General features: G+C 51.3%; 2 protein-coding genes across 3 annotated transcripts in view; one reads left to right on the top strand and one right to left on the bottom strand.

The window, feature by feature from the left end:
• The window catches only part of SETD1B (SET domain containing 1B, histone lysine methyltransferase), a 39599-nt gene extending 22019 nt beyond the window's left edge, over positions 1-17580 (bottom strand). Inside the window, exons 1-6 of one of the 2 annotated variants that reach the window (XM_038762997.1) lie at positions 17527-17580; positions 16823-17004; positions 16272-16370; positions 15478-15748; positions 11952-12064; positions 7366-8601 (exon numbers count right to left, since the gene is read on the bottom strand). In XM_038762997.1, coding sequence (XP_038618925.1) covers positions 7366-8601; positions 11952-12064; positions 15478-15748; positions 16272-16370; positions 16823-16990 — 1887 coding nt within the window. In that variant the 5' untranslated portion in view covers positions 16991-17004; positions 17527-17580. Of the gene's footprint in view, positions 1-7365; positions 8602-11951; positions 12065-15477; positions 15749-16271; positions 16371-16822; positions 17005-17237; positions 17335-17526 lie in introns of those variants that run through there. The other variant, XM_038762996.1, reaches the window with a different exon arrangement.
• Positions 17581-47463: 29883 nt separating this feature from the next.
• Positions 47464-70549, top strand: RHOF (ras homolog family member F, filopodia associated). Its single transcript, XM_038763372.1, has 5 exons — positions 47464-47593; positions 53835-53922; positions 68069-68178; positions 69588-69722; positions 70213-70549. Exons 1-5 carry the CDS (start codon positions 47486-47488, stop codon positions 70375-70377), a joined length of 606 nt encoding a protein of 201 aa, XP_038619300.1. The 5' UTR covers positions 47464-47485; the 3' UTR covers positions 70378-70549.
• Positions 70550-70806: the final 257 nt, after the last annotated feature.

Genomic DNA, 70806 nt, shown 5'->3' with positions numbered 1-70806 from the left:
ATGTAAGTACCGTGGGGTTGAGGGACAGATGAATAAAGGGTGCAAATCCAAATATACGGGTGATGCAGAAGGGAGTGGGAGAAGAGGAAATGAGGGCCCAGTTAGAGATGGCCTCTTGGAGATGTGACTTCATTAACGTTTTGAAGGTGGGGAGAGTGGTAGTCTGCCAAATATGAAGAGGGAGGGCATTCTGGACCAGAGGCAGGATGTGGGCACGGAACTGGTGGCAGCATGAATGAGATCGAGGTACAGTGAATAGGTTGGCATTACAGGGGAAAACTGTATGGGGTGGGATGAGTTGTAATAAGAAATCAAGGAGGTATGATAGGAAAGGGCAAGGGTGATGTGAGTGCTTTAAAGCCCATGTAAAGAGTGATGCAGAGGCAGATGGGCAACTATCCGAAGTTCTTGACGAGTGGAAAAACATGGACTGAATGTTTTTGTAGAAAAATGGTCTGGGCAGCAGAGTGACGTATGGACAGGAGTAGGTAGAGACAAGAGGCAGGGAGGTCAATGAGGAGGCTGATGCAGTAGTCAAGGTGGGAAAGACTAAGTGCTTGGATTCATGTGGTAGCAGTTTGGATAGAGAGACAAGAATGGATTTTAGCAATGTTTGAAGGTTCAAATGACAGGATTTGAAAATAAACTGAATATGTGGGTTGAATGAGAGAGTCGAAGATCACACCAAAGTTATGGTCTCGTGAGACAGGGAGGGCGGTGGTGTTGTCTACAGTGACAAGACAGACAGGGAGAGGACAGGGTTTGGGTGGGAAGATAAGATGTTCTGTTTTGGTCATGTTAAGTTTGACGTGTCGGCAGGATATCCAAGTTGAGCTTTCCTGAAGGCAGGATGAAATGTGAGTCTGCAGAGAAGGAGAGAGATCAGGGCTGGAGATGTAGATTTAGATACCACCGGCAGAGGTGATAGTTGAAGCATGGGAGTGAAAGAGTTCTCCAAGGGAGTGGGTGTAGATGGAGAATAGAAGGGGAACCAAAATTGAGCCTTGAAGGTCTCCCACAGTAAGGGAGTGGGAGAAGTGCTTAGCAAATACAATTAAAGCTGTTACTACCCAAGGGTTTAGTACAACACCCTGCACACAATAAGCACTCAATAAACACTACTGATTGACTGCTTTCCTCTACCATCAGCCAGGCCTGGAAGAGGGGCTGTTAGAATCTCCTCCTGGGGCTGGGGGCTCTAGCCTGCGGCCAGGATTCTCTCCACACCCCTCCACTCTGCACCGGCCACCTATGGAGCCAGATGACCTCTGGCCTGGGGGTGTCTTGGTGAAGTGGGGGATTTGAGGTTAAACTCTCCACAGGAAGTGGCACTAGGCGGTAAACTCGTTGTGGGCAGGGAATGTGTTTGTTTATTGTTATACTGTACTCCCCAAGCGCTTAGTATAGTGCACTGCACTCAGTAAGCACTCAGTAAGTATGACAATGAATGAACACTCTTTGCACTTCAGAGAGCAGACAACAAACTGTGGAAGAGGTTCAGAGACAAGGGAGCTTGAGGCAGCAATGCAGGAGCTGCTGAGCCCAAGTGAGATCAAGACCGACCTGGAAGTGGGTCGGGGGTCCCTCCCAGCTGGACTGCACGGGAAACCAGGGAGCGACGAGGCCAGCGGGGCAGGGTCGTGCAGCTTGGGGAGCTCCCAGCCCCAGCTTGGATCCCTCGCGGGCTCGGTCTCCAATTTCCCCCTGCTCTTCCATCAGCTGTTCTGGGGAACAGGTGGGCCCAGCTGCTTGGGGGCTGGTGAAAACTCCCTCACACCTGTTGGTCGCAGTCATCACCTCTCACTGGACTCCACTGCCCAATGTGCCCGCATCTCCCCTTCAACCCCTCCATCCCACCCCCAGTGCCAGCAGGGGAAGTGATCTGTCGGGAGCTACAAAGTAACTGAATCAGACTCACCTTCTGTCCCTCCTTAGCATTGTATGCCACGGAGCAAAAGATGAAAGCCACAGTGAGAAGGGGCAGAAGGTAGGTGGACAGAAAGACAAAGAGATATTACCTAAAACGAGGGGGCATCCTTACAGCCTTGCTTAAGTTTCTCTGAGCGCCTCAATGCCCAGCCAAGGGTCCCTGACCAGACAACAGAGGCCTCTTGACCAGAATCTCCTAGGCAGCCCAGTCAAATCCAAGCCTCCGGCCAGGGGAGGGTCTTAGCCGGGCCCAAGGGCCCTACAGCACCCTCAGGCACTAGGCACGTCCCATGGGAGTGGGGAGACAGAGGCAGGGAACGAGGGGCCTGCCTCGAGGCAGCCGGACTGAGAAGGGCCCTAGACTTTTATTTCTGACCAAGCTGTAGGGAAAGACTGGCTCACGTTGAAGCTGCCAACAGTGGGTTGGGGGCCTGGGAGATGCAGGCAGGAGGAGGCGGGACAAGAGGGGTGGACTGAAGAGAAGGGGAGCATCCATCCCAAGGGCCACATCAAGAGAGAGAGGTGATTCTCCTAGCAGCAAAATTCCCCATGTGCAGAACGCTTCACTTAGGGAGAAGCAGAGTGGTCTAGTGGAAAAAGCGTGGGCCTGGGCGTCAGATGATGTGGGTTCTAAATCCAGCTCCGTCACATGTCTGCTGTGTGAACTTGGGCAAGTCACTTCACTTCTCTGTGCCTCAGTTATCTCATCTGTAAAATGGGGATCAAGACTGTGAGCCCCATGTAGGACAGGGACTGCGTCCAACCTGATTATTTTGTTATCCACCCCAGTGCTTAGGACAGTGCGTGGAACACAGTAAGTGCTTAACAAATACCCAAATCATTATAATTATTATTATTATTACCATTATTATTTCTATCTCCTGGCCGAAGGCTGGGTCTGGAGACATTGCTAAGCAGCAGTACAGTGTAATGCCATGGGACAAACTACTGGACTGGACTGACATGAGGCCATCTGCCAGACTGAGGGTACCAGAGACCCTGGCTCAAAGGGAAGTCCTCCCCCTGACCTACCCCAACTGTGCAATGGGGTGAACCAAGCAGACCCCGGGGACAGGGAGAGGGAAAAGTACCTACTGTTGGAGGCCGATGGAAAATCTGGGTGTCGGAGTCCAAGCCTTTATGGTTTGGAAACGCCACCCTTGGGTCCTAGGGATGTCGGACCCTCCGATCTGCTCAACAGCACCAGACCCAAACATTATTTTAGCATCCCCACTATTCCGGCTGGCCCACTCCGGGCACCGGCCAGAGGAGCTACACAGGGAGTCCGAGGAGGAGCACCATATGGTCGAGGGAACCCCAACAGTCCAGGCATTTGGCTGCCCCGAGGCAGAGAGAAATTGAGCGCTCCTTCAAGCAGTCCAGCGTAGGGATGTCAGCCGGGCTTCAGCCCAAGCCACGAATCAAGCAGGTTCCTCCGGGAGGCCCCCCGGCCTGCCCCAGGCTCCAGAGCCACATGTCCTTCCTGAGTCCCCGCTTCTCACTCGAGCACAGGAGAGGCCAGACTTGGCACTCAAAGCCTCAGCCACTTCAGCAGCCTGAGCGCTGGCCCTCTCAGACAGCACATCCCGGGCCAGCTGTCTCCCTTGCTTGTTGCCTGGAGCTGAACCTCCTCTTGCAGCAGAGAGCCCTCTCCCTCTCTCATTCCTTCCCCCTTGCTCTCTGACCTCTGACAACCAGGCCCGGTCAGGGGCTCCTACTTTCCACTGGACCAACCTCACCCCCCTCCCTCCAGGGTAGGGGCTTGTTAGAACCACTGAGCCCTATGCTCCCGGGCTAAGGGCTATTCCCTTCCTAAGGGTTAGTTTAGTTTCAGGACCACCTGGGTGTTTTCCCCAAGTCTCCTGGCCAGGCCTGCTCCCCTCCCTCTCTGGAGCCAATTCCAAATCAAAGTAAAAAGGCTTGGGGGTTGTGGGGGAGGGTGTTGGGGGTGGGTTGGGGGGAGCTGGGGCTCTTTGCAGGATTCTAATGGAGACTCTGTGTTCCTCCCTGGGGCTCTAAATCAAAGTCAGTCAGCCAGACAGCAGGGTGAAAGCCCCTAGCCCCTGAGGCACTGGCTCACCCACACAAATGCTGGACGCTTCATGGTCCCCAGTGTCCCACCTCCCCCTCCCCGCTCCAACCCTATCCCCTCATCCCCTCTCAGCCCTCCTGTGGGCTTGGCCGCAGCCTCAAGAGCTACAGCTCCCCCCACCCCACCCACCTACCACTTTTCAGTCAAGGAAACTCCGGCCTGGCAGGAGGGGCGGGGGCGTGCAGGTGGTGGTGGTGGAGGGGACTGGATTATCTGGGCTCTCTGGTACAGGGAGAGCTAGGACAGCTGAAATCCCAGAGCAACCCAAGCTTGCTCACTTTCCCCTCCCCTGACTGACTCCAGCTTTAAGTGGAGCCACCGGCAAGCCTCAGCTATGGTCGGGTTTCAGTTTCTGTTCCTCTCCCCGCCTTGCCCTGCCTCTGATGAATGTGCCAAGGAACAGTAAAAATGGCCAAAAGGAGGGGAGCAGAGCAAGAAACAGAGTCTTAATAATCCACCCACTGGATCATCTGCCCCTTGGCTGGAACAGCAGAATCTGGAACTCCCCAAGATGCTCCACCCAATTCCCAGCCTCCTCCGGCTCCCTCTCTGCCGGGTGGTCCTTTCCACACTGGCTCCGGGAGTGGTGTTTCTATGACAAATATTGCCCCGGATCCCCACGGCATCATTCTTGCCCGGCAGCTCCAAGGAACCCATCCCTTGTCTCTCTGCATGGATTCTGCTGGGCAGGATGAAACAAGGTCCAGGGAGGGAAAGTCTCAAGTTCCAGGGCTGGTTGAGGGGGACCAGAATCAGGAGTTCTGACTTGCCAGTCCAGGACACCTTCTCCTAGACCACTAAGTGTGCTGAGGCTGAGTTTAAGGCAACCTGAGAGATGTGGGGATGGTATGATCAATTTGAACAGGCAACAGGTCTGTCTAGGAAAACTTCCTCTCTGCTGGCCATAAAACATAACTTGCCATTAGGTCCAGCTCCTGGGGAGAGCGTCCCAGGTCACTGATCCAGTCCGGTACAACCCTGGCTGAGCCCTAGGGATGCGGTGTCCAAGTCCACCTGGCTCTGTCACCCTCGTGGCCCACGCACATATATGCCCGGCCATCTCTACTGGGTGACTGAACTTTCTGTCCCAGCAGCCCACGGGGAAACCTGCATGTTGGTAAACAGACCACACACGTGCTCTAAGAGCTCCCTCTCTCTCTGGGCCAGGTCGGAGGCGCGGAGCTAGAGCCCGGCCGAGCTGGTTCAGCCCCGGGCTCGGGACCAGTTCTGGGACCTGCCCTGGGCCAGCTGCCCACGGAGGTCAAAAACGCTTCTTTTTCTTCAAACTACACCTCAAACCAAAACAATGAAAATGACAATGAATGCATTTGGCCAAGTGTGGGGCCAAGGGATTCTACGTCAGGCCACGTGCGCTCTACAGAGAAATGAAACCCAACTCTAACTTACCACTTGTACCGCCACCCACCCGCCCGCATACTTGGACCCTGCAGGTGATGCCCAATTCCTAGCCCAACGTCCCCCTCCACGCCCCAGATGGGAACAGGACAAGGGTCGGAGATCAAGAGCCCTGGACCACCCACCCGACCTGAAGGTCTCCAGGATGCCTCCATGTTCGGGCCCCGAGGCCGGGGGAAGGGGGCACGAGTCTGGGGCTCGTCAGAACCTCAGGCTTGGGGCTGAGGGGGTCAGATCCTGGGGTGCCCAGGGATTCAGACTGGGCACCAGCAGCTGGGGCAAGAGGCCTCCCAACTGAGAACCTCCCCTCTCCCCCCGACCAGAAACACCGGTAGGGTGAGGCAAGGGGAAGACTCCAGTGAGTATCGGCAGGGGGCAGAGAGGAAGCCAGAGGGACAGGACTTTGAACCAGGAAACATCTCCCTGAGAGGCTGAATCGGCTTCGGAGTTGGGAAAAAAGACCCCTACTCGCAAAAAAAAAAAAAATTATACTTGAAAGCGCATCTGAGATTTGATGAACACTTCTGGCATTAAGAGAAAGTGAGTTCTCTTTCTCACTCTCATACACACATGCGCAAGTGCGCGCACACACACAGACACACACACACACACACAGTCTTTTCCGGTATGTCATGGCACTCTGACTTTAACCCTTTCACAACTGCTGCCCAGACCGCCCCCCAACACCCCCATCCCTGGAGAAGAGGCTACCGATCCTTCGACAAGGCTGGATGAACTGCTTTGTGTGGGACGTTGGATCCGTGAAACTCCTTTCCCCTTATCCCAGCTGACCCAAGAAGATGACTTCACCCAGGACCGCAGGAGAGCCCCGGAGCTCCCTTGCCACGCTTCTAGTATCGTGCTCTCCGTAGACGGCGACTGCTCCACTAACACCGGGGAGGAGAAGGGATGGGGCCAGCTGGAAGCCCGGGGAGAGGCGACTGCCGGAGAAGCTGGGCTGTTCTCTCCCTCCCAAACCCAGTTCCTCCCTCCCCAGCCTCAGCTGCAGGAAAGGGCCAGATGCTGGGATCAAGCAGGAACCCCAGCTGCGGGTTCATCCCCTAGGACCTGTCTTATACTCCCTGAGGCTACAAAGATGGACAGCGAAGCAAACAGCACGGAAAGCCTGACCCTCCACCACAAGGTTTCCTGGTGGATGAAGGGTGGTCATTTCCCATCCTTCATGCCTCCCCTTCACCCGCCCCCTCCACCCTTGCCCAGACAAACTCGCCGATAGATACTTTGCCCAAGGAGGCAGGGTGGCTTTATGGAAACGCGGGACTGGAAGTCAGGGGCCCAGGTTCAAATCTCAGCTCGGCCACTGGCCTGCGGAGTGACTCGAGGTGGTCCCTTAACCTCTCTGTGACTAGGTTTTCCCATCTGTAAAGTGAGGATAAAATACCTCCTCGCCCTTCCCCTTAGATTGTGAGCCACTGTGTGGGATAGGGGCTGAGTCCAATCTGATTATCTGATACCTATTCAAGGGCTTAGTGCAGTGCTTGGCATATAGCAAGCACTTGATATATACAACCGCTATTATTTACAGGAAAGTGGCCCATTTTTGAAGTTGCAGGCTGGGGACTGCTGGGTGTCCCCCCGGTCTCCCCTCCCCTCGAGACAGCTTTCCCCAGGACCAGCTCTCCGGCCGGGTCAGGGAGAAGGGAGACTCCTAGGGAAGGTGGGGGAAGGGGTGGTGGCAGGGCAGAATGGTTTTCAAGGCTCAGATTCTTGACTGGCGAGAGTGGCTAAAGCTGGCAACTCCCAGGGCAGGGGCCCCTAACTGATTGGCACGTGCCCCTCGGGGGCCGCCCCAGGGCAGCCCAGAAAGGAGGCCCCTGAGCTCCGTGGCCCCAGGCTGGGCGCCGAGACCCAGTGCCACTCTCGGGCCGGAACCCACAGGAAGCCCATGGGGCGCGCGCCCAGCTCACCTCATCCATCTTCTCGGAGGCTGGCGTCTGGCTCCTCGGGGCTTCTTTGACCAACTCGGAGGCCTGGCCCAGCTGGCCGGGCAGGTCAGCCCCACCGGGCTCGGGCATCTGGCTGAGGCCCTGCCCCAGCCCGAGGCCGGGCTCCTCGTCCTCCGAATCTGGCAGGGGCGTGGGGCTGATGTCCTCGAGGCCAGTGCTGGAGGGGCGGGAGGACGGCGTCCGGTCCCGGAAGCCGGGCTGGGAGTTAGAGCCAAAGAGGGGCAGCGGGGAGAGCTGGGACGAGGAGGAGGAGATGGGGCTCCCCTCCATCTGCAGCTCCGTGTCCGAGTCACGCTCGCTGAAGAAGGGCAGCTTGGTGCGCTGCTCCTTCAGCAGCATCTCGATGCGCGAGTCCAGGCTGTCATGCGGCTTCTCCGAGGACGAGGATGAGGACTCCAGGGTTGGGGTCCCGGGGCTGTCGCAGCGCTCTGGGCTCCAGGCAAAGGAGGAGGTCCCACCCGGCTCCAAGCTGCCGGCCTCCACTGCGGGGGCCGAGGGCTCCTCAGGCTTCTCCTTAAGCGGGGCAAAGTCAACCACCCCGGGGGCGGTAGGGGGTGGGGCGGCCGGGCTCTCGGCAGGGGGTGGCGGAGGGGGCCGGCGGTAGTCTGTCTCCCGGGACGCCGACCCGAAGGCCGGCGAATCATCCGCGTGCGGGGGGAACAGAGCCGGCGCCTGGTACGGGGAGAAAGCGGACTTGTAGTTGGGCCCCGTATGGCCGTGGGGCGCAGGTGGAGGGGTGTGGGAGTACTGGGCGGCATCCTGCTGCGCGTGGGATTTGTAGGCGCCACTCCCGCTCCCCCCAACGCCACCTCCACCACCGAACTGGTGCTCTTGGGAGCTGCGAAAGGCCCCCGAGGAGTTGTGGACGTAGTGGTGCTCGTGGCGGCGGTTGTAGGCGTCGGTGAACTTGGTTTCGTGTCGCCGCGGCTTGTAGCCGGAATCCTGGCTGTAGTGGTAGGCTGGGGTGGTCTGACGGCTCGAGTAGCTGGAGTCCTGGGAGAAGGGGGTGCCCAGGCGGGGGGTGAGCGGGGTGCCTTGGGACTGGGGCGTGTACTGGCCGTAGGAGTTGGGGGTGTCCAGGCGGCAACTGGAATAGGCTGTGTCATGGGAGAAGGGGGTGCTGCTGTTGGGGGTGACCGCCGATGATCCCGTGGAGGAGAGGCTGCTGTCCTTTAGGCGCTTCAGGGGGTCAGGGAGCTGCAGGGGCCGGGGGAGGGAGAGGGAACGAGAGAGAGAAAGGTGTGAACGTCTGCCACCAAGTAGAACTGGAGGCCAGAGCAGGCGAGCTGGAAAGAAATGAGCGCTAAGTGGAGTCCGGCTGCTGGATGGAGCCACGTTTGACTCACCCGCAGATGAGGTCTGGTGAGGCCGGCCCTGGCCCGAGAGGGGACCGCCGAGAGACGGTCCGGAGAGGGCTCCGCACAGTGTCCGGGTGGCCACCTGCTTAGGCAGGGGAGATGGGAATTTCCGGGATCTCCCATCTTAAAGGGGGCCCAGGTGGCGGACTGCTTCACAGAGCCCCGCAGAAGCACGGAGTGCTTTCTCACACACATGTGTGCACCCTGCAGGCCCCATTCTGGTCCCAATCGACCCCTGGACAGAATCGCCAGACCTGGACCTGAGGGCTCGGCTCTGATCACGCTGGGCTCCATCTTTCTTGACTCCGGCATGATGCCCTCACTCCTCTGGCAACCGCTGAAGAGGAGTTAAGGAGTGCAAAAGGAGACTGATCAAAATGGGTTGTCAGTCTCGGAAGAAGAAAAAACAGACCCTGTGCAAAATGCACACCATCAGATCCAGGCCAGGGCGGCAGGGCAGAGGTGGGAGCGAGAAGGTGCTGGAGGAAAGCTGGGCTGGAGGCCTCTGCGGCACCTTATCAATCTGTCACACCTTATTACCGGTCTACAGAGAAATTTGCTCCAATGAAAGTTGTCCCCGCTCTCTACCCCTCCTCTCCCTGGGCCCCTCATCTTTTGGTTCTTGCTTTTGGAGGGAAAGTAAAGTGGGAACTATAAGCTCTAGACCCTAGACTGTACCCTTGTTGAGGGCAGGGAATGTTCCCTGAGAAGTAGTATGGGCTAGTGGAAGGAGCGTGGGCCTGCGAGTCCGAGGACCTGGGTTCTAATCCCCACTTTGCCATTCATCTGCTGCATGACCTTGCTGTGGGCAAGTCATTTAACTTCGCTGTGCCTAGTTACCTTATTAAATAGGGATTAAAGCCGCGACACGGATTATGTCCAACCTGATTAACTTGTATATACCCCAGTGCTTAGTACAGTGCCTGGCAAATAGTAAGCTTTTAACAACTACCATTTAATAATAAAAAAAGTGTCTATCAACTCTGTTACAATGTACTCTTCCAAGCGCTTAGCACAATGCTCTGAATACAGTAAGCACTCAAATACCACTGACTAATTGATTAAATAAGCTCCACATGGAAGTCCTAGGGAGGGACTTGGGAAAATCAGGGAATAAAGGAAGAAAAAAATAAAATTAGTAAACCAGACTTCTCTTCTGACCCAAATGGTAATCCAAACCGCAGGGTTTATAGGATTTGATTTGGAAACAAAATATCTTTGCCGAGTGACATGACTAAGCAACCCATTCAGGGGCACTGAGGGTTTCACATGGAAAAAGTCTGACAGAAACATTTTCAACCTGCTGGTCAGAATGCCGAGTGGTGGGGGGAGAGGGGAATGAGGGGAAGAAGAGCGACCCACGGCTCAGGCTGAGTCTGCAGCTCATTAGCTCAAGCTTCCTGCAATGCTAGGGCCAGGGCCCTCCCAAGAGGCCCCCTTAGCATGGCCACTCCCTAGGTACACCAATCCACATGGATGTATGTGCTGGGACACTCAACGGCACGTGCGCGCATGTGTGTATGTGTGTGTTTGCGTGCGCAAATGCTTGTACACACAGACACGGTTAGAGACTCTCCGGCAAAATCCCCTCTGAATCCCAGCCTGGATTTGGAGTCTCACCCCACTTGCCCAGGAAGCAGTGGAAAGAAGAGTTAGGCACCATGAGATTTGGGGGAACCTAAAAGGGAATTCTTCCAAGGTGCAGATTCCTACTAAATTCCCTTTTTGTTTTTTTGGGTGTTTTTTTCTTAATATAAACTATTTGCCATACAACTTTCTCAAAGTGGACACCTGTGGTCCCAGCAGCCCAGACAAGAGAGCAGAGCCTTCACAGTGCAAGGTGGCCTGGGCCCCCAAGCCCTGATGACTGTCAGTCCCTACCCTCTCTATAGTACTTTTTATTTTCCCAAAGGGCTTTCCCAACAGGGAATCTCATTTAACCCTCACATCTCTGGGAGGTAGGGAGAGGTAAACATTAATATCCTCTTTCCTCGGGTGACTGAGGCACTGAGAAGTTGTCACTCACCCAACACAGTCTCAAGGCAGCGACTGAGGTGGTTCTCAAACCCAGGCATCCTCAATCCCAGCCCCACACTCACTCCACCAAACCCCCATCCCAGCCCCCTCATCTTCTTTGGCAATAAAGAGAAGCAGTGTGGCCTAGTAGATACAGCACAGGCGTGGAAGTCAGAAGGACCTGGGAGGACCCAGGACCTAATACTGGCTCCACCACTTGTCTGCTGTCTGACCTTGGGCAAGTCACTTTATTTCTCTAGGCCTCGGCTACCTCATCTGTACAATGGGGATTAAGACTGAGCCCCCCATGTGGTACACGGACTATGTCCAACCTGATTAGCTTGTACCTTCCCCAGTTCTTAGTACAGTGTCTGCTACATTAAGAGCGTAACAAAAAACAAAACAAAAAAAGGGATGAAGCCCCAGGGAGCTCAGAGACTCCGGGGAGTTACGGGCATTGGAGGAGTGGGGTGGTCACCTCCTTAGGCGAGGGGAGATGGGAATTTCTGGGATCTCCCATCTTATAGGCAGCCCGGGAGACCGTTTTCTTCATAAAGCCCCGCACGTACCAAGTGCTTTCACAAAGGCACCCATGGTGTGCTTTCACACACATCTGATTGTGACACCCTGCAGACCCAGACCTGGGGCTCAGCTCTGAGTACGCTGGGCTCAGTCTTTTTTGACTCTGGCATAGCTCCCATTTGAAGGGTGAAATCAACAGTTGATTTCAGTGGGGGAACTTAAATAATAATAATAATGATGGTATTTGTTAAGCGCTTACTATGTGCAAATGGCAAGCCAGGGTGGGGAGCGAGGGGCTTCCTTTCCAAGAAACCAGGGCCTGGGCAGGAAAGTAAGAACTGCACAGTGGAGAAAAGGGCTATGGGGCTGGGCCTTCCCTAGGGCCCAGAAGCTGGAAAGCTATAAGGCTCCGGGCCATCCACCGGGCCCTCTGGTCACCCTGAAGCTCGGCTAGGCTTCTGGAGGGCACAAGGGATGAGCAGGGAGATGGGGGGTTGGGGGGAGGGAATCTGCCCAAATTGGTATGGACACGCCACATGACTGACTGAGGTAGATAAGGGCCAGGTGGGTCACCGAGCTGAGTGGCTTCCTGGGCCCCGAGGAGGGGTCAGCATGTCCCCGCACCGCAGGCCCCCACCCCACCCCACTCACCTGCAGGGTCTCATTCACATTCGGGGAAGCGTCCAGCTCATTGCCCACGGGGAGGGTCTGCGGGGTGTAAGGGCCGTTCACCAGCAGTTCATAGAACCGCATGCGAGTTTCACCTGCACAGAACAGAGGCACCACGCCTTGGTAACAGAGAAGGCACTATGCACTCCCTCCGCCGTCCCTCTACCTAGGGAACTCTAATCCACGCCACTAATCCACAACACTCTAGGCGCCCCTGCCTCTCCTCTCCAATCAAGTTCTTGTCGGGAAAGCCCAAACGGGCTTCTTACCTACAAGTCTTCTGCTATTTGGAACAAGAAACGGGGGCCTGTGCGAAGGGAACTGCTCTGCTTAGAGTGGACGCTGCAGGATTAGACCCCAATTGTCCCATATGACACAGTGCCATGACTGCTGCCTGGTCCCTGGTGAGACCACCTGACCTAGTAAGGGGGGCGAGGGGGGGAAACGGTGATTGTCGCCCAGGGCGGAGGCGGGGTGGGGGGAGAAACAGGCTTGGGGAAGTTGGGCTACCCCTGGAGAAAGAAACCTACACCTCGTTCTCCTTTAGCAGAAGGGGAGGAGTCACCTTCTCCTCCCTCTATCTCCCAACCCCATCTGACAGCTCCTGGGCCTGCCCGAAGGGGCACGAGCAAACCCACTCACCCCTCTTGGCACCGGATGCCGGGGCCGGGCTCCGGAGATGTCACCTCGCAAAGTCCCACTTGGCAGTCGGCTGCCCCCTGTTCTGCCAATCCCTCTCCCGGCTCCCCCGCAAGTGGACGAGAGTCTTTTCTTAGTATCCCCAAACCCTGGCACGCAGGCCTGGGATTCATGCAAATGAGATGCCTGGAACTCCACCACAAAACACTTGGCATGTTACTGCTTCTTCCCTTCCCCCCCAAAGAAACAAGCTCTCGAATGAACAGTTCTGCACAGAGCCAGGAGCTTTGCTGGCACACAGGTGCCCGACAGACCCCCAGTCTCCCCCAAATCAGACCACAGTACTGCAGCCACAGCGTCTGCTTTAGTTAGGTCCACTCTGACTTATTTTTAATAGTACAAAAGAACAGCTCTTCTATCAGGGAGAGGCAGGCCAGTGAGGCTAGGCCTGATCTAACTCTTCTTCTCTAAAAGACTCTTGGCAGAAGAAGGACACTTCAGCCTGAGCGAAGGAAGGCTATGTGGAGGCGCGGAATGAGAAAGAGCCCCGGACACACGGTACGGGCTGAAGTGAAAGGAGGGTTGGCAGAAGCGACTCGACCCGGGCCCGGCGGAGTGAAACCGGACTAGCGGTGCCCCTTTAAAGCAGGACCTGTCCCAGCAGAAACAACACTAGAAAGCAGGATCTCTGTAGAAGTTAAAATGGAACTTGGAATATGGGGATTGAGACAGTCAATCGGTTCTGACTCCAGAGCTCCTTCAGCCTTTGAAATTACTCATTTGGGATCCCTTCCTTCTCCCTTTTTTGAAGAATCCATCATGGGCTTTGAAGTGGTTCCCTCCCTCTCACCCCCACCCACCTAAAAATCAGAACCTTCTCCCAAAATTTTTCTGCCCTGTACTGACTTAGTACTGAGAAGCCCTAGGGTTGCCACAAGGAAAAAAAAAAAAAAAGAGAGAGGGGCCAGCTTTCACCCCAGTTTACTTAAAAGTGCTTCTCAAAGGGGCTGGAAACAAGAAGCTAAAACAAGTAGGGGTTACTGACTTCTCTTTAAGAGTGCAAAGCCTACCCCCCCATTCTGAAAAGGTTCAATTTGGAGGGAAACACAGAAACTTGCCATTAGTAAACCCAGATACCCCCGACAAGGGAAAGGGAAGGGCTTCTTTTGTAAACAGTAAATACTCTTCTTAATGAGGCTATAATTAACACCCTTCTCCAAGGAGCTCAAGGTCTCTTGCACTTTAACTTGAAAGGTGTAAGAGCCAAGGCCTCTGCGGCACCAAAGTTATTGACCCATGTAGTTTTCGCACCTGCATAGGCAGCACCGGATAGAAAGGCTCTTGAAAATTTCAGACCTAAAAGATCATTATTTTTAAAGTGCATGACCAGAGCCTGTTCAATATTTAGATATGCAAAGTAGAGTCATTCCTTGAGATACAGTAAATCTTTCCTCTTTCTTGAAATACAACTCTGACGCTTCTTTCTACAGGGCATTCCAGTTTTGCAGAAATGAAATTTCAGTCAGAGTTAGCTGAGAACCAGGACCTTCGGGGGCTCCCTCTTTCTGTTTCCTGTTTGCTCCAGGAAAGAAGGCTCATTTCAGCCAGGTGCCTGGCAACCTCTTCCCTTTCCTCCCCCTGCCACCCCTTCAGGGTACCGAGCCCTAAACTGAGCATGAAAAGTCAAGAATAAAATGGGGAATAGGGAACAGACTGAAAAAAAAAAAAGAAAGAAAACCTGTTCACCTCTGAATGGCCTTTCCCATTCCCGATTCACTGAGGGATTTCAATGTCTGTTTGGGACTACATTTAAACTAGAAACATAGGTCCTGTCTCAGGAACCATTCCTCTCAGCATTCACAGTCTGTGCTGCTTACAAAAACCTCTGAACTTAAGGTTTTGCTCCAACATTTGCTAGGCTTCACCTATTTACAGAAGCTGGTGCAGAGCAGCTTCACGGGGTGCGTAGGCTTTCACATTTGGGTCAGAATTCCTCCCCAAAAGCATATTAAAAACAAAAACCAAACAATCCACAAAATATCCAAACAGTTACAAACCCTACCTCTGTCTGAAACTTTCTCTGCTCTCCACATGGCTTCAGGCACATAGGGAGGGGCTGATCCTCTGGTGGGATACCCCAATCTAACCCACGACCAAGAGCTCCCTAACTAACATTTGGACCAGATAGAAAATCACGATCGATGAAATTCTTGCACATTTCCAACTGCAGGCTGAGAGCAGACCCCTAATGGTGGGCTCTCCAGGATTCTGAGTGGCGCCTTGGGAAACCGCTACTGTCCCTTTAAGAGGAAGTGAAGGAAAATGAAGACAGACACCGAGCACACACTCACATACAAAGTGTGAGCCACCCTGCAGGATTCTGCAATCTACCTCAGCGTTAAACAAAGTATCAATGAAATACGGGCAGTCCAGACGACAGAAAGAAGGGCCATAGTTTACTCTCCTTTTCGTAAGTGGGATATTTTAGATTCTAGCGGGATTTTTTTTAAAAGAGTCTTTCTTGGAAGTAATTTAATTCTAGAATCCTCACCCTAGTATACATTGAGACCTCCAGTAGAATAGCCAAAGGTGTGTCGACTATCAAGTGGTTGAAATGGACAAGGATGGAATCATTTTGTAAATTAGTTCCGTTTCCTAGCAACAAACAACACATTCAGTTCCACGTGACTGCCCAAGGAAAAATACTGAGGCAAAAAGAGGGGAAGACCCCCACCCTCCAAAAAAAACGAAAAACAAAAAAACCCCATGAATCCTAATAACAGTCCCTGTCCAGGAAGAAAGGACTGGGGCAGCTCAGGGAATAGCGGGGAGAGGGATTCCCGGAGCAGGCTCCCACCCTACCACCCACCTTTGGTATCCAGCTCCACGTGGATAATATTGCCCATGACTGAGGTGCTATGCAGGTGCTGCACGGCCTCCCGGGCACCCTTCACGGTGGCAAAGACCACCTTGGCGATGCCCAAGTGCTTCTTGTTCTTGGGGTTGTACAGAATCTCCACCTCTTCCACCTCCCCATACTTCTTGCACATGTCGGTCAAGAAGTTTTCCCGGATGTTGTCATTCAGCTTGGCAAAAGTCACCTGCTTGGGAGGCACTGGCCCCACATAATACTCATCGATCTGAGAGAAGGGAGTAGAAAAAAAAATCCAAATAAGCCACATAAAGGCATCAAAGACAACGAATAATAATAACGATGATGATGATGATCACAGAAGTCACACAGGCAGGGACAGAAAGAGGATTATATCATTCTGAAAGGGGGGGAGGAAAAAGTTTCTCCTCCAAGGAACTGGGCTGCCCCTCCCCTGGTCAGCCCCAATCACAGGGGCCTGGGGCCCTTTTCCCTTTAAATGGGAGAGAGGAAGGGTTTGCAGGCACCGGAAACCTAGGACCTTAACCCCCGTGTGAACAGGAGCCTGCAGGCAATGTGCTAAGGGAGACTCAACTGGGACCGGGGGAGGCAGCTTATCAGGCTCCCACAGACTATTTGGATGGATTGTTTCACTGTTGACCTAAAGGCAAGGAGAACCACTACCTCTACACACACACACACACACACACCACCTCCCCCTCTCCCCCCCAGACCTCTCAGTGCAAAGCCCAAAGAGGCCCTGCCCGCCCAAAGACTGGAGGGGCCTGTACCTTGAATTTGGGAACAGACAGCTCCAGTTCCTTGGTTTTGGTCCATATTCTCCCGATCCTTGGATCCCGGACACAATCCACCGGGGCAATGCCCGGGTTCTGGGAAGGAGGGAGAGACGGTTAGGGAAAAGGGAGCCAGACAGGAGACGGTTGGGAGCTAGGAGAGGCAAGGAGGGAGGCGAAGGGGGTGTGTAGAGGGAAACCGGCCCAACTTGTGACGAGCAGGTAGATCTGGAGGGAAGGAGTCCCGGCACCCCATAGTCGCCCCCCTCCCCACCCTACATGTCAAACGCCAGAAGCTCGAAGGGTGGGCGGGGGAGGGGCTCCTGACAGTTGAACACACACTCTCTTGGGTGGGGGGAGGGGGAGAGGATCAGGAACAGGGGAAAGGAGACAAGAGCTTCCCTTGACGTTTTGGGAAGAGGGGGCACGGCCACCTGGTGGGGGGCGGGGTCCACCTTTCTCCCCCTGTCCCGGAATTGGGAATTTTTTTTGGGGGGGGGACGCGTTAAGGGGGCCTGGAGTGGGGGGGGGGGCGCCGACCCACTCACAGCCATACTGAAATGCTGTCCATCGTAGCGGTAGAGTTTGTGCTGTCCTTTCTTCAGCGCCGGGTCAATAATCAACTTGTAACTTCTCCAATGGTGGTTTCTCTTCTCGCCCGAAGCCCCGGGCTGGTGGTGGTGGTGGTGGTGGTGGTGGTGGTGGCTGTTCTCCATGCCGTTAACCCAACCTGAAACGGATCGACCAAGTTGTTGTTGTCTCGGCGGTGGCGGCGGCGGCTTTTCACGGAGAAAAAAAATTAAAAAAAAAAAAAGATCTCCCTCCCAGCTAGCCCCCCTCTCCCCCCGGATCCTCCCAACGATCCGTACCCCCCCCCCCCCCAATAGTCAACCGGGCCTCGTCCCGCCTCCCCATCGTTAGAGAGGGCAGAGGCGGCGGGGTGGGCCTAAAATGGGGGCTCACTTGAACTCTGCTTTTTCCCATGATCTTCGGCGTGGCTGCCGGCTCGCTCCCCCGCCTTGATCTCTCGGAAAGACATGGTGCCGCCGGGGCTCCGGCTGGGGTCGCAGGCCGCAAGCTCGGCCCGCCGCTCTCCTCCTCCTCCTCCTCCTCCACCTCCTCCTCCTCCTCCTCCTCCTCCTCCCTGCCCCCCCAGCCTGGCTCCGCCGCGGCCTCCGCTGGCCTCTCCCGGGGACGGGGGAGGGGGCCCGGGAGGGGAGGGGAGGGGAGGGAAGGAGAGGCCCCCGCTTACATCCCCGCCGGGCGCCGGCCTCCCAGGGCGGCCAGCACGCTCATCGTGGCCCCCGCCGCGGCCGGGGCTCAGCTCGCTGCCGTTGCCGGCCAATGCTGGAGAAGGAGGAGGAGGAGGAGGAGGAGGAGAAGGAGGAGGAGGAGGCAGAGCTCCCAGTCCCCGCACATCCCACAATACACCGCTATGGAGCCCGACCCAATGTCTCTCTCACCCTCCTCCCCAGGCACACTTAGGCAGCTGCGCCGCACTCCCCTCTCACCAGGCAGGGGGGAGATATTCATTTTTTTTTCCTCTTTTTAATCTTGTGTGCGTGTGTGCATGTGTGTGTGTGCATGTGTGTGTGCATGTGTCTGTGTGGGGGGGGGGTGGAGGAGGGGGATGCTTCCCCTCCCTCTCCCCCCCCCCACCACCACCACTGCCCTCCCTCCGCTGAATCCGCCGGCTGCCTTTACCTTGCGGCTCTCAAACTGTTTCTAAACAAGATGGACTGGAGGTGGGACAAGTTCTGTTTTTTTTTGTTGTCGCTGTTCTTGTTTCCAATAAAGAGGGGGGAAACACTCTCTGTCGCTGAGCTTGAGAGTTTCAATCCAGGTATCCCACCCACCACCACCACCACCACCCTTTTCCGAGAGGAGCCGAGGTTTCGTTTCCATTTTTTTCATCATTTTCCCCCGGATTCAGGGCGCGACGTCTCTCCAACCGCCTGATTGATTTTTTTGCTTTTTCGAGGGCACGGTTTTCCGGCGCACATTGAGAAAGTCTCTTTTTAAATTCGCTTTTATTTCCCCCCCCCCCTTATTAAAGGGCCTGGACCGGCGATGGCCAATCAGCGCGCAGCTTCCATTTTGTGGGTGCCTCTCCAGCTTTCATTTTTTTTTTCTTTCCTTCTCCCCCCCCCCCACCAAGTTGCTTTTTTTTTTTTTCCCTCTCCCGGCTGAAGAGAGGCTGCCGTCTTGCTGGGTCTTCATGGTGGTTTATTTCATAGTGGGGCTTTCGGGTTTGTAATTTGGCCGTGGTTTGGTAATTGGTCGGTTCAAGACACCGGGGCCCCGCAACCAATCACCGCGCCGCTTCCATTGGGCTTGAGTTATTAGACGCTGATCAGAAAACATCCTTCATCAGACAGCCAAGGAGAGGCCAACAGATCAGGGGAGCCATTTTTCTGCAATGGAATTAAATGGCCAACTGGGTTTTCCTTTGTTCCAAAAGAGGAACGCTTTTCCTTTTGACTCCACCATCCAGTGCAGGACCGCTCAGTGTGTGGTTTAATGTCTGCCAACACGCTAAAGGACTGATGGAAGAAGGAAGATTTTAAAAAAGATTGGGGTTTTTCCTTAGGACTTGGAATCCATCTTTGTCTTGTGTAACTAGGTCATGGCACACCCTAAATGTCAGCAGTTACCAATTCTGAATTCAAAGAATTGAACGAAGTGACATATTTATTTTTACCGTTTTTATTCGTTTGGGGGTTTAGAGGTAATCTGTATTCTGATTGAACAATAAATTTTTTAAATATATATAATTTCCTCTTATTAAACACTTAAAACCTGGCCATCTTATTAACTCCTTTTGTTCTCAGGTAATGTTTTAACCGTAGTGCTTTAGAAATAGTGAATTTGGGCAACAACAAAAATATTTGTAAGCAATTTTACTGTTACTTTTTTTTAATCTTTTACGTTGTAAGTACCCAGTCCATTCTGTCCTTATTAAGTGCAGTTTTCTTGTTAATGTTACTAAGATGTCCTTATATCTGAACCTTCTGCATGTCTGTTTCTGTCTTTCTCTTGTCTGATTTAACTAAACCAATGAATGCTAATAGACGATTTTGCTTTACGAAGCTAAATAGCTTAAGTTTTTTTTAATGTCAGATGTAGTTAAGTGTTACTAAGCGGCATTCACATTAATATGTGCGTTTTCTTAAAAGTCAAGGGACACAGTTCTGGTTTCTGTATTTTGTGAGAAAGCCCTTCTTTTTCGTAGAGACTAAAACTGTCACAGGAAACTCGATTAAAACCTCGAAAACAAGCCCTAACAAGCTGCCAAACAACATTTAGAACTGATCAACAGTTTATGGAACGGTGGGTTTGTGTTTTTTTACTCCCTTTCCTTTTTGTTTGTTCATTTTCAGCTTTTGTTATTTTTTTAAATGATGAAACAATTGCCACACAGAGGTCTAAACAGTTCTTTGTCAAGCAACGTTTTACGAATCGAGCGAAAAATTGCAGATTTACGAACCAGGAGTTGAAGGAAGATGACATGACAGTATAACTTACAAAGGTACAAAAAAATCCATCAAAAAAAAAAAACCCAACAAACCAAAAAACGCCAAAAAAAAAATCAAACCACCGCCCAACTTCACTTCAGACTCCATTCTACCATGCTGAGTGCGGGTAAGTAAAGAGCATTTTGCCCTTCGAGGGAAATCCTATAGAGCAGGCCCGGGCAAAAAAAAAATGTTAATTGATCCGTGCAGGGGGACCCTAGTTGTTATAGTTTCTATGCTCCTGTGTCCCTGAAATAAGGGGAGACAATAACTGTACATATGTAATTTTAGGAAAAATACATTTTAGCTAGAGTCCTTCCATAAAGCGCTTTGTGTTTTCTGTTTTTTGCTGTTCTTGGGGGGTGGGGGGAGTTGAGGGGAGACTGGATTCCAGCTTTGTGGGAACAGGATTGTTTAAACCCTGACTGTAGCCTCTCAGAGAAAGTGTTTTGTCTCTTTTGTTTTTCCTCCATTGTGCCTCCACCTCCCCCAACACCCATTTTCCTCTTCCTCCTGCTAGATTTTTATTGAGTGAAGAGAAAGGGGAATGTTTTTTTTTTTAAAAAAAGCTTGATTTGGGGCACACTATCCCCCCGGGTTTTTATTTTTTCTTATTAATTCGTGAGTAGCGATGTCCAGTCAGCCGGCCCGGCGAGGTCCCCCCCCACCCCCCATCAAGGAGGCAGGAAAAAGACAACCACACGGCGTCCATGTTGGTGCAACCGGGAGCCATGATGCAGCAAACCTCCATGCTGCAGTCTGCTCCCTGCTCTTTCTCGGAGCCCCCTCAAGCTCGAGACTTCGTGTCAGGTTTTAAGCAAAACCGAGGTGACTCGGACTGCCATGGCTGCAGGGATGGGCAACCGGGATCTGCCTCTTTTTGGGAAAGAGGGAGGGAAGTGGATGGTGTCTAATGGCCGCTTTCTCTCTCCGCTGCTGTAGTCACACGTCGTGGAGCAGCAGCAAGAGGAGGAGGAGGCGGCTTCGCTGCAGAGTCCTTGTGCTTGGCCTGTTTTCACAACGCTCAGGGTAATGCTTTTCACTTCGGTTCCCGGCACAAGATCGTCGGGGGATGTGGGGTTGGGGGGGGGGGGGGCGGTTGTGTTGGGAATCAGAGAAAAGGAAAACGGGCGCCATTTCGTGCAATGGCTGCTGCGTGCGAAGCGAAGGGAGGAGGGAAGGAGGGGGGAGGAGGAGGAGGAGGGCGGGACGGGTGTAATGAGAGCCCCGGGCCGGCTGCCAGCCGCCACCTCCTGCTCGGCTCTCCCTGAGGCGAGGGGGGAGGGGACGGGACGAGGCGGCCGCCCTGAATGCCACAATACCCACCCACCCGCCCTCGACGGCCGCCTTCAAAAGGGCGGGAGTGGGGAGGGCATTGGGGGGGTGTCCCCGGCTGGGAAGGGGAAGGGGGGGGGTTCCCGTCTCCTCCTCCTCCCCCCCACTCCGTCTCCCTCCCTCCTTCCTCCCCTCTAGCATGTGACCAGGGCTCGCCCCGTCGGGGAAGAAGAGCCTGGGGACGGAGGACCCCCTTGGCCCCTACCCGACGGCGGGCCGTGACAGGGGTGGGAGGCCGCCGACGGGAGGTCATGGGGTCAGGAGCAGAGGAGGAGAGGCTGACCCCTCGCCCGCTCCTTCTGACCAGGCCTTCACGCCAGCAGGGCTTTCTCGAGCCTGGGCCGGGAGCCCTGCCGCCTCCTCCCGCCCATTCCTCCGGCCAAGGAGCGTTAACTGGACTCGGCCGTTGGGGTCCAGGCTGATGGGCCCCTGCCCCGATGGGATGTGTGCTGACCTCCTCTGCCCTCCCCTCTCTTGCCCTCCCTTCCCCTTGTCTCCACGACCAGAGATTCCGGCAGATGCAACTGGAGCCCCTGGGGACAACGGAGAAGCCTCCTCTGCCCCCCACTTCCCAGTCTGGGTAAGAACTGTGGGGAGAGAGATGGGCAGCAAGCACGCCTTGATTGACCCCTGCCCTTGCCTTGCCTTTATTAGCTGGAGTTGGGGCCCGGAGGGCCGGCTCACCCCCGGCCAAATTACTGCCAAGGCGTTGCCCCCCTTCTCCCTGCCAAAGTTGAGCCAGGGCTGGGATGATGATGGCATTAGTTCAGCGCTTCCTATGTGCAAAGCACTGTTCTAAGCGCCGGGGAGGTTACAAGATGATCAGGTTGTCCCACAGGAGGCTCCCAGTCTTCATCCCCATTTTACAGATGAGGTGACTGAGGCACAGAGCAGTTAAGTGACTCGCCCAAAGTGACAACGGGCAGAGCCGGAATTCGAACCCATGACCTCTGACTCCAAAGCCCGGGCTCTTTCCACTGAGCCACGCTGGGGTGGGGGGACCCGGGCCCTGAAAACCCTAAGGAAGTTGGCCTGGGGAGAGAAGGCTGGTGAACTTCTCTGCTGTTTAACACAGAGTCTCATACGCACGCTCACACCCTGGAAAAGAATCGCTACATTGACTATTGTGGGAGAGGGCTGGTGTGCAAGGAAGCGGTCACTTGACTTCATGTCTCAAGCTCTTTTTGTAGGGGTGTTTTTGAAGCTTTCCGGCAGTTAGGAGTCGGGTTTCACCCGCTGGTGAGCTCAGTTTGCAGAACACACAGTGTTCCCCTGCAGAGCTCAGAGAAGCAACCTGCAGTGGTTCAGGGGCACCCCGGACTAGACTAGGAAGGGGGGAAGGAAGTGGGAAAGTTGGGAGGGCTCCTTTTCTGTCACTTAGGTAAGTGATTTTAATCTCCGTCTCAATATGGTCCGTAAAAGTAGCTTTTTCCCTGCGAAAGTGGTTGGGAGGCAGAAGGGTGGGGGCGTTCCAGTGCAGTGAGACCATCGGTCAGAAGTGCTTTAGAGATATCAGAGTGTCAGAATTGATTTGGATTCAACCGAAATTGATCTTCATGCGGCATCCAAGAATTCTGTGTAAATACAAAAATCTCAAGATGGCCTGACACTTGCTTAAAATGTGAAACTTCATTAAGCTAGAATTTTGTAAAGTGACCAGGTTTGGGGGAGTGAAAATTTCTTGATGGTGATATTAAGTTAATAAAAAGAGAAGAAATGAGTGGAAGTTGCGTCACTGTGTATTTGCTTGGGATCATGGGTCTAAAGGAAAACAAACCACCGATCCGAAAATAACCCCCTAAATTACTACCTCTGTCCCGAAGGGCAGCAGCTGTGAGGCACTATCAGAGTAGGGGATCAGGTTTATCACATGAATAAAATCTCTCCTGTCTCATGACTTTTTTTCCCTTCCTTTCTGACATTGGGCCTTTTTAAGATTCAGCGGGGCTTGAGTTTCCTTTTGTTTATTGTTTATTGTAACTGGACAGCCTGTGTCTTATTTCTCATTCCAAGCTCTCCCAAAGCTCAACTTTCCCACATAGTGGAAGAATTTCTCATCAACTTGGAACAGCGGATTTATGTGGGGATCCGGTGCATCGGGGATTGAGGCGGGAGGCCTGAGGGACGGAGGCTATGTGAGCAGACGGGCTGACTGGTGGAGATTGTGGTAGCTGGCGTGTCCGAGTCTCTTGGGCCCGGTGGACTCAAGCTGAGGAGATCGCCCTGTAACCTTTCCCGTTTCTCTCACCTGCCAGGCAGCGCAGAACAAGGTAGGAAACCTTTAACCTTTAACCTCGAGGTTTGAAGTCTCCGTCATCCATCTTCATTGCCTCATGCTGGACTTCCACTTCTCCCTTGTGATATACAGATTATATACTAAGCTCCACATTTGTCCGGCAGAAAGCCCTAGGGCCAGGCTCGAGATTCCTGATCTCTGGGCTGTAAAATCCGTGGGAGGAAAATAGACATTATGTATTTGTTTCTTTTAAAACCCTGGACTTGGGTGCTTTGGACTTACCTTCTTGACTTGTTTTTTTTTTTTATTTTAGAGAAGTGCCATTGAGGTGTGGCCATGCCCTACTCTAGAAGGGGTTGCAGTTGAAGGAAATAAGTCCTTTTGTTTGATGTATGTAATTGTCATGTACTGAGCCTTTTGCAGAGAGCTCCCTTGTAGCTAATCCTTGTCTTGTCACATTGCAGTCTACCATATTTACTGGCAGAGAAACTGCGCTTTTGCTAACTTTTCAAACTCAGAGGCACTTGTGACCCTTCTAATTTTGATTCCAAAGTCTAGCAATTCCAGCAGTTGCTGCGGATTGTGGGCAGGGAATGTCACTATCTATTGTACTTTCCCAAGTGCATAGTACAGTGCTTTGCACACAGTAAGCGCTCAATATACATGATTGAATGGATTGAATGAATGAATGAATCATTATGCGGGTGTATATGTGGTACCTTTTCCTTCCCCTCCCCGATGAATAATTAAAAGCAGGAATTCTTCTTACTCACTCTGGGAAGTTGGCTCTTTGCATTCATCCAGCCACATTCTTTGCTGCTAAGGCTTCCACCAGGATTGCTGTGGCTTTCTTGCTTTCCTTTGGAAATAGGTGAATGACAGCAAAGCACAGTAGATCATAGCAGCAGATACAAAAATACTCTTCCGAAATTCTAACACATACAAAAATAGCAGCTGGGTCTGTCCAGATCCCCTGCCTCTCTTGTTTTCTAGGAATATAGTCTCTTCAGGCCTGGGGTTTTTTTTTTTCTACTTCATCTGAAAAGCGGGCTTTGAGTACTTCAACCATCAAGATTATGCTTCCTGTAAATTGTCTTTCCTTGAGGAAGAGGGGCTGTTGACCCAGTTGGGGACAGAGAAAAGGAATCTTGGGGCACTTGGCTGACTTTAAAGGGAGGGCAGGTTTCATGGTTTACTGCGGAGGCTGGGCAGCTGTGAGCCCACCGCTCAGAAACAGGAAAAACCTGAGCCAGAAGTTACCTGGTGAGGATTTGTTGAGGCAAGGAAACTGACTCTGCAAGATTTGTCCCTCCTCTTTTGGCTTGGCTTCTCTTCCCCTTCTCCCTTCCCCACCTCCCTGATTACACTAAGGGATGTCCCCTTGCCTGGGCCCCATTTCATTTGGAGCTGGAGACTAGATGTCTTGCTGTGCCTTGGAGGCCTGGTCCCAGGCAGGGGCCCTGCAGCCAGACCCAAGATGACAGAAGTGCTGACGTTCCTTCACCTGGCTACTTTCTATTCCATTTTACCCCCAGGGGACTAGGTTGCAGATAGAAAAGAACAATTAGGTAAAGGGCTTTAAAGCCCATGATTAAGGGTTTTAATTGTATGCAAGTGGCACCTGGGAGTCCCTAAAGACCTGAGGATCTTTTGAGGTGGTGATTCTTGTTGCTGGGGATGGGAGATACTAGAGGATTTAGCAGTGGCAAACCAGGGAAGTTGTTGCCCTGGCCCATGTGAAAGCCCCTCTGCAAGCCCTCTAGGGCTGCTGTAGGACTTGAGGGATTAGCCAGGGGAGGCCCTGTTGGGTGGTCTTCTGTGGGGGGGCGGGCAGCCTGCATTTTCTCAGCTTCTGATATCTTCCACCTAACAGCCACCACAGCCATTGCCCTTTAGGTGCATTTCAGGAATTGTTTCACAGCAACAGTCAAAAGGCTAAAGCCAGGGGCCAGGCTGTGAAACACCTTCCTGTCACCTTCCTGGCCAGGGACCTGAAGGCTGTCCCCTCAGTCAGTCAGTCGTATTTATTGAGCGCTTACTGTGGGCAGAGCACTGTACTAAGTTCTTGAGAGTACACAATATAACAGACACATTTCCTGCCCACCACGATGTAGATAGTGGGGGTGGGGCAGTGAGAAGAGGGGGCTTGGAACAGGGTGCAGGTTACCGTAGTCCAGACTCTTCCCTGTAAGTTTCTTGTGGGCAGGGGTCGTGTCTATCAATTCTATTATACTACATTCTCCCCAGTGCTTAATCCAGTGCTCAGTAAATACCATCGATTGATTGAAGCAGAAGCATACCAATCAGGCACTGTTGCCGATATCCCAGGGGCACAGTTCGGCAGTCTTTTCCTCTTGCTAGGGTGAAGACAAGGACTAGGACTGGTGGATTGGGTAGGAAGAAGGAAAGGAGTAGAGTTGGCTGAAGCCCTCGGGAAGGTCAAATGATACAATTCATTCGGAGCTCGCTCTCTTTTCACTACCTGAAAGGCCAGCTAGGGGTCTGTAGGGAATTCAGTGATCAATGAAGTTTAATGAGCAGGTAATTTCATCTCACCAGCTGGGCTGGGCAGGGCCTGACTGGGCCAGATCCTTCCCTATCAACAGCTTCTGGGGCACATTAAAATTTTGGGCAGCTTGTTTTGGCTCTCTTAGAGTTTAGCTCATTGCTCAGAACTCCCTCCCTTTCTCCCTTCCTCCCTCCCTATGCCAGAAACAGTTTCATTATTCACTTCAACACAAGGCCCTTGGCTGGGAGGGAGGGAACTGTCCAGGCCTTTACCCCACCCCCACCCCAGACCTGCCATAGAAAACACTGAAATAGAAAGTCCGCCCACCAGCTCTGGCCTGAGCCGACCAGCCTGGAGCCTGTGGGAATCAGGGGTTTGGTGCCTAAGGAGATAACGGTATTCTGGGTGTAGCCGCTCCCACAGCCTCCTTCCTTCCCCCAGCAATCGGACAAAGCCCAGTTGACTTGCTGCTTTTCAGAAGGAGAAAATATTCCACAGAGCTCAGGGTGAATCAAGCCTCCCACGCTGTCCCTCCTGTAATATTAACTGTTGGTCTGTGGCCAGTTTTGAATTCTGTGGTCTGTCTCTGGCGAGAGGGTTGTCCTCAAGCAGCTCAGAGCCCTGAGCCTGGAATTATTCCTCAACTAGGAGAAGACACTTCTCTGCTTATGGGCTGGGGGAAAGCAGGGCCAGGGAGACCCTTGACTTTCCCAAAGAATAAGATGACTTTTCCTTAGAGCCCATATCTGGGAGCCTCATGATTCCAGTCCCAACTTTTTAGGAAATTCTTGGTTTCTAAGAAGGAAGTGAGATGAATCAGATGAGTCCTCTGGTCATGCCAGGGCCCTCCCATAATCCAGTTGGCTTTGGATCGGGGTGGATTATCCCCGGCACCTCAGCACGAACCCCTTCCGTGAACCCAGGGCCTCTGAGCTACATGTGCACTGAGTTTTCCTCAGGCTGCTCATGCTGCCACTCCCACGGTCTGTGGGGTGTGCCACGCTTGCAGCAACGCCGTGCTTACGTCACGGCGCCTCAGCTGCAAGTGCGGCCCAGACCCCTTCCAGTTCTGCCCTGACCTCGGGTACCAGAGCTAGAGTCCGGTGGGTCTGATCCAGAACTGGACCAGTCCATCAATCAGATCTGACCCGTGCAAGACCCTGGGCTGACAGACCAGCAGCAGTCATTCCCGGATGAGAAATGACTTCTTTCCATGTGGGTTAATTAGGGCTATGACTTCTTTCCATGTGGGTTAATTAAGACTTGGTATGTGACTAATAAGACCAATTTGAAGCTGTCAAAGTTTGGGGCAGACACTTCCGTGAGGGGAGGGTGGGGTAATGGTTCTTCAAGTTTTTGTTCCTGCCACTTTTTCCTCTGAATCTTATATATATATATATATATATATATATATATATATGCTTCATATATATAGTTTTTGTTCCTGCCACTTTTTCCTCTGAATCTTATATATATATATATATGCTTCAAAAAGCAGGATCCTTGCATTCTGTTGTTCCTCCCAGAGGGGCAAGCCATAGCCAAGGCCTTCCTTCCAAGACACTTTGGGTTTTTTTTGCATTTTCAAAATGCAAATGCAGCATGTGATGATGCCATTGTGAACATCACCACTTAGAACAGTGCTTTGCACATAGTAAGTGCTTAATAAATGCCATTATTATTATTATTATCAAACTCTGAAAATGCTGGAGTGGGTCAAGCCAGCAATCCAGCCAGCCTAACTTACATTCTCTCTCTGGCAGAGCTTAAAATGACCCGCAGAGGAATGGGGGGGTGGTTGCCCTTCTGACAGTCATTTTAATGGCTAGGTATATTCCCTTTAGACATGCCTGTCCCTTCCCTTTGAATGTACCCAAAGCCTTTTAGACTTTCGATACTTTCTGGCTGCTCGGTTTCCCAGATGTTCACTGGTACCTGGAGGTCCCTGGTGGAACATTCTGCATAAGCTGTAATGCCACCATGCCTGACCTCCATTCTGGGGGTGCTGGTAGACAGATCCTGGAGCCTCCCTGGGAATAGCCATAGGACATCAGCTCCCAGACCAAAACAACATGAGGGACAGTGCAGGGGTTCTTGAAGCAGTGTAGCCTAGTGGATAGAACATCAGCCTGGGAGTCAGAAGGACCTGGGTTCTAATTCCAGCTCCACCAGGGTCTGCTGCGGTGACCTTGGGCAAATCATTTCTCTTCTCTGTGCCTGTTACCTCATCTGTAAAATGAGGATTAAGATTGTGAGCCTTATCATTATCATCATCAATCGTATTCATTGAGCGCTTACTATGTGCAGAGCACTGTACTAAGTGCTTGGGAAGTACAAATTGGCAACATATAGAGACAGTCCCTACCCACCAGTGGGCCCACAGTCTAAAAGGGGGAGACAGAGAACAAAACCAAACATACTAACAAAAGAAAATAAATAGAATAGATATGTACAAGTAAAATAAATAAATAAATAGAGTAATAAATATGTACAAACATATATACATATATACAGGTGCTGTGGGGAAGGGAAGGAGGTAAGATGGGGGGATGGAGAGGGGGACGAGGGGGAGAGGAAGGAAGGGGTTCAGTCTGGAAAGGCCTCCTGGAGGAGGTGAGCTCTCAGTAGGGCCTTGAAGGGAGGAAGAGACCTAGCTTGGCGGATGGGCAGAGGGAGGGCATTCCAGGCCCAGGGGATTACGTGGGCTGGGGGTCGATGGTGGGACAGGCGAGAACGAGGTACGGTGAGGAGATTAGCGGCGGAGGAGCGGAGGGTGCGGGCTGGGCTGTAGAAGGAGAGAAGGGAGGTGAGGTAGGAGGGGGCAAGGGGATGGACAGCCTTGAAGCCCAGGGTGAGGAGTTTCTGCCTGATGCGCAGATTGATTGGTAGCCACTGGAGATCCCTTATGTGGGACAGGGGACTGTGTCCAACCTGATTAGCTTGAGTCTACCCCAGCACTTAAGACAGTGCCTGGAAGCAGCATGGCTCAGTGGAAAGAGCACGGGCTTTGGAGTCAGAGGTCAGGGGTTCAAATCCCGGCTCCGCCACTTGTCAGCTGTGTGACTGAGGGGAAGTCACTTAACTTCTCTGTGCCTCAGTCACCTCATCTGTAAAATGGGGATTAAGACTGTGAGCCCCCGTGGGACAACTTGATCACCTTGTAACCTCCCCCAGCGCTTAGAACGGTGCTTTGCACATAATAAGCGCTTAATAAATGCTATCATTATTATTATTATAGTAAGCACTTAACAAATACCATTAAAAAAAAGGAGCAACGGTAGAGCTGCTGAAAGCCACTGCGGGGCCTCCAAGTCTCTGGCATTGGAACAAGAAAGAGGGATCCTGAAGAAGAGCCTCAGAGCAGAGGGGTGGGGAGGGGAGAAGGCTGCCATTCCCTCTTAGTAACTGCTGGCCCGGCCTCTTCCTCCCATCTTCCCTCCGCTGCCCCCCGGGTTACCCAAACTGTCCCGACAGGCTGGTCCTGTGGGGCTGCAACAGCTTTCCGGGTTTGCCGTGGCTAAGTCATTAGCCCAAGGCTGGGCTCGGGAGGTTCTAACACTCTGCCTCCACGGTATTTTTAGCCCTGACTCCAAACTCAGGGACCCGGGTGCCAAGTCCAAAAGAAACTCTGGCCCTGGCTCGGGGAAAGTAGCCGGGGCCCCTCTCAGTGGTGGGGCTTTTTCCAGGCATCCAGGGTTGAGCTGGGAGTGGCGTGTCACATCCCCGGTGCCTGCTCAAGCCTGGGGAACGTGGGGAGGAGGCTGGCGGGGAAGGAGGGGCAGATATCCAGAGACACCAAACTCTTCAGGCTTTTAGCTCCTTGAGGAGGCGTGGGGGTGGCAGTGCCTTCTCCTTGACCAGATTCAGAGGGCATCCCTTCCTTCAGCTTTCAGCTGCTCATCAGGCAGCAGAGCCAGCCAGCTGGATTTGGGGAAATGAAGGCGGCAACCTCTGAGTTCCTGAATCGCCTGGCACAGAGGGGGAGTGAAGTCCTTCCTCATGCCAGTTGGGAGGCGGGGGGAAAGGCAGGGAGGCTGTTAAGGAGGGACAGGGGTCAGAATCGTTTAAACTTCCTCCACGTAGGTTCGTCAGACTCTGACCATCTGGGTAGGAGATGTGTCTGTTTCACCTTTAGGAGATGGCTGGGTTTCATGGAAAAAGATAGCTTTTAAAAGTAAATTCAGCCGACTGCAGAGGAAGGAAGGTCAGGTCTTTTGGGTGAGATGATTTTCCTGGAGCAAGTTAACTGACCCACGTGTGAAATGAACATCTCATCCTTAATGGGTTCCGCTATCATGCTGGGAAATTCTTCCCCTCTTCACCAAACCACGTCCATCGCCCCTTTAAAACTACCAGAAACTCACCTTGGCTTCTCTGCTTCACACCCGCTAATTGTGGGTGTCCCTCAAGGTTCAATTCTGAGTCCCCTTCTATTCTCCATCTACACCCATGCCCTTGGAGAACTCATTAGCTCCCATGCTTCAATTACCCCCTCTATGTGTATTATACCAAATCTACATCTCTAGCCCTGTTCTCTCCCTCTCTACAGTCTGGCATTTCCTCCTTCCTTCAAGACATCTCTACTTGGATGCTCTGTCACCTCAAAATTCACATGTCCAAAACAGAACTTCTTATCTTCCCACCTAAACCCTGTCCTCCCCTTGACTTTCCCATCATTGTAGGCTGCACCACCATCCTTCCTGTCTCATAAGCCTGTAACCTTGGCGTTATCCTTGATTCTTCTGACTCATTCAACCCACATATTCAGTCCATCACTAAATCCTGTTGGTCCCACCTTCACAACATTGCTGAAATCCATCCTTTCCTGTCCATCCAACCTGCTACCATGTTAATCCAAGCATTTGTCCTACTGTGTCAGCCTCCTTGCTGACCTCCCTGCCTCCTGTCTCTCCTCACTACAGTCTGTACTTCACTCTGCTGCCTGGATGGATCATTTTTCTGCAAAAATGTTAAGGCCATGTTTCCCCACTCTTGAAGAACCTCCAGTGGTTGCACATCTACCTCAGCATCAAACAAAAACTCCTTACCATTAACTTTAAATCACTCAATCTCCTTGCCCCACACCCCCACCACCTCACCTCAAAACTCTCCTACAACGCAGCCTGTACATTTTCCTCCTCTAATAACCTACTCACGGTACCTTGATCTTGCCTGCCTCGCCGTTGACCTCTCGCCCACATGCTGCCTCTGGCCTTGGAACGCCTCTTCATATCCATCAATTACTCTCTCCACCTTCTAAACCTTATTGAAGGCGCATCTCCTCCAAGAGGCCTTCTCTGAGCACCCCCTTTTCCCATTCCTTCATCGCTGTGGCATGCTCCCTTTATCCACCACCACCCCCAGTCCCACAGCACTTATGTACATATCCACAATTTATTTATATTAATGTCTGTCTCCTCCTCTAGACTACAAGCTCATTGTGGGCAGGAAATGTGTTTGTTAGATTATGCTGTACTCTCCCAAGCACTTAGTACAGTGACCTGCACACAGTAAGTGCTCAATAAACGTGAATGATTGATTCTCCAAAATTTTTCTTAGTAACTCCACTTGGATTCCAAATAACCATAGCACTGACCATTGGTGTGACGTGGTTAAACTTGCTAAGGCCTGTAATCAAAAAATTCCCCGTGTTTTGTGTGTGTGCCTACCCTCAGTCCCGCGTTGGCCCCGCTGCTCTAGCCTGCCATACCCCCCTCCACCCCCCGCCACCACCCATCCTCCTGGCCAGTGAGAGGACCACATTGGCTTGTGTCCATCCCAGTTGGGAGTGGGATGATGGAGGCATTGGGAACTTGAATATCCTTGGCAAAGGGCAGTTGGGGCTGGAACTGTCAGGATGCCTGAGGCTGTTGAGGGTGCACAGGCATAGTCAATCAGTGGCATTTATTAAGAAGTTAGCAGGTGCAGAGCACTGGGCTGGAGGTGAGCACCTCACTCGAGGACTTAGCTGTGCAGCTCAGGGAGAGCTGTGGCTGTCCCAGCCTGCCTTCTCTTCACGTCCTCCCCCTGGCCTGGAATGCCCTCCCTCTGCCCATCCGCCAAGCTAGCTCTCTTCCTCCCTTCAAGGCCCTACTGAGAGCTCACCTCCTCCAGGAGGCCTTCCCAGACTGAGCCCCCTCCTTCCTCTCCCCCTCGCCCCCCTCTCCATCCCCCCATCTTACCTCCTTCCCTTCCCCACAGCACCTGTATATATGTATATATGTTTGAACATATTTATTACTCTATTTTACTTGTACTTATCTATTGTATTTATTTTATTTTGTTAATTTGTTTGGTTTTGTTCTCTGTCTCCCCCTTCTAGACTGTGAGCCCACTGTTGGGTAGGGACTGTCTCTATATGTTGCCAACTTGTACTTCCCAAGCACTTAGTACAGTGCTCTGCACACAGTAAGGGCTAAATAAATACGATTGATTGATTGATTCTCTGCCACCTCACTTCTTGGCTGGCACCAATTTGCAGCACCTTTTCTTGTGGATCTCAGTCTCTCCCCACAAATCTCAGCGCTCTGTGCCTTTCCAGTCAGCCTTCAGCCTTTTCCGCCCTCCAGGCTTGCCCCAGTCGGTGGCTCCTCTGCTCAGGGGGTGCCAGTCTACCCTGGCCAACTCTTTCTTTTGTCCCCTACCCCCTGAGGCTTTGGCCATCTGTTCCTACGCTTCTCAGTTCAATAAATCCCTAGAAGGAACGTGGCCTAGTGGAAAAAACACAGGCCTGGGAGTCGGAGAACCTGGGTTCTACTTTCTCCCAGATCCACCACCTGTCTGCTGTGTGTGTGTCCTTGGGAAAGTCACTTCAGTTGTCTGTGCTTCAGTGTCCTCATCTGTAAAATAGGGATTAGACACCCATTCTCCTTCCTTCTACCTAAATTATGAGCTCCTTGTGGGACGGGGACTGGGTCCAACCTGATTAGCTTGTATTCACCCCGGCGCTTAGTATGGTGCTTAGTGCATAGAAAATGCTTTTTAAAATATTTGTTAAATGCTTACTATGTGTCAATCACTGTACTAAGTGCTGGGGTAGGTACAAGCAAATCAGGTTGGACGCAATCCATGTCCCACATGGGGCTCACAGTCTTAATCCCCATTTTACAGATGAGGTAACAGAGGCCTAGAGAAGTTCAGTGAGTTGCCCAAGGTCACATAGCATTCATTCATTCATTCAGTCGTATTTATTGAGCGCTTACTGTGTGCAGAGCACTGTACTAAGTGCTTGGGAAGTACAAGTTGGCAACGTATAGAGACGGTCCCTACCCAACAGTGGGCTCACAGTCTAGAAGGGGGAGACAGAGAACAAAACAAAACATATTAATAAAATAAATAGAATAAACATGCACAAATAAGAGTAATAAATACGTACAAACATATATACAGGTGCTGTGGGGAGGGGAAGGAGGTAAGGCGGGGGGGTTGGAGAGGGGGAGGAGGGGGAGAGGAAGGAGGGGGCTCAGTCTGGGAAGGCCTCCTGGAGGAGGTGAGCTCTCAGTAGGGCCTTGAAGGGAGGAAGAGAGCTAGCTTGGCAGATGTGCGGAGGGAGCGCATTCCAGGCCAGGGGGATGACATGGGCCGGGGGTCAACGGCAGGACAGGCACGGTGAGGAGATTAGCGGCAGAGGAGCCGAGGGTGCGGGCTGGGTTGGAGAAGGAGAGGAGGGAGGTGAGGTAGGAGGGGACGAGGTGATGGACAGCCTTGAAGCTGAGGGTAGCAGACAGGTGGTGGAGCTGGAATTAGAACCTGGGTCCTTCTGATTCCCATTCCCATGTTCTATCCCCTAGACCACTCTGCTTCTCAAAAGCTTAATGAATACCACAATTGTGACTATTATTATCTACTTGGATCCCCATCAGCCTTGTAGCTACGTCTCCGTCACTAGTGCTCCTATGTTATGTCTCAAAATTTCCGTTACTTTTGTGGTCTGGTAATGTATTTGTAAATGTGTTTTTAACATGTTTTCTTCTTGCCTCTCATCCTTCATTAGGCTGAAGCTCTTTAAGACTGGAGACTGTGCCTTCTGCTTCTGTAACCCCCACAGCGCCAGAGTGTTCAGAACACAATGGAGGCTCCAAATAGTAAACTGAGTCAGTATAGTACCTCTTCCTCTTAGCCTAACTAAATAAACCTTTTCTTCCTGTCCAGTGACTTACTGCTAGAGGCAGGATCTCAAGTGGACTTTAAAGCCGAGTGACCCTAAAAAGGTAAAGAAGAAACTTTGCTCTCCGGGCTCAGGAAACAGAAGAGAAACAGTAGTATCATCCGGTGCTACCATGTGACGCATTGATGGAGTTAAAAACCCAATCCTTTGCCGCATCAAAAAAGCTTTCTCTCCTACCCCTGACTCCGAAGTCTCACTTAGGAGAAGCAGTGTGGCTCAGTGGACGGAGCACGGGCTTTGAAGTCAGAGCTAACGGGTTCAAATCCCAGCTTCGCCACTCGTCAGCTGTGTGACTTTGAGCAAGTCAATCAATCAATCGTATTTATTGAGCGCTTACTGTGTGCAGAGCACTGTACTATGTGCTTGGGAAGTCCAAGTTGGCAACATATAGAGACAGTCCCTACCCAACAGTGGGCTCACAGTCTAAAAGGGGGAGACAGAGAACAAAACCAAGCATACTAACAAAATAAAATCAATCAATCAATCAATCGTATTTATTGAGCGCTTACTATGTGCAGAGCACTGTACTAAGCGCTTGGGAAGTACAAATTGGCAACATATAGAGACAGTCCCTACCCAACATTGGGCTCACAGTCTAAAAGGAGGAAAAAAAAAAAAGTGAACAGGTTGTCCCACGTGGGGCTCACAGCCTTAATCCCCATTTTACAGATGAGCGAACCGAGGCCCAGAGAAGTTAAGTGACTTGCCCAAAGTCACCCAGCTGACAATTGGCAGAGCCGGGATTTGAACCCCTGACCTCTGACTCCAAAGCCCGGGCTCTTTCCACTGAGCCACGCTGCTTCTCTTAAAATAAATAAATAAATAGAATAGATATGTGCAAGTAAAATAAATAAATAAATAGATAGATAAATAGATAAAGTCACCTCCCTGTGCCTGTTACCTCATCTGTAAACTGGGGATTAAGACTGTGAGCCCCCCGTGGGACAACCTGATCACCTTGTAACCTCCCCAGCGCTTAGAACAGTGCTTGGCACATAGTAAGCGCTTAATAAATGCCATCATTATTATTTAGATTCCTGCCCTGTTTTCCTCGTGGCGACTGGAAGGATTTGGGCCAGTTAGTAGGAGCGTTGCTGCCCTCTTGTGGCCGGACCGTGGGGGTCAGCTGACGTGGCCTTGATCAATCAATCAATCAATCGTATTTATTGAGCGCTTACTGTGTGCAGAGCACTGTACTAAGCGCTTGGGAAGTCCAAGTTGGCAACATATAGAGACGGTCCCTACCCAACAGCGGGCTCCCAGTCTAAAAGGGCTCACAACCTCTAGTGGCTGGAGAGCTAGGGAAAAGCAATGTTCACGAAGAACTCCCATCCCAGAGAAGGGTGGCCACCAACAAGGATCCGTGTTTACCTTTGAAATCCTAAACTAGAGGAAGAACCGGAAGGCTGGGATACGAGCCTATTAGAGAGCCAGCTGAGATTTCAGTTTTAGGAACTAAAGACTTTTGTTTAGCCGCTCCTCCTCACCCCTGCACCATTCTGACTTTTACCCTGACTGCCAGCTCTGGAGAAGGTGAACTTTGGCATCCAAGTGATCTAAAAAGCTCCGCCAATTGTCAGCTGTGTGACTTCGGGCAAGTCGCTTAACATCTCTGTGCCTCAGTTACCTCATCTGTAAAATGGGGATTAAGACTGTGAGCCCCCCGTGGGACAACCTGATCACCTTGTAACCTCCCCAGGGCTTAGAACAGTGCTTTGCACATAGTAAGTGCTTAATAAATGCCATCATTTTATTTTTATTTAAAATGTTCAATCTTGAAAGTGAAACAATAGGATCCCCTCCCTTCCCACGCCCCACCACGAGTTATTGCATCCATCTCCCTGCCTCCAGCCAATCCTTCCCCATAACTATCCAAGACCCAATGGGGCATGTCTGGTCCTTAGAGTTGACCGCAAACCACCTTGGGCCCAAAGGTTAGGACTTCCCAGGCCTTTTGCTTGAGGGGCTCCATTTGCAAAAACAGAATTTATTCGGTTATAAAAAGCTCACCAATAAATGACCAGTCTCCTTTCAGGGAAGCTGGCTTTCCATTTTCCCCTTTTTTTGTTTCTCCTGTACTCAAGCCCCCCCTCCAACTGACCACAACCTTGTTCAGGATTAACTTCCTCAACACTCAACATGCCTGTGTCTAGACATAGAAGACCGATTCCCCTCAGCCGGCCCCCTTCACGGGTATCCTTCTGTAGGAATTTATGGCCTTGTTAAAGGGAGAGGCAGGGAGCTATAGTCTCATGCCCAGTATTTAACAGTGAAATAAATACGGGCACCTGGAAACCTCAGATTTACTTGTTTTAAAGGCTGTTAAAGGTCTGGTAGAAAAGGAATAAACAAGCCCAGGTGATAAAACCTCCCATTAAGTCCTTTCCAAAAAGAGTACAAGTTTATGTATTCAAGGATTATTTCAGCAATGAAAAACAGTTTCTCTGAGAGGGCTGTTCTCCGGGTTTTGGAGAAGAAGCTGATTACATCAACAGCTAAATCACATTTCCCCGATCCGGGCATTCTTGTCCACTCAAACAAGTCCAAGTTCCTGTCATGTCACGATTAGACTACTGTAGCAGTCTCCCTGTTGGTCTCCTTGTCACCACCCTGTCCCTCTTCAGTCCACACTCCACACCGTTGGAGGAGTCCTCTTGCAGCATCGTTGATATGCACCTCTCCACTCCTCAAAAATTGCAGTAATGGTATTTATTGTGTACCTACCATGTACTGAGAACTGCATAGGTGAACTTCACCATTAATGGTCTTTAAATTCGAAGGGCACATGTATCTATGCAAATATTCATGTGTGTGTGTGTGTATACACTTATATTTGCATAGATATATATACCTCATATTAAAAGAAGAGTCCACTCATGGAGGAGTTCACCTATGAATACTTGTGTAGCTGGAAGGCCAATGTGGATTGCACAGTCCCAGCCACATTTTGATACAGCTCACCAAGCACAGTTTACTGATGAACTGGGTTTGGATGAGGCAGACGGTTTTTCGAGGCTTCGTCCATGGTGAGCGGTGCGCTCCGGAAAAAAGCCGCTCAGCCACTGCTGCCCAGCTGCTCAGAGCATTGCCAAGCGAAGCTGCTGCCTCTTCGGCATCCAAGCGGCAGATATCCTGGACCGCCTGCTTGCCTAGGACTTTCTTCAGGGCAGGTAAGAGGTATCCCGTTGTCAGTAGGATGTGCTTGAATTGTTTTTCATTAGCAATGATGATTTGCACTGAACCATCCGCACTCTCAAAAAAAAATCATTACTGAGTTGATGTTCAGAGCGCTGTACTAAGCATTTGGGAGAGTACATTACAACACGTCCCCTGCCCACAAGGAGCTTACAGTCTAGAATCTCCCTTGCCCAGTGCCCTAAAGGCCAACGGCCTGCCTTGTGAGATGGTCGTTGCAAGGGCTGTTTTAAGCGTGAGGAAAAAGTACATGGAGGAGAATCAGACTCGGTCCCTGGCCCTCCAGGGGCTCCCAATCTAAGAATAACGTGGGGAGATGTTTGACAACAGACACGAAAGGAAAGATGAAATCATACCAATGCCAAAATAATGCAAAGGACAAAGCTCAGAATCTGCCAAATCTGGATGGAAAAGGGGATCGCCAGGGGCTTCAGGGTGCAGCTGGCAGGGTCCTCTGGGGGCCAGTCCACACGAAGTGTCCGAAACTCCTAAATTTGTAGAGGCTGTGGGCTGCTATGGTTGAGAACCTCATGGTCTCACGTGCCTAGGCAAATCTGGAGTGAGGGCCCTGGGTGAGGAGGTGGCAGGGATTCCTGACAGGACTACCCATCCGTCCTTTCACTACAAACAGAAGTGCTTTATCCTTGGTTTCATGATGGTCCACCAGCTCTCTCCATCTGACCTATCAACTCTTTTCCCACAGTGTCCCAGATCCCACTCACTCCTCCCAAACTCACCATCTAACTGTACCTCACTTTCAACTCTCCCACCTCCTTTCCCTGGCTCATGCTGTGTCCCCAGCCTGGGACACACACCCCACTTCCCAAATCCACCTTCCCACGTTTGAAGACCTTCTTAAAAGCCCACCTCCTCCAAGAAGCCCTTCTGGATTAATTCCCAATTCCTCAGCCACATCAGCCCAACACCCGCCCTTAGCATTTTGATTTATTTACCTATTGACCTGTACTTTCCAATAATTGTTCAGCTATTATCCTGAGTTGTTTGGACAGGTGCTTTTTATTTGTTCTTTCTCCAGCTTTCTCTATTTTTAAATAATTCTTGTCTGCTTTCCCCCATTAAATTGAAAGCTCCTTGAGGAAGAGGATGTGCATCTTGCCGCTGTTGTACTCTCCTGGCCACTTAGTGCAGTGCCCAGCCCTCAGTAGTCATGCCATGCAATAAATACCTCTGATTGACTGATCTCCCCTGTTGAAGTGGAAAAGTGAAGGCTTTTTCCTAAAGAAGATCATGCTGGAACCATAGGGAATTCAAATCGACGCTCACTCTCCACCTCTTCGAAGCCTTATTTAAAAGCCCATCTCCTCCAAGAGGCCTTCCCCGCCCAAGCCCTCATTTTCCTCCTCCTCCCATTCCTTTCCCCGTCACCCTTGCACTTGGATTTGGACCCTTATTTGCCCCACAGCACTAGGTAAATATCCTTAATTTATATTGTGTGCCTCCCCCTCAACACTGTAGGCTCACTGTGGGCAGGGAATGTGTCTACCAACTCTGTTGTATGGTAGTCTCCCAAGTGCTTAGTACAATGTTTCGCATACAGTAAGCACTCAATAAATGCAATTGATTGATTGATTACATCCTACCAGAGCTGCCTTGCCAACAGGGCCACCGGGACCAATAAGCAAACCGGGCTGGCCTGCTCAGAGATTTTTGGGGGTTGGGGACATGCATTGTGCTCTTGTGGGTCAGGAGCAGGATGGGGCAGAGATTCTTTTAGTAATAATAATTATGCTATTTACCAAGCACTTACTAAGTGCCAGGCACTGAACTAAGCGCTGGGGTGGTTACAAGCAAATCGGGTTGGACACAGTCCACGTGGGGCTCGGATTTTCAATCCCCATTTTACAGATGAAGGAACTGGGGCCCAGAGAATCAATCAATCAATCAATCGTATTTATTGAGCGCTTACTGTGTGCAGAGCACTGTACTAAGCGCTTGGGAAGTACAAGTTGGCAACATATAGAGACAGTCCCTACCCAACAGTGTGCTCACAGAGAAGGGAAGTGATTTCCCCAAGGTCACACAGAGACAGGTGGCGGAACCGGGATTAGGACCCACAACCTTCTGAGTCCCAGGCCCGTACTCAAGACACTACGCCATGCTGCATTCCACTTAGTAGAGAGAGGAAGGAACAATAATAAAGGTATTTGTTAAGCAATTACTATGTGCCAAGCACTCTTCTAAGCACTGTGGTGGATACAAGGTACTCAGGTCTGCTGGGTGACCTTAGGCAACTCACTTAACTCCCCTGTGCCTGTTACCTCATCTGAGAAATCATCATCATCAATCGTATTTATTGAGCGCTTACTATGTGCAGAGCACTGTACTAAGTGCTTGGGAAGTACAAATTGGCAACATATAGAGACAGTCCCTACCCAACAGTGGGCTCACAGTCTAAAAGAGAAATGGGGATTAAAACTGGGAGCCCCTTGTGGGACATGGACTGAGTCCAACCTGATTAGCTTGTGTCTACCCCAGCGCTTCATAGAGTGCCTGGCACGTAGTAAGCGCTCAACAAATACCATAAAAAAGAGTGACCCTGCATGCCCCACCTTCAGCCTAGGGTCCAGGGTGCTTATCTCTGGTACCCTGGCCCAGCTTTGAGAGAGAGAGAAACTGGTGCTTGGCTACTTCAGCAGAACTTTGGATGGATGAGAGGGAGGTTAAAATCCTCTGGGAAACCCCACTGAGCACTACTGACCCCAGGAAGGGGCTTCCATGGGGCAGTTTCCTAGTGGTCCCTAGGTTTGTAGGTGAGCGGTGATTACATCCTGCTTCAGAGGAGAAGGTTGGGGAGATAATTTGAGGAAAAACTCATGAGCAAAGAGTAATTGGAATACATGCAGAGCTCGCTCTGCTTTGTTTGGTCAGTTTGGGGAGCAAGGATGCTGAGAAATGAAAAGGAAAATCCTGTAGCAGCAAATGGTTCCAGCCACCTCTCGGGCTGCTGCCCCCCATGGCCTTGTCACTACAATCCAGCTTTCCCAGCTCTCATCTTGCTGATTTCCTACTATAACCCAGCGCTCACCCTTTTCTCCTTCCAACTCCCTTGATCTCGCCGCCAACCCCATGTCCACATCTTTCCTCTGGGCAGGGACTCCCTCCCCCTTGATAGAATACTACAGTCCACCACCCTCCCTACCTACAAAGCCTTATTAAAATCACATCTCCAAGAGGCCTTCCCTAATTAAGCCCTCATTTTCCCCTCCTCTGCTCTCTTCTGCATCACCTATGCACTTGGATCTGTTCCTTTTAAGCACTTGATAGTCACCCCATCCTCAGCTTCAAAGCACTTACGTACACATCCATAATTTATTTTAATGTCTGTCTCCCCTTCTAGACTGTAAACTCCTGGGCAGGGAGCGTGTCTGCCAACTTTGTTGTATTGTACTCTCCCAAGTGTTTAGTATAGTGCTCCGCACACTGAGTGAGCACTCAAGTTCCATAGATTGACTGATTGATTCCCTCTTCATCTTCACCCGCTGCCAGACTTACGAGCCCCAAGACCTAAGACCTGGGCTGGGGCACCCAGGGGCTGCCTCTCCACAGAGTTTGGCAGAATAAGAATAATCATTGTGGAATTTGTTAAGCACTTACTATGTTTATTTCATTCATTCAGTCATATTTACTAAGCACTTACTGTATGCAGAGCACCGTACTAAGCGCTTGGAAAGTACAATTCAGCAATAAAGACAATCCTGCCCATACCAGGTTTATAGTCTAGAAGTGGGGGAGACAGGCATCAAAGCAAGTCAACAGACATCAATATAAATAGAATTATGGCTATATACAAATCAAAACAAGTAAACAGGCAATAATATAAATAATTAGAATTACAGATATGTGTGTGGGGGGGGCGGAGGGGTAGGGTAGAGGAAAGGGAGAGAGTTGGAGGGACATTGAGGGAGGGTACACTGAGGTAGATGCAAGATCATCAATCAATTGTATTTATTGAGCGCTTACTGTGTGCAGAGCACTGTACTAAGCGCTTGGGAAGTACAAGTTGGCAACATATAGAGACAGTCCCTACCCAACGGTGGGCTCACAGTCTAAAAGGTCATCATCATCATCATCAGTCGTATTTATTGAGTGCTTACTATGTGCACAGCACTGTACTAAGCGCTTGGGAAGTACAAATTGGCAACATATAGAGACAATCCCTACCCAACAGTGGGCTCACAGTCTAAAAGGGTCCTCCTGGGACCCTCCTGAGGTCCCTCCTGGGCCTCAGACTGTAAGTAGGAGGGAGGACAGATATTGAATCCCTGTTTCAAAGATAAGGGGATAATAATAATGGTATTTATTAAAGTGCTTCCTCTGTGCCAAGCAGCGTTCTAAATAGTGGGGTCGATACAAGGCAGGTTGTCCCACGTGGGACTCACAGTCTTAATCCTCATTTTACAGATGAGGTAACTGAGGCACAGAGAAGTGAAGTGACTTGTCCAAGGTATCACAGCAGACAAGTGGCAGAGAGTAGAATCCATGTCCCCTGTCTCCGAGGCCCATGCTCTTTCCACTAGGCCACACTGCTTCAGCTTCCCCTGAGTAGTAGGTAAATCAGTTCCCCGCATAATAGCAAGCCGCAAGGCCACCTCTCATGGCCTTTATTTGATTTAACGAAGGGGAAGGAGAGGCCACTCAAAGGGGCCCACTGTGAAAACCCGAGGTTTCCTTCCCCGGGGATCCTCCAGGCAGAAACGTGGCCATTTTCTAGAGGAGGAGGGAGAAAAAGCCTTTGTACCAGGCCGGGATGGGCCAAGCACAGGCACTCCAGCTCCTCGGACCCATCACCTGCCCACGTTTCTTACCTGAAATCCAGTATTCCCTTCTGAGAAGTTGGGGGTTAGGATGGTCTCCAACTGAGGTGGGTGTCTTAGTCCATCATCATCATCAATCGTATTTATTGAGCGCTTACTATGTGCAGAGCACTGGACTAAGCGCTTGGGAAGTGCAAATTGGCAACATATGGAGACAGTCCCTACCCAACAGTGGGCTCACAGTCTAAAAGGGGGAGACAGAGAACAAAACCAAACATACTAACAAAATAAAATAAATAGGATAGATATGTACAAGTAAAATAAATAGAGTAATAAATATGTACAAACATATATACATGTATACAGGTGCTGTGGGGAAGGGAAGGAGGTAAGATGGGGGGGATGGAGAGGGGGACGAGGTCGAGAGGAAGGAAGGGGCTCAGTGTGGGAAGGCCTCCTGGAGGAGGTGAGCTCTCAGTAGGGCCTTGAAGGGAGGAAGAGAGCTAGCTTGGCGGATGGGCAGAGGGAGGGCATTCCAGGCCCGGGGGATGACGTGGGCCAGGGGTCGATGGCGGGACAGGCGAGAGCGAGGTACGGTGAGGACACACATCTATTCCGCTGTAAGCTGTCTAAGAGTGGCTAGGGAACATGTCTGCCAACTTTGTTGTATTGTAAGTACTAACTACTGTGTTCTTTGAGAAGCAGCGTGGCTCAGTGGAAAGAGCACGGGCTTTGGAGTCAGAGGTCATGGGTTCGAATCCCAACTCTGCCACGTCTGCTGCGTGACCTTGGGCAAGTCACTTCACTTCTCAGCGCCTCAGTGACCTCATCTGTAAAATGGGGGTGAAGACTGCGAGCCATGTGGGACAACCTGATCACCTTGTATCCCCCCCAGCGCTTAGAACAGTGCTTTGCACATAGTAAGTGCTTAACAAATGCCATCATTATTATCAGTAGTATGGGCTGCCCTGGAAGGGAGGCTGGGGAAACCTCCTTTGGGAGGAGGAGGCGGGTCAGATCCGAACTGGGTTTTTCTCTGTTGCAAGTGCCAGCAGGGGGACACCGAAGCTTGCAAGCTAAATCAATCAATCAATCGTATTTATTGAGCGCTTACTGTGTGCCGAGCACTGGACTAAGCGCTTGGGAAGTACAAGCTCGGGGTGTGAGCGGGAGGCCGTGGGCAGGCTGGGCTGCCCATCACTTAGGCCCTTCCCCTTCTGGGCCTCATCCTCCCCGCCGCCAGATGAACCAATTCTTCTTTGACACAAATTATTGGGGCTCACTTCCAAGACGCAATTCGTTGTTATAATGTGCACGTGTGTGTGTGTGCGTGCGTGTGTATCTGTATAGACATATGTATTTATTCATTCAGCCTGGCTCAGTGGAAAAACCCCGGGCTTTGGAGTCAGAGGTCATGGGTTCAAATCCCCACTCTGCCACATGTCTGCTGCGTGACCTTGGGCAACTCACTTAACTTCTCTAAGCCTCAGTTACCTCATCTGTAAAATGGGGGTTAAGACTGTGAGCCCCATGTGGGACAACTTGATCACCTTGTATCCCCCCCAGTGCTTAGAACAGTGCTCTGCACATAGTAAGCGTTTAACAAATGCCATCATCATTATTATTATTATTATTATTATTATTCACTCATTCATTCAACCGTATTGAGTGCAGAGCACTGTACTAAGAGCTTGGGAAAGTACAATACAGTATATCATCAATCGTATTTATTGAGCGCTTACTATGTGCAGAGCACTGTACTAAGCGCTTGGGAAGTACAAATTGGCAACATATAGAGACAGTATATATATTGAGGGACAATACAGTAGGGTGAGAGAGAGAGTATATGTACATACACACCCACATACATATTCATTCAATTCATTCATTCAATCATTTATTGAGCGCTTACTGTGTGCAGAGCACTGTACTAAGCTCTTGGGAAGTACAAGTTGTATTGAGCGCTTAATGTGTGCAGAGCACTGTACTAACCGCTTGGGAAAGTACAATACAGTATACATATTGAGGGACAATACAGTAGGGAGAGAGAGTGTATGTACATACACATCCACATACATATTCATTCAATTCATTCATTCAATCATTTATTCATCATCATCAATCGTATTTATTGAGCGCTTACTATGTGCAGAGCACTGTACTAAGCGCTTGGGAAGTACAAATTGGCAACATATAGAGACAGTCCCTACCCAACAGTGGGCTCACAGTCTAAAAGGGGGAGACAGAGAACAAAACCAAACATACTAACAAAATAAGATAAATGGAATAGATATGTACAAGTAAAATAAATCCAGAGCGTCACACGTCCAAGAAAGTCATGGAGGGGAGGGATGGGAATATAAGGGCAGATCGTCACCTGTCAGAACACACTATCCTGGACCAACGGAGCAGAGTACTGTACAAAGCTCTTGGGAAGTACAAGTCGTATTGAGTGCTTAATGTGTGCAGAGCACTGTACTAACCGCTTGGGAAAGTACAATACAGTATATATATTGAGGGACAATACAGTAGGGAGAGAGAGAGAGAGAGAGAGAGTGTATGTACATACACACCCACATACATATTCATTCAATTCATTCATTCAATCATTTATTGAGCGCTTACTGTGTGCAGAGCACTGTACTAACCGCTTGGGAAAGTACAATACAGTATATATATTGAGGGACAATACAATAGAGAGAGAGAGAGAGACAGAGAGTGTATGTACATACACACCCACATACATATTCATTCAATTCATTCAATCATTTATTGAGCGCTTACTGTGTGCAGAGTACTGTACTAAGCTCTTGGGAAGTACAAGTTGTATTGAGCGCTTAATGTGTGCAGAGCACTGTACTAACCGCTTGGGAAAGCACAATACAGTATATATATTGAGGGACAATACAGTAGGGAGAGAGAGAGAGAGAGACAGAGAGAGAGAGTGTATGTACATACACACCCACATACATATTCATTCAATTCATTCATTCAATCATTTATTGAGCGCTTACTGTGTGCAGAGTACTGTACTAAGCTCTTGGGAAGTACAAGTTGTATTGAGTGCTTAATGTGTGCAGAGCACTGTACTAAGCGCTTGGGAAAGTACAATAGGGCAATAGAGACACTCCCTGCCCACAACGAGCTCACAGTCACAAGCTCACACACCTCCCAGGCACACAGGTACACACCACACAGATCCACACAGGCACACACCACAAAGGCAGACAGATGCACCCACGCAGATCCGCCCACTACACAGACACACACATCCACACCCAGACACATACCACAAAGACACACAGATGCACACACACAGATCCACCCACTACACAGACACACACATCCACACAGACACACACCACAAAGACACACAGATCCACCCACTACACAGACACACACCACAAAGACACACAGATGCTCCCACACAAATCCACCCACTACACAGGCACACAGATCCACACCCAGAAACACACCGCAAAGACACACACACAGATCCACCCACTACACAGACACCCAAATCCACACCACAAAGACACACAGATGCACACACAGAGATCCACCCACCACACAGACACACACATCCACACACACACACCACAAAGACACACAGATGCGCACGCACAGATCCACCCACTACACAGGCACACAGATCTACACCCAGACACATACCACAAAGACACACAGATGCGCACACAGAGATCCACCCACCACACAGACACACACATCCACACAGACACATACCACAAAGACACACAGATGCGCACACAGAGATCCACCCACCACACAGACACACACAGACACACACCACAAAGACACGCAGATGCGCACACAGAGATCCACCTACTACACAGGCACACAGATCCACACCCAGACACATACCACAAAGACACACAGATGCGCACACAGAGATCCACCCACTACACAGTCACACACCACAAAGACACACAGATGTGCACGCACAGATCCACCCACTACACAGACACACAGATCCACACCCAGACACATACCACAAAGACACACAGATGCGCACACAGAGATCCACCCACTACACAGACACACACATCCACACAGACACACACCACAAAGACACACAGATGCGCATGCACAGGTCCACCTACTACACAGGCACACAGATCCACACCCAGACACTTACCACAAAGACACACAGATGCGCACACAGAGATCCACCCACTACAGACACACACATCCACACAGACACACACCACAAAGACACACAGATGCACATGCACAGATCCACCCACTACACAGGCGCACTACACAGGCACATAGATCCACACCCAGACACATACCACAAAGACACACAGATGCGCACACAGAGATCCACCCACTACACAGACACACACAGACACACACCACAAAGACACACAGATGCGCACGCACAGATCCACCCACTACACAGGCACCCAGATCCACACCCAGACACATAACACAAAGACACGCAGATGTGCACACAGAGATCCACCCACTACACAGACACACACAGACACACACCACAAAGACACACAGATGCGCACGCACAGATCCACCCACGACACAGGTACCCAGATCCACCCAGGCACACCCCCCAAGGACACAGATGCACACCCACCGATCCACCCACTACCCAGACGCACAGCCCCACGCCACAAAGACACAGAGATCCACCCACTAGACACCCAGATCCACCCAGGCACACACCCCAAGGACACAGACACACACCCACTACACAGACGCACAGCCCCACACCACAAAGACACAGAGATCCACCCACTAGACACCCAGATCCACCCAGGCACACCCCCCAAGGACACAGACGCACACCCACTACCCAGACGCACAGCCCCACACCACAAAGGCACAGAGATCCACCCACTACACAGACACACAGATCCACCCAGGCACACCCCCCAAGGACACAGACGCACACCCACTACCCAGACGCACAGCCCCACACCACAAAGGCACAGAGATCCACCCACTAGACACCCAGATCCACCCAGGCACACACCCCAAGGGGACAAATGCACACCCGCTACCCAGACGCACAGCCCCACGCCACAAAGACACAGAGATCCACCCACTACCCAGACACCCACCCGTTCTGTTCCTCCTCGGGCCGGCTTGGGGGTGCAGCCAGTCCCCCTCCTCCTTCCTCCTCCTTCCTCCTCCTTCCTCCTCCTCCTCCTTTCTCCTCCTCCCGCTCCTCCCCGTCCTCCCTGGGAGCCCACCTGGCCGGGGGGCCTGGGGCTCCTGGTCCTGTGTCCTGACTCCTGGTCGGGCCTTGTGTCTGTCTGTGTGTCTGTGTGTCCGCCTGTGTGTCCGTGTGTGTGTCAGTGTGTCGGTCCGTCCTTCGGGGCTGGTTTCCCCGGGGCCCCTCCCTCCGGCCCCTCCCTCCGCCCGGCCTCTGGCCTCGCCCCCGCCCCCGTCGTCTCCGGCCTCCCTGCCTCCCTGCCTCCCGACCCGACCTCCCGCGCCCATGGCAGCGGCCCCCGGCCCCAAGGAGCTGAAGATCGTCGTCGTGGGGGACGGAGGCTGCGGCAAGACCTCCCTGCTCATGGTGTACAGCCAGGGAGCCTTCCCCGAGGTGAGAGGAGACCCCCACCCCAGGACCCCCGAGGGGAGGGCGGTGGGCTGGCCGGGGGAGCTGTTGAGGGTGACATTTCTTAAGCCCTTACTATGCTGACCCCAGACTGAGCCCCTTCCTTCTTCTCCCCCTCGTCCCCCTCTCCATCCCCCCCATCTTACCTCCTTCCCTTCCCCACAGCACCTGTATATATGGATTACTCTATTTATTTATTTTACTTGTACATATCTATTTTATTTTGTTAGTATGTTTGGTTTTGTTCTCTGTCTCCCCCTTTTAGACTGTGAGCCCACTGTTGGGTAGGGACTGTCTCTAGATGTTGCCTGTTTGTACTTCCCAAGCGCTTAGTACAGTGCTCTGCACATAGTAAGTGCTCAATAAATACGATTGATGATGATGATATATATATATATATGTATATATATATATCACTGTGAGCCCATCTGTGTTCTTGTGGTGTGTGCCTGGGTGGATCTGGCACTTTTAGACTGTGAGCCCACTGTTGGGTAGGGACCGTCTCTATATGTTGCCAGCTTGTACTTCCCAAGCGCTTGGTCCAGTGCTCTGCACACAGTAAGCGCTCAATCAATGCAATTGATTGATACATATACACTGTGAGCCCATCTGTGGCCTTGTGGTGTGTGCCTGGGTGGATCTGGCACTTTTAGACTGTGAGCCCACTGTTGGGTAGGGACTGTCTCGATATGTTGCCAGCTTGGACTTCCCAAGCACTTAGTCCAGTGCTCTGCACACAGGAAGCACTCAATCAATACAATTGATTGATATATACACTGTGAGCCCATCTGTGGCCTTGTGGTGTGTTCCTGGGTGGATCCAGCACTTTTAGTTGGGTAGGGACTGTCTCTATATGTTGCCAGCTTGGACTTCCCAAGCGCTTGGTCCAGTGCTCTGCACACAGGAAGCGCTCAATAAATACGATTGATTGATATATACACTGTGAGCCCATCTGTGGCCTTGTGGTGTGTGCCTGGGTGGATCTGGCACTTTTAGACTGTGAGTCCACTGTTGGGTAGGGACTGTCTCTATATGTTGCCAACTTGTACTTCTCAAGCGCTTGGTACAGTGCTCTGCACACAGTAAGCGCTCAATCAATACGATTGATATATATACTGTGAGCCCATCTGTGTCCTTGTGGTGTGTGCCTGGGTGGATCTGGCACTTTTAGACTGTGAGCCCACTGTTGGGTAGGGACTGTCTCGATATATTGCCAACTTGGACTTCCCAAGCGCTTAGTACAGTGTTCGGCACAGTAAGCGCTCAATCAATACGATTGATTGATTGATCTGGGTGCCTGTGTAGTGGGTGGATCTGTGCGTGTGCATCTGTGTGGCTTTGTGGTGTATGTGTGTGTCTGTATAGTGGGTGGATCTCTGTGTGTGCATCTGTGTGTCTTGTGTATCTATCTATCTATCTATACAGTCCCCTCTCCCTCTCCCCCTCCTTCCCCTCTCCATCACCCCCGCTGTGTGACTGTGTGGATGTGTGTGTCTGTGTAGTGGGTGGATCTCTGTGTGCGCATCTGTGTGTCTTGTATATATATATATATATATATATATATACAGTCCTCTCTCCCCCTCCTTCCCCTCTCCATCACCCCCACCATGTGTCTGTGTGGATGTGTGTGTCTGTGTAGTGGGTGGATCTCTGTGTGTGCATCTGTGTGTCTTGTGTGTATATATATCTATATATATCTATATATATACAGTTCCCTCTTCCCCTCCTTCCCCTCTCCATCCCCCCTGCCTTACCTCCTTCCCTTCCCCACAACACCTGTATCAATCAATCAATTGTATTTATTGAGCGCTTACTGTGTGCAGAGCACTGTACTAAGCACTTGGGAAGTCCAAGTTGGCAACATATAGAGACAGTCCCTACCCAACAGTGGGCTCACAGTCTAGAAATCTATATATATAGATATAGATACAGTCTATATATACCTTTATATATGTATATATGTTTGTATGGATTTATTACTCTATTTTACTTGTACATATCTATTCTATTTATTTTATTTTGTTAATATGTTTGGGTTTTGTTCTCTGTCTCCCCCTTCTAGCCTGTGAGCCCGCTGTTGGGTGGGGACTGTCTCTATATGTTGCCAACTTGGACTTCCCAAGCGCTTAGTACAGTGCTCTGCACACAGTAAGCGCTCAATAAATATGATTGAGTGATTGATTGATATATGTGTATACATATATATGTATATATATATTTGTACATATTTATTACTCTATTTTATTTGTACATATTTATTCCATTTATTTTATTTTGTTAATATGTTTTGTTTTGTTGCCCGTCTCCCCCTCCTAGACTGTGAGCCCGCTGTTGGGTAGGGACCGTCTCTACATGTTGCCAACTTGGACTTCCCAAGCACTTAGTCCAGTGCTCTGCACACAGTAAGCGCTCAATAAATACGATTGAATGAATGAATGAATGAATGAATGTGCCGAGCACCGTTCTAAGCGCTGGGGAGGATACAAGAAGCAGCGTGACTCAGTGGAAAGAGCATGGGGTTTTGGAGTCAGAGGTCATGGGTTCAAATCCCGGCTCTGCCAATTGTCAGCCGTGTGACTTTGGGCAAGTCACTTCACTTCTCTGGGCCTTAGTTCCCTCATCTGTAAAATGGGGATTAAGACTGTGAGCCCCCTGTGGGACAACCTGATCACCTTGTATCCCCGAGCGCTTAGAATGGTGCTTTGCACATAGTACCCACTGTTGGGTAGGGGCCGTCTCTATATGTTGCCAACTTGTCCTTCCCAAGCGCTTAATACAGTGCTCTCCACACAGTAAGCGCTCAATAAATACGATTGAATGAATGAATTAATAGTAAGTGCTTAACAAATACCATCATCATTATTATTATTGTTATTACAAGGTCAACAAATTGTCCCAGGTGGGGCTCACAGTCTTCATCCCCATTTTCCAGATGAGGTCACGGAGGCCCAGAGAAGTGAAGCGCTTAGTACAGTGCTCTGCGCTCAATGAGCGCTCACTAAATACGATTGAATGAAGTGACTGGCCCAAAGTCACACAGCGTGGCAAGCGGCAGAGCTGGGATTTAATAATAATAATGATGATGGCATTTATTAAGTGCTTACTATATGCAAAGCACTGTTCTAAGCGCTGGGAGGTTACAAGGAGATCAGGTTGGCCCACGGGGGTCTCACAGTCTTAATCCCCATTTTACAGATGAGGGAACTGAGGCCCAGAGAAGTGAAGTGACTGGCCCAAAGTCACACAGCTGACAATTGGTAGAGCCGGGATTTGAACCCAGGACCCTCCGACTCCTAAGCCCGGGCTCTTGCCACTGAGCCACGCCGGCCAGAGGAGCTGTCAGGGGAGGCTGGCTGGGGGAACTGTCCCTCAGGGGAGGCTGGATGGGGGACCTGCTGGGGGAGACTGGCCAGGTTAAAAGCTGAAGGTGCCTGTGGCCAGGCCTCTGGGTCAGCTGGGGGATAATAATAATAATAATAATAATAATAATAATAATGGCATTTATTAAGCGCTTACTATGTGCAAAGCACTGTTCTAAGCGCTGGGGAGGGTACAAGGTGATCAGGTTGTCCCACGGGGGGCTCACAGTCTTCATCCCCATTTTACAGATGAGGTAACTGAGGCCCAGAGAAGTGAAGTGACTGGCCCAAAGTCACACAGCTGACAAATGGTGGAGCCAGAATTTGAACCCATGACCTCTGACTCCAAAGCCCTGGCTCTTTTCACTGAGCCATGCTGCTTCTCTATCAGATGGGGGTTGGGGATCCACCCAACGCTCAGAGCTGCTCCCCCACAACCCTGTGCACTGTGTGTGTGTGTGTGTGTGTGTGTGTGTGTGTGGTGTCCCCTCCTGATCCTGCCACACCACTCAGCGGGGCCAAGAGAAGCAGCGTGGCTCAAGTGGAAAGAGCAGGGGCTTTGGAGGCAGAGGTCATGGGTTCGAATCCCGGCTCCGCCACATGTCTGCTGTGTGACCTTGGGCAAGCACTTCACTTCTCTGGGCCTCAGTGACCTCATCTGTAAAATGGGGATTATAATAATAATAATAATAATGGCATTTATTAAGCGCTTACTATGTGCAAAGCACTGTTCTAAGCGCTGGGGAGGTTACAAGGTGATCAGGTTGTCCCACTGGGGGCTCACAGTCTTAATCCCCATTTTACAGATGAGGTAACTGAGGCCCAGAGAAGTGAAGTGACTTGCCCAAAGTCACACAGCTGACAATTGGCAGAGCCGGGATTTGAACCCATGACCTCTGACTCCAAAGCCCGGGCTCTTTCCACTGAGCCACGCTGCTTGTGAGCCCCCCGTGGGACAACCTGATCACCTTGTAACAGCCCCAGCGCTTAGAACAGTGCTTTGCACGTAGTAAGCGCTTAATAAATGCTATCATTAAAAAAGAGGGGAGGTAGAGGCCTGGGCTCCTTTTTCCCTTTCTGGAGGCTTGCTGCAGGCCAGTCCAGCAGTCCGACCCTGCCCTGGATGGAGTTGCTGGGGGGGCGGGGTGGGGGACCGAGCCAGACCGGTGCCAGTGGAGCGGTTCTAGGAAGAGCGACCTCCCCCACAGCCACCCGCCAAACTAGCTCTCTTCCTCCCTTTCTTTCATTCATTCACTCATTCAATCGTATTTATTCAATCAATCAATCGTATTTATTGAGCGCTTACTGTGTGCAGAGCACTGTACTAAGCGGTTGGGAAGTACAAGTTGGCAACATATAGAGACGGTCCCTACCCAACAGTGGGCTCATTTATTGAGCGCTTACTCTGTGCAGAGCACTGGACTAAGTGCTTCAGAGCCTTACTGAGAGCTCACCTCCTTCAGGAGGCCTTCCCAGACTGAGCCCCCATTTTCCTCTCCTCCTTCCCTCTCCATCACCCCCCCATCCCTCTGCCCTACCTCCTTCCCCTCCCCACAGCACTTGTATATATTTGTACAGATTTATTACTCTATTTATTTTGCTTGTACATATTTACTACTCTATTTTATTAATGATGTACAAATAGCTATGATTCTACTTTTTCTGATGGTTATTACTCTATTTATTTTACTTGTACATATCTATTCTATTTATCTTATTTTGTTAGTATGTTTGGTTTTGTTCTCTGTCTCCCCCTTTTAGACTGTGAGCCCACTGGTGGGTAGGGACTGTCTCTATATGTTGCCAACTTGTACTTCCCAAACGCTTAGTACAGTGCTCTGCACACAGTAAGCGCTCAATAAATACGATTGATTGATTGATTGATTTTGATGCCTGTCTATATGTTTTGTTCTGTTGTCTGTCTCCCCCTTCTAGACTATAAGCCCGTTGTTGGGTAGGGACCATCTCTATATGTTGCCAACTGGTATTCATTCATTCATTCATTCATTCATTCATTCATTCATTCATTCATATTTATTGAGCCCCTACTGAGTGCAGAGCACTGTACTAAACGCTTGGGAAGTACAAATTGGCAACATATAGAGATGGTCCCTACCCAACAATGGGCTTACAGTCTAGAAGGGGGAGACAGACAACAAGACAAAACAAGTAGACAGGTGTCAAAGCCGTCAGAATAAATAGAAGTATAGCTATATGCACATCATTAACAAAATAGAGTAGTAAATATGTACAAGTAAAATAGAGTAATAAATCCGTACAAATATATACAAGCGCTGTGGGGAGGGGAAGGAGGTAGGGCGGGGGGATGGGGAGGAGGAGAGAAAAAAGGGGCTCAGTCTGGGAAGGCCTTCTGGAGGAGGTGAGCTCTCAGTAGGGCTTTGAAGGGAGGAAGAGAGCTAGTTTGGCGGATGTGTGGAGGGAGGGCATTCCAGGCCAGGGGAAGGATGTGAACCAGGGGTTGAGGGCGGGACAGGCGAGAACGAGACCCAGTGAGGAGGTTAGCAGCAGAGGAGCGGAGTGTGCGGGCTGGCCTGTAGAAGGAGAGAAGGGAGGTGAGGTAGGAGTGGGTGAGGTGATGGACAGCCTTGAAACCGAGAGTGAGGAGTTTTTGCTTGTATTTCCCAAGCGCTTAGTACAGTGCTCTGCACACAGTAAGCACTCAATAAATACGATTGAATGAATGAATGAATGATGCCAGAGTCGCCATGGAGCGATCCCATCTGTTGTGGGAGAACTGGGAGCTATAGCTTTGCCCGTCACCACCCTTTTGGCTCAGATGAATCATTTGGAGATAATCCGCCCTCCCTCCTCCCTGACAGGGCATCTCTTTCGTCTGTCCTCCGCAGCAATACGCCCCTTCAGTCTTCGAGAAATATACCACCAGAGTGTCTGTGGGCAACAAGGAGGTGACCCTGAACCTGTACGACACTGCAGGTAAGCCCAGCTGGGGGGTTTGTAAGTGACGACTCGCTCCGGGTGGGCAAACTGAATCAGTCGTTGATCAGTGGCATCTACGAGCGCATATGGTGTGCAGATCATTGTATTAAGCACTTGGGAAAGTACAATACAGTTGGTAGACATGCTCTCTGACCACGTAGAGCTCCCAGTCTAGTGGAATGGAAAATTGCGGTCACTCTGAGCACTAGATCTGGCCTGGAGGGGTGGTTAGGGACTTACAGCTTTACTTGCTCAGAGTTGTTATTTCCAGTGCACAGACTCCGTTTTCCCTGTTCTCATAGTCCTGTGAAGATTTTCTGCTTTGGAAACACACTAATCCTCAATAAGTTCAAAAAAAGGTTCTTTTCTCCTGGGGTGGAGAGTCCTGGATGGGGAAGGAACCATTAAAGACAAGGAGAAAATGAGCCAGCTTTAAAGGGAGCACAATTATTGTCCTAAAAGCATAAAAAAGGGAACATAACTCCCAACAGTACATTCCATCTCTCAGAATTCATGTCAAAATAATACTAATAACTGTATCTGTTAAGCACTTATTATGTGCCAGGCCCTGTCCTAAGCGCTGGAGTGGAAACAAGTTAATCGGGTTGGACACGGTCCCTGTCCCACATCGAGCTCACAGTCCTAATCCCCATTTTACAGCTGAGAGAACTGAGGCCCAGAGAAGTGAAGTGACTTGTCCAAGCATAGCAGACAAGTGGCAAAGCTAGGACTAGAACCCAGGTCCTTCTGACTTCCATGCCTGTGCTCTATCCACTAGATCATGTAGCTTTAGGCAAATTAAATGGAAAAAGGATTTGGATTGGGGGAGACATTTGCAAATGTTCATGTTACGATTTTCGTTTTCCATCCCCCAGAGGCTTGCTTTGAGGGTTTTTTGAGCTCTCTTCACAAAGCAAATCAACCTGACCCAATCCCCGCCTTTAAGGAGTTTACCTTCTGAAACTCTCATTCCAGAGCTTGGGAAACCCCAGGGTTTCCAGTCTCCCTCTTCCAGTATAAAGAGTTGTGACTGCCTAGTCTCAGGCACATCCCGAGGTGGGAAAGGGGAGAGAGGGTGGCTCCGTTGGTTCAGGATAGTGTGTTCTGACAGCTGACGATCTGCCCTTATATTCCCATGCCTCCCCTCCATGACTTTCTTGGACATGTGACGCTCTGGATTTATTTTATTTGTACATATCTATTCTATTTATCTTATTTTGTTAGTATGTTTGGTTTTGTTCTCTGTCTCCCCCTTTTAGACTGTGAGCCCACTGTTGGGTAGGGACTGTCTCTATATGTTGCCAATTTGTAGTTCCCAAGCACTTAGTACAGTGCTCTGCACATAGTAAACGCTCAATAAATACGATTGATGATGATGATGATGATCTCTCCTCTTCTCCCAAGACTCTGGAGAGTGGCCCCATGCCACATAGCAGGGGTAGTGGGTACCTTTGGACGAGTGCATAGCTGCTCCCTGTAGCTCTCCACATGACGACCGCTCTCCTGAGTTCCGCTTGCTTGGAGCAAATGAGAGCCACAGGGCGTGGGGTCCGGGGCCCTGGGAAATTACCCGGTTAGCCTTTCCCCAAGGGTGGTCCTGCCTAGTGTAACAAGATGGCAGAGCAGGCTGTGGGGTCCGCCACCCTGGCCAATAATGAATGGCAATAACAACTCACCGTTGATTCAGCCCTTGGGAAACCAATTCTGGGGCGATGGAGAAGTTAGCCGTCCGAGACCTCCCCAACCCGCTTAGCCCTCTGTTCTGGGCTGGCTCGGTGTCAAGCTTCAAAAAGACGACATATGGTCGGAGGGCAGACCTCAGCATCTTTAAGGAATAAAGTCGGTCTCCATCCCCTCACCAGAGGTTGTGTTGGAAAACAGAGCTGTCCCTGGTAACCCTCACCCTTCTCCTCACCCCTAATGCCTCTTCTTTCCTCGACAGAAAGTCTCAGAGCACGTGTCCTGGCTCCCAAAGGGTCCAAACAAGAAGGGAGTCATTGAAATCTCCCCAGAAACATCCCCCACCCCCCACCCTTGACAGCACAGTGAGAAAGCCAGAGCTTGGCCTGATTTTGTGCCTAAGCTCATTGGGATTTCTAGCCTTTGGTGAAAGAGTGTATCTGGAGGTGTCTCCTTGGGGGAGAGGGCAGGGACTTTGGTTCTGCTCTCCTCATTATGCCACCCAGAGCTGGGACAATTAACTGTCCTCACAAGCACCCAAAAATAGCTCCCTTTCAACCCGACACACCAAGCAAATTCCGTTCCTTTTTTGGTCCAGCCGGAAAATTGCTGTCGGAACCAGGAGACATCCTTTCAGGATGCAGTCTTGGTGAAGACTTGTAAGTCGATTTGCTTGTTATTGTGTATTGGGGTAGATTATGTCTTTATAGATCAGAGCTAAAGGGCTCTAGAGCATCTGGCTAGGCAGGGCAGAGCTATCCCGGAGAGATGACCCAGTCATCCTGCCCGGGGAGCCAATCTCAACGTGGAATGTCTCTGAAGACAGGTGAACCTCAGGGTTTGGCTTGTGATATCTGACGCTTTGAAGCTGTGACATCATAACATTGTGACGTCGAAGAGGGGTGGACCTGAGCTACAGGCCTCCCCCGAGTTCATGCCTGTGTGCTCCATTTTGACCCAGGGATCTCTAAATAGAATTCCCAGAGCTGTAGTCTTGAGTTTTTTTAAGGAATAGGACTCTGCCCAATTTGCTATTTTGAATATCATTGGCAGAAATTTGCATGTTGGGTTGAGCCTCATAGCCCTAGGAATTTAAAATGAAATATTTGAAATGATATTCTATTCCCCCTCAAATCCCCTCTCCTTTGCTGCTTGGGCTTGGTATTTTCAGACTAGGAGGACCCTGACCAACACCAGAGCCAGGAAACCTGACGTTTAGCAAATGCTACAGATCAAGGCCCCATCCCTCCTCCTCTTTGGCACAGCCGGTAGCAGCTGCGGTGGGGAGGTCTTCCAAGTACCAGATGCGCCTGGGACTATATCATCAGTGGATTTTATTGTGTTCAAAACACTGTACTAAGCACTTGACTATATGTCCTGTAGAACAAAACAGTGTTGCAAAGACCCACTTCCTTGGAGCCATGCCTGCCACAGCCAATTTGAGGCTCCCTAATCAGGGCTTTGGACAACTTCCTGGATCACCTTTGGCCAGTTCTGGTCTAGGAGTGCGGTCAGGGTTTGGCCCTGCTACGCCCTGCCCTACCCCTCCTAGCTCCCGACTCCAGTCTTAGGATACTTGCTTTATGGGTTCCCTGAGGGCCAGTTGGTGGGACCGGCTGTGGGCTCAAACTGCCTTTGAGGGTGTTAAGAGGAACATGAGCCCAGTGTTTCCCTTTAGGCAGGTTTTGGTCCCTGGGTGGGAAAGGTGGAAGTCAGAAGACCTGGATTCTGGGTCCTTATGTCTGCTTTGTGACCTCGGGCAAGTCACTTAATTTATCTGTGCCTCAGTTACCTCATCTGCAAAATGGGGATTAAGACTGAGCCCCATGAGGGGCGTGGACTCTGTCCAACCTGATTATCTTGTATCTACCCCAGCATTTAGTACAGTACCTGGTACTTAGAAAGCACTTAACAAATAACATATTTGTTATATATATTCTTCCCGTTTACAGATTGAAATTCTGAGGCCCAGAGAGATTAGTCTTTTTTTTCCCAGGGCCAACAGTCCATCTGTGGAAGAGCTAGGACTGAAACCCAGGTCTTTTTCTTGCTGAAGATGGTCCAGCTCTGACAAACATTACAGAAACGTAGAGATGTCTGTTTGTAAAAATAGATCTGGTTTTTCTGTAGAGGTGTCTATCAAGGGTAGGGTTCCTGTCCCTTCCATCCATCACTTGCACAGGTTGGAGGCCTTTATTTCTACCCAGATGGCTCGCTGTATCCTCACTGTAACCAAACCAGTTTATTCATCCTGGCAGATGGAGAAAATACCTAGGCTGCAGTGACTTAACTGTTTGTGGTGGGGAGGACCATTGCTATGTTTTATGATTTGTTGCTGTTTGAGTCATCCAGTTAACACGCCCACTGTGTGCTGAGCTCATGGGTTCTGAGGAGTTTGAGAAGGAGGAGGATTAGCCTGGCCTTCCAGGAACTTGTGCATTGAGGGGAGGGGAGGAACAGATCCCAGTTGAACCTATAAATGTGAAGAGAAGGAACATATAACTGCAGACAACTAGCTTTAGCTAAACAGAGATAGGCGGCAAATCTGGGCTAAGAAACTGGACAAAGCTGGGAGTTGTTCCTGAAAGGTTGGAATTGGGGGGGGTTCCGGGGGTGGGGGGTGGGGGTTCCGGAAAAGTCTGGAATAACTGCAGTAGACAACCAGGAAGCGGGTAGCATCAGCAGCAGTGGTCTGAGATGGTCCAATCTACAAGAACCTGGAACCTCTCATAAACCAGGGCCCTTGCATGGGAGTCAACCACTTCTGCCATTCCTTCCCCCGTCTCCCCCTGAATAAATGAAATGATAAGATCTCAGGAGCCCCACACCCAAAAGCTTTATACAACAGGCCCCAAGTCAAGGCAGAAAAAAGTGACGGCATATTGGTCCCACCCAGGCAGGCGTCAGCCCCATGGCTCGTCGATGGGGAAATCCCTGATAGGAACTCTCCTCCAGGTCAGTTAGTCTCAAGCCAGTATCTGTGAGTGGGCTATAGCCACCGCCATACCCCAGGATCCAGAGGCCACTGAGCTGAGAAGAGAGGGAAGGGGCCACGGGGTTAGGGGTTGGCTGGCCACAGTCATGCCCCAGGCTCCCGACCTTGAGCCACAGGACACCCCGGTGGAGTCAGAATTCTTTCACAGTTGAGGGGAGTTAGCAAGGAAGATTGTCATCCCAAAAGGGGTCCCAATCCCAGAGGCGTCTTAGGCCTGGACACAGATTCACAAGCTGGATGGGTCCTCCTGAGAGGAGGGGGGGACAGGAGGGGTGAAAGAGCCAGGGATTTGATGCTGGGGACTGGACAGAAGTCAGGAGTGTGAGATTGTGTCAGGAGGGAAAAGCGTCCCGTGGGAGCCAGGGCCGAGGAGAGACGTGAGGGGACAGCAGTCTTCCCAGACAGGAATAGGGACCAGAGAGGCCTCACTTGTCAATTAATCAGTCATATTTATCAAGCACTTACTGTGTGCAGAGCACTGTACTAAACACTTGGCAGAGTACAACATAAGAGAATTGGTAGACACATTCTCTGCCCATAAGGAGTTTACAGTCTAGAGACTACCTTCCCTAAGCCCTCTTCTCCCTCTTTCCTCTTCTCCCACTCCCTTCTGTGTCACCCTGACTTGCTCCCTTTATTCATCCCCCCTCCCAGCCCCACAGCACTTATCTGCGTATCTGTAATTTATGTATTTATATTAACGTTTGTCTTCCCCTCTAAACTGTAAGCTCGTTGTGGGCAGGGAATGGGTCTGTTTAGTGTTACATTGTACCCTCCCAAGTGCTTAGTACAGCGGTCTGCTCACAGTAAGCGCTCAATAAATACAATTGACTGAATGACTGGTCCCTGGAGCATAGAGCTGAGTCTCTGAGCAGAGGGGAGGGGAGGAGTAGTGGGAGGTGGCGAACTGTGGGGTGAAGGGTTTGGGGGAGGAAAGAAGGACAGGAGCTTGTTTCTAGGGACAATGATTCTCAACCCCGTAGTTCCTGGAAGTGGTTGGAGGATTGGGCGTGGAGATAGATGATGGGAAGTCCAAGTTCTGGGTCTGATGCCGAGAGAGATGGGGTAAGGGGGTAGTGAGGGTTGGTGTGGAGTTTGGGGTTAGAGAGCCACCAGACTTACAGAGGGCTCTCCCCTCCCCAACCAACTTCTGCAAAAATAGGACACCCCAGCTTTGCTCGGCTCAGATGAGGGGAGAGGGGAAGGGCAGACCCATTTCCTGTCTGGGTGTGAATGCAGCACGAGTCTCACCACAGTCTCATGGGGCCTCTCCTCCCCACCCACCTCTCCCCTTCCATCCCCCCAAGAACAGGAAGGGCCACGTTAAGTAGGTTTTCAGGCAAGAGGAAGTGGGGAAGTGGTTACATTTCATTGATCTGTCTCCAACTCAGTCCCCTGGTCACCCCACCAACACCCCTGCTAAAAACAGGGACGCGCAAGTTAACCTCCTTTGAAATCTGAGAAAACGAGCCCAGAGAGGCTAAGGGAGTGAACCAAGGTCACATTGTAAGTCTGAGAATCAAAGCCAGGGCTGGGATAGAACCCAGGTGTCCTGTACTAAGCGCTGTTTCCTCGTTCTTTAGAGCAGACTCCCTCCCTTTTCAGCGTAGCCCAGCCTGGGAAGCAAATCTCCACCATGTCTGTCAAGGCTCTTCAGCCACTCCAGAGCAGAGCTGAGCCGAGCAGCCCGGAACAGAGCAGGTTTTATATAGTTGTCTTTCAAATTTGAAGACACGACTGCTGGTGAGGCTCACCTAACAGTGCCATTTGTGGCTGAGAAGGCCATTGTGGGAGCCACAGTCCTGGTCACATTAGGCACACAAAAAGGCTTTCTCTTGTATTGTTGTGCAGCAGCTGGAAGCCAGAGAGTCAGAGACATGGGTGGCTGGGTGGAGTCGCTTATCCCTTCCCAGCGCCCTCCATCAGGCTGGCATGTGTGGGGCTTTACTGGGCCTGGGACAGCAGCAGGAGAAAGAAGAGGGTTGACGCCCCTGGGAGTGATGGGAAAGCTCAGGTTTGGTTCTTCCCTTCCCCCTCCCCCTTCTTCCTCTCTTTGCCCTCCCCCTCCCTGGTTGTCTCAGGAGGAAATGCAGTCAAACGAATGAAAGTTTCTTTTCCTGCGGTTTTTACCCAGAGCAAACCACTCCCCGCCCGCCCCCCAACTACATGCCAGGTCCAGCCCCGGGCCCCAGCTGGGTCCTTCAGGCTCCCCAGCTCCGGCTCACGCCAGGCCCAGCCTTGGGCCCCAGCTGGGTCTCCCGGCCACCCCTCCACGGACTCACGCCAGGCTCAGCCTGGGCCCCAGCTGGATCTCCCGGCCGCCCCTCCACTGACTTATGCCAGTCTCAGCCCTGGGCCTCAGCTGGGTTTCTTGGCTGCGCCAGGCTGCTTTAACCACTGTGCAAAATGGGCAGGTGCCCAGGATTTTCCACCAACAGGACCCACCACCCACCCCTTGGTACTGAATTAACACATCTCTTTTCCTCCCCCATCCTCTGCTGTAACCGCTGTCTTCCTGCCACATGGGAGGGAGTTGATGGAGCCATGGGCCCCTCAATTCTCACTGCTCAGGGTCTACCAGGGCTCTAAACTGACCGTGACTCCAGACCCGACCCCCCAGAGGCTGCTGGGCAGATTGGCTCTTGCTCACCGTCGGCCAGCCTGCTTGGCTCTAGGATCCTCGATTCACCCCTCCCCACTCCCACCCAGCTAGCCAAGGGCAACCCCGGGAAACACAGCTAACCCAGAGGATGGTTTGGGGCTGAGACCAAGGAAACTCCCATTCTGATGGCAGTCTGATTTCAGCCACCTCTTGGCTGAAGAAACGAGAAGGGGAAGGGAGGGAGGGTGGGGCAGGGGGGAAGTTATTCAGCCCTGCAGGCTCAAGGCTCTTGTTTGGACAGCAGCCGGAGTCCCCAGCTTGAGCTCATTTCCCTGTTCCCCTGGAAGAGGTGTGTGTTTTTGGCTTCTGGGATGGCTGCTCTGGTCACCCCTGCCTCCATACCCTGAACCTGTCCTTCTAAGCCCTCTCTCTTTTTCAGGCTTAGTGAAGCCTGGCCACAGAGTAGGCTGAGTAATGAGGCCAAAGGGCAAGAGCCCCAAGTCGAGGTTGGTGAGCCACTGGCAAGGCCCTGCCCCAGCACTTCCAGGGTGTGAGTGTAAGGCACTCTGAGAAGGGTGAAGGGAGGACCAGTGCAGTGCCCTGCATAGAGTAAGGGCTCAATAAATATGATTGAATGAATGAATGAATGAATGAATGAGCCTCAAGCTGAGGAGAGCAAAGGGGAAGCACGGGGCTTGGGAAAAGTAAATGTGGGAGGCTGAAGAAGATGGCCAAGTGTAAGCTAAGAGGACTTGGGGGTGTTCTTTGGCACCTGAAGGTCATCTTCCAACTTATTCTGACTCCCACCCCCGGCCTTTGGGAACGTTCTCCCTTTAATACCCTCAGTTCATGACCATACAGGGGTCTGGGGACAGAGAGGTGTAAAGCCATCCCTCAACCAGACTCCTCCCTCCTGTTTCTTCTGCTGGGGGAACATTTCCTGTTGGCCTTATCCCCCTCCACCACAGACTGTGGTGAGGTGAATGAAGCTGGATAGAGAGGGACTGAAAGGCGCATTTCCAGTTCCAGTTAGGGAGAGGCTCAAATTGGAGCTGAGGGGGTTTAGAAAGGGGGTGAGAGTTCGGTCAAAGATTTGAAAAGGGGGAATCCAATCGCATGTTCACAGCCCAGGTGAAAGGTCAGAAGCAGTGTGGCCTAGTGGAAAGAGCCTGGGCGTCAGAGGACCTAGGTTCTAATTCCAGCGCTGCCACTTGTCTGCTCTGTGAGCTTGGGCAAGTCACTTAACTTCTCTATACCTCAGTTACTTCTTGAAAATGGAGATTAAAGTTGTGAGCCCTGTGTGGGAATACCCCAGAGTTTACGTGGCACATCGTAGCCACGTAACAAATACCATAGCGAAAATCTTGAAAGTTCCAGAGGGCAAGGCATTAATCTCTCTGGGCCTCAGTTTCCCCATATGTTCCTCCCTCCTTCCCCAGACTGTATCCAAAGTTGTCTGTACTCACTACTCATAATCACAGGGTGACTGAGTTGGCTCCCAGGGGTCCCCAAAGGATTCCACCAGGTGAATGTCGGTGAATGACAGCCCCGCTTGCATCTCCTTGCCACCTCCCTGATCATAGCAGTGTGGGCTTCCTGTGAGAGCTTCCCAGATGGGTCAGGCTTGGCCCAAGGGCCCTGCAGAAGCCAAGGCTTTGGGACTGGTCCGGTCAAGACGCTGGCAGAGCTGATCAAGTCAGAAGAGGCTCATTCAGCTATATCTTCCTGGGCTCCTCGACTCCTCACCCCAATCCAGGGGCTTCAGAAAGCTAGGAGCTACAGCAGGGCCACTACTACACATGTGTGGCTTTTCTTTCACTCCTAGTTGACTACGGGAACTACAGGTCCCAGCAGCCTAGTGTGTCAACTGCCTGAGTTAAACACTGCACTGCAAAGAAGTCTTGGGTCTGCCCCATAAGGAATTTAAGTGCTACTTAAAGGACGGGGTTGCTTTTCTCAGGGCAGTTCCTGAAGTTTATTTACCTATTTATTCTAATGGTTTTGACACCTGTCTACTTGTTTTGTTGCCTGTTTCCCCCTCCTAGACTGTGAGCCCATTGTTGGGTAGGGACCGTCTCTACATGTTACCGACTTGTACTTCCCAAGTGCTTAGTACAGTGCTCTGCACACAGTATGTGCTCAATAAATACGATTGATGATGATCATTCATCATTCAATTCATTCATTCAATTGTATTTATTGAGCACATACTGTGTGCAGAGCACTGTACTAAGCGCTTGGGAAGTACAAGTCGGCAACACGTCAGTCATCACCCTAAAGGAAACTTCATTCTGGATGAGGAATGGGCACAGCTGGAACCGAGGCAAGGTGGGTTGGCTTTCTGGCTCAGGCAAGGTTTTACTTTCTGGGCCCAAGCCAAGTCATTCACACAGTGGACAGGACACATGGACACCAGCTCAGACCATGTAGGTCAGTGTGTGTCAAGAGCAGGAGAGAGAGAGCCCTGCCTGAGAGGGTGGGGCAGGGAAAGGGGTGCCCTGGGTAGGGCACTGCTTAGGGCCTTCCTCAGTGATAGCCCTCCTCAGTGATAATAATAATAATAATAATGATGGCATTTGTTAAGTGCTTACTATGTGCGAAGCACTGTTCTAAGCGCTGGGGGGAATACAAGATACGTCATCCCCCGGGCCTGGAATGCCCTCCCTCTGCCCATCCGCCAAGCTAGCTCTCTTCCTCCCTTCAAGGCCCTACTGAGAGCTCACCTCCTCCAGGAGGCCTTCCCAGACTGAGCCCCTTCCTTCCTCTCCCCCTCCTCCCCCATCTTACCTCCTTCCCTTCCCCACAGCACCTGTATATATGTATATATGTTTGTACATATTTATTACTCTATTTATTTATTTTACTTGTACATATCTATTCTATTTATTTTATTTTGTTAGTATGTTTGGTTTTGTTCTCTGTCTCCCCCTTTTAGACTGTGAGCCCACTGTTGGGTAGGGCCTGTCTCTATATGTTGCCAATTTGTACTTCCCAAGCGCTTAGTACAGTGCTCTGCACATAGTAAGCGCTCAATAAATACGATTGATGATGATCAGGTTGTCCCACGTGGGGCTCACAGTCTTAATCCCCATTTTACAGATGAGGGAACTGAGGCTCAGAGAAGTTAAGTGACTTGCCCAAGGTCACACAGCAGACGTGGCGGAGCCAGAATTAGAATCCATGACCTCTGACTCCCAAGCCCGGGCTTTTTCCACTGAGCCTCGCTGCTTCTCAAGTGATGGCCCCTTCTCAGTGCTCCCTCTCTAACCCTGAATCCTGTTTGGCTAGAACTCCCAACCCAGTCACCAGCCATGATTCTTTTAGACTGTGAGCCCACTGTTGGGTAGGGACTGTCTCTATATGTTGCCAACTTGGACCTCCCAAGCGCTTAGTCCAGTGCTCTGCACACAGTAAGCGCTCAATAAATACGATCGATGATGATGATGATTCACCAAGCAGGGGGATAACTGTTTCCCAATAAAGAAAAGCACCTGCAGTTGAAAACTGGTGGAACCTGGTGTTAGTGGAGGGAGAAGAGGGCATGCCAGGCCCTGCCACTGGTATTCCCTTGGATCCCCATTGTCCATTATATCTGGGAAGAAAGATTTCCAGGGGGGCCAAGCCAAGCGGGATCTGAACCAGGTGAGCAGCAGAGCCCGAGCTGGCAGGGCAGAGCTCTGGGGGACAGTGGCCACTGATCAGGGGACTGAGGGCTGGGGGGCAACCTGGGCTGGGCTAGGGAGAGGCCAACGGCAGGGCGAGTTTCTACCATTCATTCATTCATTCATTCAATCAATTGTATTTATTGAGCGCTTACTGTGTGCAGAGCACTGTACTAAGCACTTGGGAAGTACAAGTTGGCAACATATAGAGACGGTCCCTACCCAACAGTGGGCTCACAGTCTAGAAGGGGGAGACAGACAACAAAACAAAACATTAACAAAATGAAATAAATAGAATAAATGTCTGTTTATGAACTCTTCTTTCAATCTGATGTTCTCTGACCTCCTGTCTGGATATAATAATAATAATAATGGTATTTGTTAAGCGCTTACCATGTGCAAAGCACTGTTCCAAGTGCTGGGGAGGTTACAAGGTGATCAGGTTGTCCCACGGGGGGCTCACAGTTTTAATCCCCATTTTACAGATGAGGGAACTGAGGCACAGAGAAGCGAAGTGACTTGCCCAAAGTCACACAGCTGACAGGTGGCAGAGCTGGGATTTGAACCTGAGACACTCCCCACCTTCTCCATAGGCTAGCAGAGAGCTGGAGGTGGGGGAAGGGGAACCGGTGATGGGGCCAGGGAGGGGGGTTGGGGGATAGATGCTGTGTTGAGGGGTGGAGTTGTCGGATTTCCTGCTGTTAGGGGATTTTGAGGTAGAAAAAGGCGGTAGTTTTTGTCTTAACCCTTCCCTGCCAGACAGGAAGCTGATGAGTAAAGCAACTGAGGCAGGGCCTGGGAACAGAGTCCCCGAAAGCAGGTGGTTGGAGTTGGGGCGAGGCCTGGTGGGGCCGGGATGGGCTGCTCTCTAGAAGCTACAGGAGAAATCCTTCAGCCCGGCCCCAGGGTGATGCAGCTCATAAAGAATGTGTTGGTCACCTACCCTCTGCCGTCCCAGCTTCAGACACCCAAACCTGCCTATAGCCTGAGGTCTGGGGGCCTCAGCTCTCTATAATAATAATAATTATGGTATTTGTTAAGCACAGTTTCTAGACTGTGAGCCCACTGTTGGGTAGGGACCATCTCTATATGTTGCCAACTTGTACTTCCCAAGTGCTTAGTACAGTGCTCTGCACACAGTAAGCGCTCAATAAATACGATTGATTGATTGATTGCTAGGCACTGTTCTAAGTGCTGAGGTAGGTACAAGGTAATCAGGTTGTCCTACAGTCTTAATCCCCATTTTCCAGATGAGGTAACTGGGGCCCAGAGAGGTGAAGTGACTTGCCCAAGGTCACAGAGCAGACAAGTGGCAAGCCGGGATTAGAACCCATGACCTTCTGCCGCCCAGGCCCACGCTCTATCCACTACGCCATGCTGCTCTCCCCTTGCAGGAGGGTTGGGAGCTGGGGAGGGGGTCTTAGCTCTCTCCCATTGCAGGGGGACTGTGAAGGATCAGCACTTTGGGTAATAACTGATATAGGGGCCTGCTCTTTTTTTTTTCCTTAATGGTATTAGTCACGCGCTTACTCTGTGCCAGGCCCTGGGGTTGATACAAGCAAATCGGGTTGGACACGGTCCATGTCCCACATGGGGCTTAGTCTTAGCTGAGGCACAGAGAAGTTAAGTGACTTGCCAAAGGTCACACAGCAGATGAGTGACAGAGCCTTCTGAGTCCCAAGCCCATGCTCTATCCACTAGACTCACCCTAACCCCTCTCTGCTGTCTGACCACAACCCCTGACTCCGGCCAAGGGCAGGGACACCTGTTTCCAAGACGAAAAGGGAAATAAATGACCACTCCCCTCCTACAGATCCTCCGTACCTTCCCCTTTGAACTCTCCCCTACGAGCTCCGGGGGCTGGGCAGGGGACCACCATGAGATGCAGCCCCCACCCCTGAGACCTCAGCCTCTTGACCAGGCGGCCCAGTATTCAGCCAGTCTGTCCCCTGTCCAGTAGCGATATGGTACCGGACACCGCCCTGTCTTGTATTTTTATGTTCAGAGTCCAGCCGCCGAGTCCCGCGGCTCAAAAATGGTGACTTGCGTTCACCGGGCCCTGGATGGAGAAAGTGGTGACTCCGGAGCAAAGTGTGGTCAGAGTCAGCATCGTGACATCCGTTTCTTGGTTCTGCACTGCACCTAATGGGCTGTTGGTTAGCAGCAGATGTTGCTGTTTCTCTGTGGACCTGTGTTCGCTGAGTACTCTGCATGGTTTGTGAACCTCGGGATAAACCGGAATCATACTGTTGTCGCAGCCTTAGCTTTGCCATCTCGCCGTAGGCTCAGCCTCATCACGCTACGGTCTGCAGATTTCCATAAAAGATTCTTTATGGCCGTTATTAAGTCTAACGTAAGTGATGTAACATGTCTGTTACTTCTGGGTTGGCAAACGCAAGTCCGGTATTTGTGAGTGCCAGGGTCGGGGCCACTGCAGAAAATCCCGGCCCCAGGAGGAGGCGAAAAGAGAGGCTAGGGGTGGTGGGCGGGGGCACAAGGGGACAGGAGGGGCTGGTCACTTGGGGTTTTCCCTGCTGATAAGAGAACAGGCAGAGACAAATGGTAATCCAGCACAGACCACGCACCCACCCTGCCATGCTCTGGGCAGGGAGCACAGGGGCCGGGATGCAGGCCTTCAAAACTGAGTGGTCACCTGTCCGGGGGCTGGAGGAGGCTGAAGCAGGAGTGAGGAGGGCTGTCCACACCCGCTGCCTCCACTTTCTCTCCTCGACCCCCTTCAGTCTGGCTTCTGCCTCCTTCACCCCACGGAAACTGCCCTCTCAAAGGTCACCAGCAGTCTCCTTCATGACAAGTCCAGTGGGCTCTACTCCCATCTTAATCCTCCTCAACCTCTCAGCTGCTTTGGACACTACCAACCACCCCCGTCTCCTGGAAACATTATCCAAACTTGGCTTCACTGACACTGGCCTCTCCTCGTTCTCCTTTCTCTCGGGCCGCTTTCTTAGACTCTTTCACAGGCTTCTGCAAAAGGACGTTCATCTATTTTAATGTCTGTCTCTCCTTCTAGACTGAAAACTCCTTGTGGGAAGGTAACATGCCTACCAACTGAACTATATTGCACTCCCCCAAGGGCTTAGTACCATGTTCTGCACAAGAAAGCATCCAATAAGTACAACTGATTGATCGAGAGGCCTGGCAGGGCCATTCTGCCCGTCCCTCTCATCCCCCAACTTTGCCTTGCAGGTCAGGAAGACTATGATCGTCTCCGCCCCCTCTCCTACCAGAATACCCACCTGGTTCTCATCTGCTACGATGTCATGAACCCCACCAGCTATGATAACGTGCTCATCAAGGTGAGTCTCGTCCTGTGGGACCCGGGCGGGGGGGCCTGGTTCTGCTGCCCCTGGGCCTTGGCCACAGCAGCTATTTCTTTTAGACGGTGAGCCCACTGTTGGGTAGGGACTGGCTCTATATGTTGCCAACTTGTACTTCCCAAGCACTTAGTACAGTTGTCTGCACACAGTAAGCGCTCAATAAATACAATTGATGATGATATTTCTAATCAGGGCCCAGTGGCCTGTTCCTAATGGGCAGCCTCAGCTGCCTCATGGGATCTCCCAGGCCCTCGGTTACCTTGGAGATGCATGGTTTTCTTTTTCCCGCAGGAAGTTAGCTTGTATTGAAGTAGTGGTAATAGTAGTACTAGTAGCAGCCCTTATTGAGCACCCAGTTGGAAAGGTGCACTGTACCAGAGGCTTGGGAAGCACTGGCCTGGAAGGCATTAGGACCCAGGTTCTAATCTTTTGTCTGCCATGTGACCTCAGGTAAGTCACTTCACTTCTCTGGGCTTCAGTTCCTTCATCTGTAAAATGGGGTTTAAGATGGTGCCCCATTAGGAACATGGCCTGTGTCCAACCTGATTACTTTGTATTTACCCAGCACTCAACCAATACTATTAAAAAAAAAACCCAACAAACTCCTACAGGATAATGAGGTACTATGTTCCCTGCCCACAAGGAGCTTTCAGTTGAACCAGCGAGCCTGGGACAGCCTGCCCTCAGTCCTAGGAACTCTGCCCTGAATTTCCCATCTCGCCCAGGGATTCCCTCCACATCTGGCTGAGAGGAGGGAGGGGTTCGCTGTCTCTACTCCCACAGCAGGTGGTCCAGGCATCCGTCCCATTCACAGATGAGAAATCTGTTCCAGGCAGGAAAAGAACTGTCCAAGACCACCCATTAGGTCGGGAGTCCGGCCTCCTCCTTAGTGCCGCTTCAACCACCATGGCCCCTTCCCTCATCTCTCAGGCACTGGGGGCCTCTTCCTCTTCAGTTGGCCCACATTCAGAGGTGGGTCTTTCCCCCACCCATAGCCCTACTGCTCTCTGCCAGGTCGACCTCATCCTCAACCTGGGCCCTGGCACTGAGCCCCAGGCTCCGTGCTCTTCCTCTGGCCGTGGGCCCTAATAATAGTAATAACGGCATTTATTAAGCGCTTACTATGTGCAAAGCACTGTTCTAAGCGCTGGAGAGGTTACAAGGTGATCAGGTTGCCCCATGGGGGGCTCACAGTCTTAATCCTCACTTTGCAGATGAGGGAACTGAGGCCCAGAGAAGTTAAGTGACTTGCCTAAGGTCATACAGCTTTCAAGTGGCAGAGCGGGGATTCAAACCCATGACCTCTGGCTCCCCAGCCCGTGCTCTTTCCACTGAGCCACGCTGCTTCTCTACCCACCCCTCACCCCACCCACTCTCTCTCTCCCCAGTGGTTTCCTGAAGTGAGTCACTTCTGCCAGGGGATCCCCACCGTGCTCATCGGCTGCAAGACCGACCTGCGCAAGGACAAAGAGCAGCTGCGTAAGCTGCGGGCAGCCCAACTGGAGCCCATCACGTATAACCAGGTTCGAGTGCCCTCCCTGGGTGGGAGGGCCGAGAAGGGGAGAGAGGGTAGGTCTTCCCTGACCAAGCAACAGGAGAGCCAGAGGGACGAGAGGGGAGGTGCCCGTGGAAGATGGGGCAGGGGAAGGAGGGTTGGGCCAGCACTGGACTTCCAGGGATCTTGCGCTCTACAAAACAGCTCTCTTTTGGCTCCCCTCCCTACTGCTGTCTGCCTGGACCACACAGACATGCTTTCTCTGGCCCCTGGCACCTGCCCGACCACAAACAGCTCATTATTTTCAATAAACAGCAGCCTGCAGGCCTAGCCCCACTCCAGAGGCCCCTCAGCAGGGAGCAGAGCAGGGGCAGACCCAAGGCCAGTTGGGAGAGGCCCCACTTCCCAGAACACAGGTGCAGTGGGGTGGGGTGAGGGGGCAGGAAGTCAGGAGCGGCAGTGGGGTGGGCCCTGCCCCAGGTGCCGGCCCTCACAACTCCTCTCCTTGCCACCCCAAGGGGGAGAGCGCCTGCCAGCAGATGAACGCAGAGCTGTACCTGGAATGCTCAGCTAAATTCCGGGAGAACGTGGAGAACGTGTTTCGTGAAGCCACCAAAATCGCGCTGGCTGCCCTCAAGAAAGCCCAGCGGCAAAAGAACCGGCGATCCTGTACACTGCTGTGAGGGGCGGGCGCTGTCCCGCCCTGGACCTCCAATCATCCGACTGGCCCCTCGTGTGGGCCAGGCTTCAGCCCACCTCATCAGCGGTCACCAGCCTGGATCCATTCCGGCTCCAAGGCCTTGTTGGGCTGTCTTTGGTGGTGCCAGCAGGCACCTCTTTCTCCCATCTAGAAGCCGGGGGTGGGGGGGGGGGACGGGCAGAGCCGCTGCTCCCTGCCACGTGCATCTGCTGCCCCTTCCACCTTCAACACTGGGGCCTTGGGAGCAAGGGCTCAGGTTGCTGGGCCCCACTTACCGTGGCGCAGTCACGGCAAAGTAGCCAGCGCATCGAGCTGCTCAACCCATTAGCACGGGCCATTCAAAGAGTGACCCTTGGTGTATCTGACCTGATGACTGTGTATCCACCTTAGCACTTAGTACAGTGCCTGGCAC

Source organism: Tachyglossus aculeatus, chromosome 21 (genome assembly GCF_015852505.1).
Source record: "Tachyglossus aculeatus isolate mTacAcu1 chromosome 21, mTacAcu1.pri, whole genome shotgun sequence".
Classification (NCBI taxonomy): Eukaryota; Metazoa; Chordata; class Mammalia; order Monotremata; family Tachyglossidae; genus Tachyglossus; species Tachyglossus aculeatus.
Note: the sequence above shows the minus strand (reverse complement) of the source record. Positions and strands in the feature narration are given on the sequence as shown.

Coding starts and splice junctions, on each gene's coding strand:
- RHOF (XM_038763372.1), top strand. CDS start 47,486: ATGGCAGCGGCCCCCGGCCCCAAGGAGCTGAAGATCGTCGTCGTGGGG. Junction 47,594..53,834: donor GCCAGGGAGCCTTCCCCGAG/GTGAGAGGAGAC, acceptor TGTCCTCCGCAG/CAATACGCCCCTTCAGTCTT. Junction 69,723..70,212: donor AGCCCATCACGTATAACCAG/GTTCGAGTGCCC, acceptor TGCCACCCCAAG/GGGGAGAGCGCCTGCCAGCA.